The sequence below is a fragment of the Papaver somniferum genome, chromosome 5 (assembly GCF_003573695.1).
Source record: "Papaver somniferum cultivar HN1 chromosome 5, ASM357369v1, whole genome shotgun sequence".
Lineage (NCBI taxonomy): Eukaryota > Viridiplantae > Streptophyta > Magnoliopsida > Ranunculales > Papaveraceae > Papaver > Papaver somniferum.
In genome coordinates this window covers 153,565,695-153,637,783 of record NC_039362.1, presented here as the reverse complement: position 1 = coordinate 153,637,783, position 72,089 = coordinate 153,565,695, and the positions used below count along the sequence as shown (strand labels likewise).

The 72,089-nt window shown below is 37.3% G+C and overlaps 3 protein-coding genes across 3 annotated transcripts; 2 read left to right on the top strand and 1 right to left on the bottom strand.

Moving 5' to 3' along the window:
* The first annotated feature begins 22,043 nt into the window (after nucleotides 1-22,043).
* Nucleotides 22,044-22,874, top strand: LOC113279891 (uncharacterized protein DDB_G0271670-like). Its single transcript, XM_026528537.1, has one exon. The coding sequence runs from the start codon at nucleotides 22,044-22,046 to the stop codon at nucleotides 22,872-22,874; it is 831 nt and encodes a 276-aa protein (XP_026384322.1).
* Nucleotides 22,875-25,620: 2,746 nt separating this feature from the next.
* Nucleotides 25,621-38,095, bottom strand: LOC113283256. Its single transcript, XM_026532456.1, has 19 exons — nucleotides 36,463-38,095; nucleotides 35,601-35,686; nucleotides 35,074-35,478; nucleotides 34,876-34,959; nucleotides 34,376-34,774; nucleotides 32,650-32,716; nucleotides 31,480-31,618; nucleotides 31,292-31,380; nucleotides 30,940-31,188; nucleotides 30,608-30,855; nucleotides 30,301-30,525; nucleotides 29,997-30,218; nucleotides 29,865-29,918; nucleotides 29,696-29,761; nucleotides 29,451-29,597; nucleotides 29,314-29,367; nucleotides 27,975-28,034; nucleotides 26,449-26,859; nucleotides 25,621-26,321 (listed from the first exon to the last, which is right to left on the bottom strand). The coding sequence occupies exons 1-19, from the start codon at nucleotides 37,781-37,783 to the stop codon at nucleotides 26,154-26,156; spliced, it is 4,494 nt and encodes a 1,497-aa protein (XP_026388241.1). The 5' UTR covers nucleotides 37,784-38,095; the 3' UTR covers nucleotides 25,621-26,153.
* A 24,240-nt stretch (nucleotides 38,096-62,335) lies between these two features.
* Nucleotides 62,336-62,902, top strand: LOC113279889 (nucleoplasmin-like protein ANO39). Its single transcript, XM_026528536.1, has one exon. The coding sequence runs from the start codon at nucleotides 62,336-62,338 to the stop codon at nucleotides 62,900-62,902; it is 567 nt and encodes a 188-aa protein (XP_026384321.1).
* The last annotated feature ends 9,187 nt before the right edge of the window (nucleotides 62,903-72,089 follow it).

Below are 72,089 nucleotides of genomic sequence, written 5' to 3'. Positions count from 1 at the left end.
TCGTCAAAGGAGTTCCAATTCCTTGGACATTCCATGAGAGAAGTTTCATAATGTAATCAGTGGAGATAAAATATAAAACAAAGAGAGCAAAGATATAACCAAACGGAGAAATTGAACTGCATAAAACAAAGAAAGATAAAATGAGAATCAAAAAGGGTGGAACACATACTAGAATGAAGATGAAGAAGAAAAACTACCAAAATGTGAAGATATGGCAGCCAAGTACAAGGGGAAGATTGCACTGGGCAAAAATAAAAAAAAAACTAGAAATTTGCAAAAGTCCAGTAGATATCCTAGAGAGCACACCAGAACCAATAAAAAAACAAAGACAAAGTGCAGAGAAAAAAACAGCACATCAGTAAATCAGGGAAAGAAAACACCACACCAAAAATAAGAGAATAAGCCTGGAAGAGAGCTGAAATAGAGAAGAAAGTGAGGTAGTAAAAAAGAACAGAACAAAGCCCAGCAAAAACATATAAGAAAAACAGTGAGAAAGTTCAAGTCTCAGCAAAGAGGAACCTAGTAAGTAAAGGCAGGAAATTAGCAAGCTATAAGCTAATGTGCAGATCAGGATGCACAAGTACAAAAACAAACCTAAAAATCCAGGATTTATACAGCTAATAAAATAGTAGGGGATTAGAGGAATACATGATTAACTACAAGCATAAAAAACTAAGAAATACAAAGATTAAAGCAGATGCAAATAAACAAGCAAGAAAGCAGTAAAAAGAGCTCATGGGCTCTGATGGCATTTTTTTTACATGGATTCAACTTAGAGTTGCTGACTTGATAATTGGTATTTGACTAGGCTTGCCTGCAATCATTTGGATGATTGTCACCATTTCCTTCATGTTGGTTGTTTGAAGATCCACCCTTGAACCATTGGTGGGGATAAACCCTAACATTATTACCCATTTCAGGTTCCTCAATTTCTCTTAATTCCACTTGATCACTGGTTGCATCTGTTTTTGTTGTATGATTACTTCTTGTTGCATGGCCACAGGACCGTTTCATTTTCTGCATTGACAGTGAACCTAAGCCTCTGCCTTATCCTTATACTTGCTCTAACAGTAATTGAAAGACTTCCATTATTGCCTCACTGGATATGAGAAAGAAAGAATCTCTCCCATACAAGCTAGGTATCTTCTGAGATTTCCACTATTCACTTGAGCTGGAGAAAGGTTGCTAACAGTTATGAAAAACATCTCTTTAGTAGGGTACCAAGCCTCCAAGTTATCAGTTGCTTCCCACTTCTTGATGCATAACATGTCACCAAATACTCTTCTAGTTGCAATATTCATCTCATAGTTATGTTGAAATCTGATAATGAAGACTCACTCACTAGATTTTCTAACAGATAATCCCCCATGAATCTTTGATTGAAAAAGAAGAGCATTTTTTACATCTCAACAGTTTCTTTCATATGGTTCAGCAAAAGTACCAATCAGGCAGCTAGTCCAAAGTAGATGAGTGTTTTGAAATCTTGATAGAATGATTTCGTTGAGATTAAACTTCCTACCATTATTCAGATTCATGGATTGTTGAAGTTGGTTGGTTAATTGGGGAACATCTGAAAAAGCGGGGGTCTAACAACACTACCCAATATTTCGCTTAGCAATCTGTATGGACTAACTCCAATATACTTTTCTAGAGAATCAACTAGACAGTCAGGCTCAATCTAGATTAAAGTATATCGAGGAGTTAATATCTCTCTCTTGATTTGATTTACTCGAGCTAATAGAATCATCGAGTCTTTAATCAAATACAAGGAATAACTTGGATGGTACCAAAGACCAATATCCAAGGATCAATCAATGACAATCAACAACCAAAGGTTGAGTTACTCTAATTGATGATCTAACGCACAACCTGTATTATTTCAATTATAAAGATAAAACAATATAATGAGGAAATTGAAATAACATAGACACCAGAAATTTTGTTAACGAGGAAACCGCAAATGCAGAAAAACCCTTGGATCTGGTCCAGATTGAACACACACTGTATTAAGCCGCTATAGACACTAGCCTACTCCAAGCTAACTTCGGAGTGGACTGTAGTTGAACCCCAATCAATCTCCCACTGATCCAAGGTACAGTTATCCTACGCCTCTGATCCCAGCAGGATACTGCGCACTTGATTCCCTTAGATGATCTCACCCACAACTAAGAGTTGCTACGACCCAAAAGTGTAGGCTTTGACAATAAACAAATCTGTCTCACACAAACAAGTCTATCAAAGGATCAATTTGTCTCCCACAGATAAACCCTGAAAGTTTTTGTTCCGTCTTTTGATAATAATCAAGGTGAACAGGAACCAACTGATAATCCGGTCTTATATTTCCGAAGAACATCCTAGAGTTATCAATCACCTCACAACAATCTTAATCGTATGGTAGCGAAACAAGATGTTGCGGAATCACAAACAATGAGACGAAGATGTTTGTGATTACTTTTTATATCTTTCCTATCGGAGATATCAATCTCAAGACAATCAATCTGATTTTGCTCGTACGATAGAAGATGCAAGATCAGATCACACAACTACGATAAAAGTAGTGTCGGTCTGGCTTCGCAATCCCAATGAAGTCTTTAAGTCGTTAACCTAGTTTTAGAAGAAGAAAAGCAAAGGTTAAAGGAGAATCGACTCTATCATGCAAACTAGTATCACACGTAAGGTGTGGGGATTAGTTTTGCACAATACTAGATGTCTCCTTTATAAAGTCTTTCAAATCAAGGTTTGCAATCAATGTTAGCTCAGTAACAAAGCATTCAATATTCACCGTTAGATGAAAATATGATTTAGATTCAAGCTAATATTTCTCAACCGTTAGATCAAAAACTTAGCTTGTTGCACACACTTGACAGTGCACTCTTCTAAGATTGTTAACCGTACCCAAACGTATGCACTTGTTGGTTCAACAATAGTTAACCAAATGGTTAGCCATATGAGCATTTCATATCAACCATGTTCTTATTCACCATAACTAGTTCAAGTGACTTCAAATGAACTAGTTAGAGAGTTGTTCAATTGCAAGTAATATTATGTACTACACAAGACACAATTGAAGTAAAAATGATTTGATTCACTCGAATCGGTTCATGAACTTTTATAGCCACGGTTTGCAAACTGCATTCCTTAGTCTTTTTAAGTTTAAGTTCAGAAATCATCTTCAGATATATAACCTTCTCAAGTTCACAGACTAGGTTCGCGGACTTAAGTTACCGGGTAGAGTTTACAAACTCCAGCAGAAATTCTCGGGTATGAGAACTTCGCCGGTTCGCGGACTTAGATTCACGCAAGTAGTTTGTCAACTCCAGCAGAAATTATCGGGTTTGAGAACTTCGACAGTTCACGGACTGGGTTCGCGGACTTGGCTCACGCCATTCTTCCGGTTGTCTTGATCAACAAAGTTCGCGAACTTTGGTTCAAGGAATAGGACTTATACATAAATGTGTTTCCACAACAATGCTTATGTCCACCATTGGTTATGTAATCTAAACTCTCATTTCAATCATTGAAACATTCTTATAGGACGTTATATAGTTGTTACACCATTTCTCGTCAAAGCAATTTTCAAGATGATTGAAACATATCATGACTTTCGTCACATGGTAAAGATAAACTTGATCGAAGCGAAAAGCTTACTAACACATATTTCGAGATATAGATATGCGAGGTATACTCGGCTCGAAATACCAAATGTGTATAATCCAAGTCTATATATATAGCATACGACTTCTTGTCTCAAAGAGTAGGAGATAGATTAGATAGACTTTTGAGTGATAGATAAGTTCAATTCTTCACATAACATTTTTTCGAGAAGTTTCACCGGTTCCTTGAGTAGTTCTTCTACTTGTATGATGAATCGCCATGAAGTCCTTGAGCTCAACTACACTTTCTATCCTAGTCCGAGACTTATCTATAATTGACTAGAAATCAAGACTTATAGTTTTGATCACTAATATTGAAAAATATGCTTGAGATAGCAACGCATGTGAGTTCGACCGAGCAATGCTCTAACAATCTCCCCTTTTGTCAATTTTAGTGACAAAACTATCCATACATATGTAATACAAAAAAGATAAAGAAACTTTAGTAGCTCCTATTCCACATTTCTAATCTTCAACATTCCTCGAAATCTTCTTCACTTCCAAGTATTCCAATGATCCCAAAGGTTGTAAGTTAAGCATCACCGATGTTGAAGATCTGTATCCATAACAATGAGAAAACATAGTTCTCGATCATTGTTATATAGTGTCATAGTATTATTACACAACGTCAAAGTTCAATTGTATCACAACTTCAACAATAATACTACGGTGATATGTATCACTCCACCTTAGTCAATACTCCATCTCACATGGAAACCAGTCCCCCTTACATAATGATACGAAAACCATATGTATTTGTAGTATGAACTACATATTAATTCTCCCCCTTTTTGTCAATAAAATTGGCAAAGGTACAAGAACGGGATCATAATGGAATTTTCGAAAGAGACATTTCATGACCAAAAGAAAAAAAAATACATACCAACTAACTTAAATGCAATCATTAAGCCGAAGCTAAATGTATTCATCAAGGAGTTTAAAGATACAAGGTAACTCCTCTAATATTCCACAGCCGCACTCTCCTCAAGATATTACCATTAAGCACAAGTTCAAAAGAACTCTCCCCCATTTGATGTCATTCCCGAAAGAACAACAAGAGCGACCTTAATTTCAAAAAACAAAGAAGGATTTTATTGGACACCAAAAACCATGAGAATGATTTTCTATATCCAAAAAACTCAATCAAACTAATCACAAGTAAACTCATGATTAATTTAATCGGAATACGCAATCAAATTAAACACAAGAGGTGATCAATTCAATTGATTATGCTCAACATAACAAAACTTACGGAGACACGAAAATACTCAACTAGATTAATTACAAGAGAACCCATAATTAATCTAATTGGAATACACAACCAAACTAATCACAAAAGTAATCAATTTAATTGTCATTTGTTTTGCTCGACATAAGAAAATTTACGGAGCAATAACTAAATAACCAAACAAGATGATTAATTTAGTTCAATATGCTCGACATAACATATCTCACGGAACACCAACTAAGCTAATAAATCAACTTGGTTGTATAGTGCTCAACATAAGATGCATTACGGAGCCTCACAGTAATACATAAAAATATGGATCAGGGATGATCAATGCTGCGGAATACACAAGGATTCATTCTATTTTCCATCACTATTTGCATAACGACATACAATAGACATTATCCTTGGAAACATAAGATTTTAACCTATCTTCCATCAATAATTGACATAATAGGCTTAACTTTGTATTTGTCAAAAGTCCATTCATTATTTTATCAATACATGCATATCGACTTACGAAAGACTTTACTTTTTACAAGGTATGGTACAATCATAATTCACGGACGCCAACACGCATATCCCATAACAAATTGCAATATATAAAACCATAAAGATTAATACTGCAAAAACCAATATTTGTCCTTAGAAGGTAGAATCAATATTTTTCGCACGGATTTACACCAAGAGTGGTTACCAAAAGCGTATAAAAATATTTTCTTAACAAAGAAGAACATACAAAGTCATTAAAGACCATGCATCATAGTTCACATAAGATGATTGTGAACATTCAAGAATCCCATAGCAATGCGTACTACTACGATTCTTGAATTTCCTTTCTTGTGGTTCACCAACATCATTCTTGTAAAAGCTACAAATGAGGTTAGAAGAGAATTACTCCAAGAATCCAAGTGCCCAAGTCCAGCAGAACAAGTACGACGAAACGGAGCAAAACACTCAAGAACAAGATACGGGACAAAGACCAACCTCAACTCATTCACATTTAGGATTTCTCATAACCATTTTGAAGATAATTCAAATAGGAAGAGAATTCAAAAATAATGAGGTCATTCCGAGTTCGGACGAAGAAGTTACGGTCAAAACGAATTTACCGAATATCGACGTCAAGTATGCATACGGGTTTGCAAACGAGTTTTCGTATCCTGGAGAAATATGCAAACGGTTATGCATACCTGAATCCCTGGATTTTGATTTTAAATGATGTTATGCATACCTGGTATGTATACCATGTAGTCCAAACATCCCGAACTATTATTTTCAAACCTAAACATTTAAGAACCTTAAACACAGATCAAGTTAGGTAGAAAAGAACGATAAGAAAGGTACGTGAATCATTATAAGTTCTCTAAGCAAATAAAAGAACAAATATTTCTCAAGTTTATAGACATACCTTTTTAGATGAATCCAATTGAATTCTACAGCCTTACCAAACAATCTGTGCGCCCCAATTTTCGTGCTTCCCTCACCGTATACATAGCAGGGCTTTCCTTGGTGAGGAGGCCCTTTCAACGCACTCAAGTTTTGTTGAGGTGAACAATTTCTTGCTCACCACAAGTGACTTTTGGATTATCATGAAAGAGATCTCTTTTAGAACCTTCCACATCCAAATCCAATTTTCCAAAGAACTTATTAAGTTCCAACATCATGGATAGGGCTTTCTCCATAGTCATGGAATTTTCTGGGAGATCATTCCTTTTCATACTCAAAACATCATTGACTTTATTTGGTATCCACTTCTGAGTGTGTTTAGGAACAACTGAAACCTTCTTCCCATTACTCTATTCAAGATTTCTCGAAAGAGAATTGGATTGCCTATTCTTTTTCAAGTTAGTCTTTCTCCAATTGGGAGCATCGGATCTTGTCTTCATCTTTACGAAGTTATCCTTTTAATAACCATTACGATTGTGAAAAGGCTTCGTATGATGTTTATAGGCAAATCTAGGTTTATCACAGCACTGATTCCTTTGCCTAAAGATTGGACAGTTACAACCTGTAACGTTAAGGGGATTAGTCTTAACATATGATCTTGGTTTCGCAACTTCTTGTGATTCCCAAACAAGAACATCATGAATTTTCTCATTCCTTATATGGAAACGACATCTCCTTTCTAGGTGACCTTTATTTCCGCAATAGTGGCAAACATAAGGAATGTTCTTACATCGATCCGTGTGTGATGACTTTGGAGGTTGATAAACGTCGCTCTTTTGAACCTTAACTGCCGGTGAAGGTATTTCACTTTTTCCATTAGTGGAAACCTTTTGTTGAGAAGAATCACTAGCCTTGACAAATTTTACCTCTTTGCTAGTACTTGGAGCATTTATTCCCTTATAGCCCAATCCTCGTGTATCACGATGATTTTTACTTGCTCCTAGCATAGTGTTTAACTTGCTTGAACTAGTATTGAACTTTTTCAAGTCATCTTCCAATATCTTGATTTTATCAAGAGCATCAGCTAAATCAGTCTTAAGACGTTTTTCTCGAGCGAGAAAAGCGCTTTCTCTGTCATCAAAACTAACTTGTTGAGAGTTAATCCTTGCTTCGGATTCTGCAAGTTACTCTTCCAACGAAAAGTACTTTTGATAAAGATTATCACATTCAAGTGACTTCATACGTAGGTTTTCCTCAGAATCCTTGAGGATCGATTCGTTAGAACGATTCGAAAAATAAACACCTGCGTAACATCTTCTCAATTTCTTGTTTTCTCGACAGAGAGGAGTCAGAAGAGGTGAGACATGAAAAGTTGTAATCTTCTTCATATTCCACGAATCCAAAAACTTAACATACCCTGAGACTTCCTCATCAACATCTCTATTAATATCTGGATCACCTTCATCAGAAAGTTCATCCAACTGTTCTTCTAGGAAAGTTTCCCAATCAACAGTTTTTACATCAAGAGAATGTTTAGATATTAACTTAGAAGTGACAGTTCTCTCAGGTGAATCCAAGCTTTTAGAATCATCTGGTAATTTTTGAACTGGTACATTATTATAGATAGACTCGTCCATAATCAGATCGCTACAAACACAGACTTGTAAGGTCTTGAACGTGTTTTTCTAGAAGTTAATATCTCTCTCTTGATTTAACTTACTCGAGCTAATAGGATCATCGAGTCTTTAATCAAATACAAGGAATAACTTGGATGGTACCAAAGACCAATATCCAAGGATAAATCAATGACAATCAACAACCAAAGGTTGGATTACTCTATTTGATGATCTAACGCACAACCTGTATTATTTCAATTATAACGATAAAACAATATAATGCGGAAATTGAAATAACACAGACACTAGAAATTTTGTTAACGAGGAAACCGCAAATGCAGAAAAACCCTAGGACCTAGTCTAGATTGAACACACATTGTATTAAGCCGTTATAGACACTAGCCTACTCCAAGCTAACTTCTTAATGGACTGTAGTTGAACCCCAATCAATCTCTCACTGATCCAAGGTACATTTATGCTCGTACGCCTCTGATCCCAGCAGGATACTGCGCACTTGATTCCCTTAGATGATCTCACCCACAAATAAGAGTTGCTACGACCCAAAATCGCAGGCTTTGACAATAAACAAATCTGTCTCACACAGACAAGTCTATTAAAGGATCAATCTATCTCCCATAGATAAACCCTAAAAGGTTTTGTTCCGTCTTTTGATAATAATCAAGGTGAACAAGAACCAACTGATAATACGGTCTTATATTTCTGAAGAACAGCCTAGAGTTATCAATCACCTCACAATAATCTTAATCATATGGTAGCGAAACAAGATGTTGCGGAATCACAAACAATGAGATGAAGATGTTTGTGATTACTTTTTATATCTTGCCTATCTGAGATATCAATCTCAAGCCAATCAATCTAATTGTACTCGTACGATAGAATATGCAAGATCAGATCACACAACAATGATAAAAGTAGTATCGGACATGCTTCACAACCCAATGAAGTCTTTAAGTCGTTAACCTGGTTTTAGAAGAAGAAAAGCAAAGGTTAAAGGAGAATCAACTCTAGCACGCAAACTAGTATCACTCGTAAGGTGTGGGGATTAGTTTTGCACAATACTAGATGTCTCCTTTATATAGTCTTTCAAATCAGGGTTTGCAATCAATGTTAGCTTAGTCACAAAGCGTTCAATATTAAATATTTACCGTTAGATGAAAACCTGATTTAGATTCAAGATAATATTTATTAACCGTTAGATCGAAAACTTAGCTTGTTACACACACTTGACAATGCATGCTTCTAGGTTTGTTAACCGTACCCAAATGTATACACTTTTTGGTTCAACAATAGTTAACCAAATGGTTAGCCATATGAGCATTTCATATCAACCATGTTCTTCTTCACCATAACTAGTTCAAATGACTTCAAATGTACTAGTTAGAGAGTTGTTCAATTGCAAGGAAATCTTATGTACTACACAAGACACAATTGAAGCAAAGATGATTTGATTCACTCGAATCGGTTCATGAACTTTTATAGCCACGGTTTGCAAACTGCATTCCTTAGTCTTTTTAAGTTTAAGTTCAGAAATCATCTTCAGATATATAACCTTCTCAAGTTCGCAGACTAGGTTCGCGGACTTAAGTTACCAGGTAGAGTTTACAAACTCCAGCAGAAATACTCGGGTATGAGAACTTCGCCGGTTCGAGGACTGGGTTTGCGGACTGAGTTCACGGTCTTAGATTCACGCAAGTAGTTTGTAAACTCCAGCAGAAATTCTCGGGTTTGAGAACTTCGGAAGTTCACGGACTGGGTTCGCGGACTTGGCTCACGCCATTCTTCCGGTTCTCTTGATCAACAAAGTTCGCAAACTTTGGTTCAAGGAATAGGACTTATACATAAATGTGTTTCCACAACAATGCTTATTTCCACCATTGGTTATGTAATCTAAACTTTCATTTCAATCATTGAAACATTCTTAGAGGACGTTATACAGTTGTTACACCATTTCTCGTCAAAGGAATTTTCAAGATGATTGAAACATATCATGACTTTAGTCACATGGTAAAGATAAACTTGATCGAAGCGAAAAGCTTACCAACATATATTTCGAGATATAGATAGGCGAGGTATACTCGGCTCAAAATACCAAATGTGTATAATCCAAGTCTATATATATAGCATACGACTTCTTGTCTCAAAGAGTAGGAGATAAAGTAGATAGACTTTTGAGTGATAGATAAGTTCAAGTCTTCACATACCTTTTTGTCGAGAAGTTCCACCGGTTCCTTGAGTAGTTCTTCTACTTGTATGATGAATCACCATGAAGTCCTTGAGCTCAACTACACTTTCTATCCTAGTCCGAGATTTAGCTATAATAGACTAGAAATCAAGACTTATAGTTTTGATCACTAACATTGACAAAAATGCTTGAGATAGCAACGCATGTGAGTTCGGCCGAGCAATGCTCTAACAACATCACCATATCAGACAACAAACATGGTGATACACAGGTGCACATCTAAAGCTACATGAGTTGAAATTAAAGCTAGTGAAAGCGGGTTTTGGGTTTGAAATTGTTTGCTGAGAGGAGAAGCACAACACAGGTATGGAACAGAACTTCATATTCAAGAGTATTTATAGGATCAGAAAGGAAAGCAAGTGGAATTGAGATGCAGGGATTTTGATTTTTGAATGTAATCATGAAAACCAGCGTGTTCAAGTGAAGAAAACAGAATTGAAAATTGGAATTTGATGCAGGGATTAACAGATGTATGAAAATTGAAGGGAAATCTTACAAAAGTCATTAGGGATTAAACTAATCAAACTATTAGCAAGTAAATAAATCAATCGACCCACGAATTGAAATTAAAAATTCCAACTTTTTTCTTCATCAATGCAGAAATGAAGAACTCTGGGAAATCATTACCTGAACATTAAGGAGAAAATCAGATGCAACCGTGTGGATTTTGGTTTGTGCAGATAAAGAATCAATCCAAATCTCTTCTTTTTCGTGGATCTTCCACCAAATCTTTTTTATAACTTCAGACAAATCACCCAAAATAAAACTTCTTAAATTAATCTTCAAAAACGCTACAAGCCTAAACCAATTCTCAATAAACTGAGCAGTCACACTATGAATCCATGAATTGATAAACCATCAGAGCCCATGAAACGGCTGATTAGCCGTTCCTGGAGAGAAAATTTCTTCAGGCGTAGAAAAACTCGAGAAAAAGAAACGGTTTTTATGTGGGAAAGCGCTAGGTTTTTTTTCCATCCAATAAGATTAACTTCGTCATCCTTGTATAGTCTCACATAGATTACTAAAAATTGTTTTTGATTTCTAGAATTGACTTCTGTTTTCTCAAACACCCACCGGAAAAACAGGAGCACTTTAAATGCCTACAGGAACTAAGCATCCATAGTTGATATATGTTCATTGTAAGTAAAGGCAGTAGATAATTGTGCATGGAGAATGTGACTAAGGTGTACAAGTGTGCCCATGTTTGGCACACTTTATACATGCCCACATGATATTTGTTTGGAACATATTCTTGGAAACGAATCGAACATGGCACATGCGGCTTTCACTTAACAAAAAAGATCGAAATTATTGGCAGGGTTTTTTTGGTGTTTCTGAAAGACGTTGTTATTGGAATGAATTTATATCAAATAAATATTTGTGGATTTATTATGTCGGGGATCACATCGCTGTTTATACTGTGTAGGCATTTGTGTGTTTGGCTTGGAACTGAATTGTTTGGTTTTTAGAAGCGCTTGCTAGCTTGTGAAATAACTAGAGCATTGTAATAAATCCTTGCAGGTGCAAGGAAATTCCTAATTTTCACTGCAGAACCTTAAGCTTCTTCGTAAAGGAAAAATGAAACACATAAACTAAGAAAAGTAGATTTGGTAGGGGCGTGAGGACAACAGTGAGACAAAATGGTCTTTAAGTTTTTGTTGGTACGTATTTGAAATTGTTGAGCAAGGTTGGTGGGAAAAAACAAAACAAAATGGCCAGCCTATTTATTTCCTTTTACTCACCGACAGAACTGGGGTATCACACTCGTAGTCTGTGTACTGTAGCTTCTATTTTCAATTTAGGACGACGAAAGCAGCAGCCGATCCTTGTTACGTACGTTTTTTTCATTGTACATTCACTCACATACACCAAAACAAAAACTAAAAAATTCCGTGACATGTAACATTGCAGTATATCGGTTTAAAACAATACAGGGGCTGGGATTTTGGGGCTTAAATTACTAATTGGAACCAAAACATTATACGGGGAGACCTGATATGTAAAAGTTCAAAAAATACCCTCAATCATTTTATGGAATCCTAAAGTTCCTCGAAAACCCAAAGAACCAAACCGTCCCCTTCGTCCCTCTTTCTTTTTTTCTTCTTCTTCTTCTTTTCTTTGTTTTTCAACGATTAATCGTCCACTCAAAAAAAATCATCGTCGATCAATCAACTGCATTGTATAAAACCATGAAACCGAAGGAAAGCCTAGGTCAATCTTCGTCGAATCCACCCTTCCTGAAGCAGAGAAATCAACTTCATCAAATGAAGATGAAACTGAAGATCAAGAAGAAGTGAATGGAGGAGATGAACCAGCCGCCGAGACTCCTGATATGACTGCAATAAGGTATGAATTGAAAAACTCACTCTTTATTTAAGCATTTTATTGATTATTCATTTGGTTTCGAAAATTTTAGGTCTGAAAAAACAGTTTCTGAAACTGCTTACGGCTGGGAGTTCTTGTTTTCCCAGCCGTAAATAGGTCTTACGGTTGGGGTCTCTTGTTTTCCCAGACGTATATATGTTTTACGGTTGGGATCTCTAAGAACTCCCAGCCGTAAAGTAGTCGATGCGTACGAGATTTTAGGAATCTTATCTGCAACAAGTTGTTTACGACCAGGTTATTCCTAGCCGTATATTCTTCTGTGTTCGAATTTTCTTTTCAGCTGTAGTGTTTGTGTTTAGGTTTTTCCTATCCGTAGTTTTGTTTTCAGAACGTAAGTTATATTTCCTAGCCGTTTTTGGAGTAACGGCTAGCTTTTTCCTAGCCGTACCTGTTATTGTGCTTAAAATTAAACCATCTTTATCTTTCACGTATAGGTTTTCCTATCTGTAATTTGGAAACCAAGCCAAAAATTATGTTTCCTAGCCGTTGTTTGTTTTAGGTCTAGGTCGATGACTAAATATCCCATCCGTAATTGCGTTTGCGTCGGAGACTGTTAATTTTTCCTAGCCGTGTTTGTTGTCACGTCTTGGTTATGTCTAGATTTCCCAACCGTTGTTACTTATTTGCTTTTGTTTTTTGGTCTTGTTTGTCTATATACAGAGCAAATGAAAAGAGGAAGAAAAGATCACAAGAAGTAACTCCTTGTAATGACCCGACTCTGCAACCTCGTCAGACAAAACCATTGGGTGCAAACGCAAGGAATACAAGTGGATTTGTGACTGGTGGAGGAAGTGGGGGTGGAGGAAATGGAGTTGGAGCTGGAACTACTGTAGGTAATGAAGTTGTAGCTTCCACGGGTGGAGGAAGTGAAGGTTTAGTTGGTGGAGGAAATGAAGTTGGACCTGTTGTTACTGGAGGAAATGTAGTTGGAGTTGGTGGAGGAAGTGAAGGTGGAGTTGTTGTTACTGGAGAACTGAAGGTGGAGTGGTGGAGGAAGTGGAAGTGGACTTGCTGTTACTGGAGGAATTGAAGGTGGAGTTGGCATTTCTATAAGAAATAAAGGAGACCCAAATGCGGAAGAAGAAGAAAACTTGGCCGAAACAAGTGGTGTTGCTGTTGATAAAGTTGAGTTCGTTGTTGAGGAGGACAAGAAGGAGGGAAAGAAGAAGTATCCACCAAAAGAAAATGCAAGACAAATCATTGATTATATGGTGTTTTTACTTCTCAAGAAGAATGGGAGACCTTGGGGTGAGCCAATAAATAGATCTGTCTTGTTTGGTTACCAGTCATCATGGGTTGTTAGGGTTTGTGCCGCAAAAGTAATAAATCAAACTTAACATATGTTATTTTCATTTTATTATGGATATTTAATTTTATATTCTTTGTAGTTTCCCGATAAAGTGACAGATGCATTTATGTGTCTATTTTGTTCTCAATTATGTGTATTATTAGTGCTCGATTTTGTACTTATTTGATTATTTTATGTTTTTGTAGGTATTTTTGGAGAAATAAACATATGTGGAAAAATTGGCTCGAAAAATGGTATTTGCGCTCGTGGGAGAAAATCACTAAAGGCACCCCTCATTTGGATAAGGGACGCCTCAATTACTAAGGGGAATCCCATTTCCAGGGAGACTACTATTGGCAGACCCATACATTTTAGGGGAGGTCATCTTCTAAAATTTGAGTTTCAAAATTGGCGGGAAAAATTGGATTTAAACTAAAAATTTAGGGTTGATGATTTGGACCAGTTTTAAGAAGACTCAATCGCTGAATTTCATGGGTTAGGCCTGTTTTGTATATACAATGATGATACGGGTGTTTGATTGGATTAGATTGGGCCTGATCTTTGGTTTGATGAAAACTGGGGTGGAGAAGGATTATCGGGTTTGTTGTTGAATTGGGAGTGTTTCTGGCCCGGTTCTGCTCATTTTGTCGATCGATAACCCTGTTTTGCTTAAACAGGGAAGGTAATAAGTTTATTCACGTAAAAAAAGAAGATCAAGGCTAAACAGGGTACACTAAGATATTCTGGGAGATTTAACTATATCATGAAAGTTTAGATATATAAGAGAGTTTTACAACCAACATCCGCGTAGAAGAGAGAAAGAAGATTCGAAGAAAAGGGAAATATCCCGTGACTTGCAGAGAAGAAAAATGAGTTATTACAAAGATGTTCTCGGGATTTATGGGTCATGTTGTGTATATAATGTGCTCGGGTATCACAGTAGAAGAGTATTGGGAGTTTGGGGCAGTTTTGGAGAATTAACGATCGCTGCAGAGCGATTCTGCAGCAGCAGCGGGAAGAAGGAGAAGAAGAGGTTGCAGACGACAAAACAGGAGTGTCGTTCTCAAGAACAGAGAGTCAATTATCTAACCGCACAAATCAAGTGTAGTTATTCATTTGTAATTGTGAAATTCCTTTAGTGACTATGTCTGAACTCTCTGAAAAAGGCTTATGCCACTGTTTCTTGTAACAATCAATTCTTTTTCATATATTTCTTCAATAAAAACCTTTTTAAGCCATGGATTACTATTTTGAGCGAGTGTTTGACATCATGAGCTAAACCCAAACACTAGGAAAATAGAGGAAGTCATTCTTCACACATGTGGTAATTTTATTTAATTCTTTTATGATTTTTGCACTAGTTTTTGAATCGTGATTTTTCTTGATTAGTTGTGATTTAGTTTGATGGGTTATGCTGAGTCTTAAATAGTCCATGCTTTCCATTTACTCTAATGCTTTATAAAATCTACTTTTGGCAACGAAAAGAGTCAATAATTGTTATCTTTGGAGCAATAAATGTCTAGAATTATTAGTTGAACCATGTGAATATGAGAATTGGTGGAATCATGAGTCTCAGTACTTCTCGATATTGTGACATCTTTTGTATATATTTCTTTTATTGTTTCTGAAATTGAATCTCAACAAGTCTGAGCAACGAACTTATTTACCACTATATAAAATTACATTATAAAGCGGTCCCTAAACGAAAGCACTAACAAGGAAAGTTTTGGGCGTTGGACAAAGAGCATCCATATGTGGTAGATTTGGTAAAAGCTTCGGGATTATGGTCTGAAATCGAGAGTTTGTAGAAGACCTATGATGTTGTGACAGTTTGTGGTTTTAGAGAAAGATTCTGGCCCGAAATGATGACTTTTCTACTCTCGTTCGACGAGATGACTATGACTCCGGATGATGCAAAGAAAATCACCGGTCTTGCTTTCGAAGGAAAGGCTATGTTTGAGGGTTTCAACAATTCTATTCCTTTTGATCAGCTTTGTGTCGTGGGGCAAAGATGAAGGGGAAGAAGAGTTTGAGATAGGGTATGGAGCCGCGCCTAGAGCTAAAAGGGAATTTAGTATACCGGGTGAACGTCGTGAAACAGTTAATACGGCAAGGAAGATTAATATGGTTCGTCGGAGAAGTTTGAGGATTCTGACCGCAAGACTGCTAGTGGAGAGGTGGTGATGGATGCAGAAAGAGCTATACATACATCTATAACTTACTTGTTGCACGCTCTTGGGACCGTCTTTTTTCCCGATTTCTTAGGAAATAAGTTAAATGCTTGTTATTTGCAGTGGTTAAAGACTCTCAGTCTCGATCCGGAAACAAATGAGGTACCTGGGTACTCGTGGGGCAACACCCTCCTTGCTGGTGTGATGGAAAATATTTGCAAAGCTTCTAATCGGAACGAAACACAAATTACGGGATGTGTTGCTCTTATCAAGGGATCTTTTTGTTCTAATATAACAAATGTTTATTTATTTTGCTTTTATATATTGGTTTGTGTGTAATATCTTATTTATAATTTATTTTTTCTATAGTCATGGGCTTACGACCATTTTAAATGCTTGAGGCCTTCTCGGGATACAAAATGGGCTCTAGAAAAACCTGCAGGAGGAAGATACCCCTTTGGAGGGACCCAACACAAGGCTAAAGAGACGGAAATGATCGAAATGGGAAAAAAGTTGGACGCTTTGACAATCGATGATGTGGTATTTGATCCATATTTGAAACTTGATGAGGATGGAGAAGATGAAGTTAGTGATAGAGTATTTTCTAATGTGGCGACCTATGTGGGATCTTTGTTTCATTCAACTGGGTTCGTCATTTTAGATCCTCCTAGAACGCTCCGCCAAATTGGTATTGTCCAGAAAATTGTACCTGAAAACTCTCATTTTAAACTAAGCGTAGCCAACTCCCAATTTAAGGACAAAGATGTCAAATTAACCTATGAACCGGCACCGTTGATCGAGCATTGGAATGCTCGTTCTGAAGAAGTAAACCAAATGAGTAGAAGAGCGCTTGAAGCTTCTCATGGGACTTCCGAAGGGGATGCGAATTACATGGAACGGTATCGAGAGTGGGCACATCCTTCTGTGGAAAATTTGGATCCGGAAGCGAGGACCCACTTCAAGAAGGCAGAGAGTTCAAAATAAAGGACATCAATGAATGAAGAAGATGATTGGGAGAAGATGGTGGTACGTATACTTCTAATTATCTTTGTATATGTTGTTTTTTTAATTATCTATGAATAATTACAGTATGTGTATTTGATATGAAAATATAGGTTGAACAAGTTAATTGGGTGGTCAAGGACATGACTCGTATGATTAATTCGGATGACAATTTAACAGTCCCTGAACAAAGATTACTCCGGAATCGAGTTAAACGCATTATTATCCCCGAGAAAGGAGGTCTATATGCTTATGAAGAGGAGCGATCAAGGAGAGGTAAGAAGTCTAGGTCTCCTTCTTCTAGAAACGACTCGGATACTCCCTCCGGTGAGCAAGTTCAATCAAAGCAAGGAAAAGGTGGTCGAGCGGTCGAGTTGGAGGTAAAAAGGGTGAAAAAGGTGGTCGTGGTCGAGGTGAAAAAGGTGGACATGCTGGAACAAGTGCTCGAGGTGGACGTGGTGGAGGTAAAAAGACTCCAATTCAAGGTGGCAGTGGAAGAGGTAAAAAAAGGTAGAGTTGTACAACAAGTTGTGGAACAGGAGAAAGAGGACGATTAGATTCGTTTTTGCGCTCGTCTTCGGAGGAGGAATCAAGTGAATGACTATTTACTCGCTTTTTATTATTTTATTTCATGGATTTTTTTATCATCTAAGACTTTGTATATTTACTATTTTCATTGTTTGGTTATGGATTTAGATGGATGAATTTTTATAGCTTTGCATGTATGAATGAATGTTAATCTTTCCATTTGTCTAATCTAAAAAAAATAAGGAAAAAATCAATATTGTTGAATTTTTTGTGCACTTTTGGATAGGTCGATGCTTCACATAAGCTAGACGAAAATGCATATAGTTGTTGTCAAATAAACTTGCACAGTTTTTCGGTTAGAAACTCCCGGCCGTTAACTAGAAAACGGTTAGGAAAAGCATCCGTAAAATGTTTACGGTTAGGAAATACCTAGCCGTATATTACTCTGATAACCCAAAAAAAAAAAGAAATGATTCCTGGTTACGGATACATATCCAAGCCGTGTATCATGCTTACGGTTAGGACTCCAAACTGTAATTTTTGACATAAGTTTGCAACTCTTATTTACGGCTTGGTCGACCTTTCTAGTTCCTGACCATAATGTCAGAACGGTTAGGAACTCCATCCGTAATCTTATTACGGTTGGAAAGTACCTGGCCGTATATTACTCTGATAACCCAAAAAAAAAATGGCTCATGGTTGCGGCTACATATCCAGGCCGTAATTTTGATAAAAAGTAACAACTCTTATTTACGGCCAGAAATACTAGCCGTAAATCTGACAAACCATAAACCCTGCAGGTTTATACAGAATTACGTTTGGGTCGACCTTTCGATTTCCTAGCCGTAAATACCTATAATTTCCTTTTGTACCACATCATATCGGCTAGTTTTTTTAATTTTGAAAAATAAATCTGTTTTAAGATTGATCTATTGAAGGTTCTAACTGTTCAACCACTTATTTAAACTTGAAATAACTCAACCTCCATATAACCACCCATTCCAAATCAAAATCACACTTTCTACATCAATAATCTCCACCAAAACTCCTACAAACTCAATGCATGTACTCAAAGGATAAACCCAATTTTACTTCGAAATGAGACTTATCTCTTTGCAAAAAAATTGTACTATGCTATCCAAAGAGGGGAGAAGAACGAAGGATAGGTGGTTTACCAAGTCAATCATATTGGAGTAAGATTTTTGAAAAAATTTGTAGTGAAACAGGTAACACTAACAACCGCGATGGGGTTGAATTGTATCTTCGATTTTCAGAAATACGCAAAAAAGTGGAAGAATATATGGCTTTACTTCGTATGTGCGAGAAACTTCGACTTAAAGGTGAGACTGATGGACAAGTCGTAGCTCAAGCTAAGAAGGAATAGAGAAAATGAAAAGATTATAATTTCAACTTCGAAGCTCAATTCGCCATCATCAAAGACTTCTTGATGCATCAAATGGGATGTTATTAAAACCAACTTTGTAACGGGGATCTATTAAGTATGTAATGGGTTTTATTATGGTCTAATTAATGAAAGTAATAGTAATTTTCAATCGTAGTATGTATTCATGTTGAAACTCAAAATTTCTCAACTTACAAATTAATTTACGGACAGGAAAAGTATGTTAACCCAGCAGTAATACACTCAGACGATTCTGGAAAGAATAACGGCCAGAAGTTCTTCACTTCCCATCCGTTTGTTGTGTTAACGGCTGGGAGTTCCTCATATCCCAACCGTAATTTTTTATTTACGACTGGTTCGACACAATTTCTCAGCCGCAACAGTTAAAATTTTCAGATTTTGCTCTAATTTTTAACGGATTTGAATCGATAAAATTGATGTTGGGAGTTGATTATAAGGTTATCCCGAGTTTTGTGACGAATGGTTTCATCATTTTTCTTGAAATGTTTATCAAAATAATTTCATTAAAATCACCATTTTTCCTTCTTCAAAATCAAAATCAAAATCAAGGAAAATCAAGCTTTGATTTCCAAAAGTTTAATCATTTGATTAGTCTATTCCATTCACTAATACCGATTAGTTAGCTTAATCAATTTAATTAGCACTAATCAAATTAACGGTAGATTAGATATTACATAAAAACCAGGATAATGGATTCTATGGATTATTATTTCATGACCCTATAAAGCCCCAAAAATCCCAGCCGTTTAAAACCCCAATAATAACATTCTAAAACTAACTGATAATACATAATAAAATTTATTTTTATTTTGAAAAATAAAAATATAGTGGGTGGTGGCCAGTGGAGCACCGACACACCAATATTGGCGCCGTGTCCGTGTCAGACGCGCGACGGACACACGACGCACGTGGGACACCGACACGATACACGTGTAAAAATCTATACCCCATTTTAGTAGTTTGGTAACCTAATGTGTCAAGGAAATCAATATAATAGTTAATTTTTCTATACGTGAGACTAACCTAACGGCATAAAATTGAGTTTTTTTCATGTATTTGCGTGATTAATGTATTTGATATTCTATATTACTATGATCTTAGTATATAAAAACCATTTTATTAATGTATATATAGACGTGTCTGTGTCCCGATAATTTTGGATTTTGTTGGTCCATATGTCCATGTCGTGTCGTGTCACGTGTCAGTGTCGTGTCACGTGTCAGTGTCTGTGCTTCCCAGGTGGTGGCACACGCTGTTAGAGTCATAGAAAACGACACTTCATGGATAATTTTCGGGCACAGACTGGGCCGTGGGTTCTCAACACAGAGGATCCACGGCCGGCAAGGTACATTATATGTACACTCTGATGCGTCGTGTGCTTGCTGCTGCGTCCACATTTTACACCTCAGATTGTGACTGGGTGTGCATAGCGTATGCTGGTACTGTCTCGTTTGACCATATCATTGATTTGGAGTGGGGTTTGAAACGTCCATAACTTTTATGTAACCTATTCTTAACGCTGACGTTTCAACAGAACTACTGTTTCGTACTTACCCAGCCACCGGGGGTAATAACGATTAATACTCATGAATGAGCAACCTTTGCGTCATATGGCAGTCAAACAATGAAGCCCTTTGATCATTTCATGGTCCATGTACGTCTTTGATTTCAACCAGCTTACACTTTATACTAACTGTGTATGGTTTCTAAGTATCAGAAAGGTCAAACAAATGGTTAAGATTAAGATATTATAACGAGTAAAACTCTAGGTAATGAGCTTAATTAGTCCACATCAATGCGTGTTCATATGATTTACTAGTTTTTAAGTAGGATCTACTATATTCTGCTGCATGAATAAAGTGTGCCATATTTTTGACCTGTCTTCCCTGTTCTTTCCTAATCCTTAATTGACAATCTTTGTTTCTTCTTTTTACTAATGAAATCATCATTAGCTGTGCATTTGGATTTTTATACATTACTGCTCCAACAGATTTTCATCATATTCCTAGCGCCCCAAAATTCAAGCATTATGGGGTGGCGCATGCAGCATAGCTGCCCCAAAGTGTGTCAAAACTTAAAAATATTAGTAGCTAATTTTGATACTGAGATTATAATTAAGACGTAAGCTTAGTTTAATTTATTTGTATATAAGTAGCATTTATTATGGATGATTTTACCGGATGATTCTGTCAAACGACGGTGTGGTGGCCTGCTTAGAGACCTTAATTACCACTGCCGGAAGTAATGATTATTTTTTTTTGTTGAAGCATCGGAAATACTGATATGATCACATGGATGGAACTGCTTGGTCGGTTAAACACCGGCGTAAAATTCTCGATCCATATTTCAACCAATAATAAACTCATCATTTTCACTTTACCGACAAACTGTTTGTCATGATCAGTAGTAGTATTCAATGGAACCGATGGGAAATCATTAAGTACAAACCAAACCAAATAGTAAAGGAGGACTATGTCCACATGGAGATGCTGTTGTCGACATTAAAACCAAAACATAGAGCTTAACTACACATTTTATTTATATATATCTGAATGAATCTCAAGCAGAAATGTTATTTGGCTTCCTATTCTCTACCTCCCTATAATTTAAGTCTCATATTTTTTTCGAGATTCGCATTCAGGTATCATTCTCCTAATATGGGATTTAGATTGTAGTGAGGTGGAGAGTAGGAGTGAGTTGAATAGCACTGCCGAATCTCAAGTCAGTAATAAAATAAATAAATAAAATCCAAGCACCACTGTTTATCTTCACACGGTAGGAGCTGTGACTACTTCGATACTTCCTCCATAGATTATATAAAAACAGAAAAGAAAAAGGCACACGAAGAAGAAACAAATTAGTAGAAAAAGAAAAGTCCAAAATATTGGCTGGACCGTGTTTGGTTGTCTGCAGGTTTTTGTTTGGTATATAAACGCTGTGCAATAGATTAGTAGGACTCGTCTTAGTTTTTGGATCCACAACTCACTCTGCACTAAGCTAATTGATTTTCTCCCTCCTCTGTTTTTCATCAACAATTCCAATTCCAATATCTATATCTCTATTTCTGTTGGTTCAACGTTTAAAAATTAAATCAACCATGGCAACTGTTGAGTGTGTCAAGCAGCAGCATCACCAAGCACAACAACAACAACATAAGTATCATCAAATGAATAATAGCAGCTCATTCAAGATCCCTATGTGGTTATGTATGAGACCATCAATTACCCAAGAAGATCATCATCTCTCAAAATGGGATAATTCATCATTGCAGATTCATCAACAAGATAATAATAAGAAGAACAAGAGCAAGAAGAGTCATAATAGAAGCAGTAGTAGTTGTAGTATTGATAAAGATGCACCAGGATCACCAAAAGTGGGATGTATGGGTCAAGTCAAGCACAATCATCAACAACAACTTACATTTTTATCAACAAATAATCACCAACAACAACATACAACAAGTAACAAGAAATATTTCAAGCTCACCAAAATGTTCTCATCAAACAGCTTCAATTACACTAGAACCACCTCAAGAACCAATCATATGATTACCGCTGCTACTACCACTACAGGTCCAAACAATTCTAAGCTATTACTCCAGAACCACAACCACAATACTAAAGACCAACAAGAACAACATGCTGCATCTTCGTCGGAATCATCGTCTAGTTCTTCGTCAGAGTCATTGTCGTCTACCACGACGACTTCGTCTTCTTTTTCTCTGGCTAGTGTTGGTGATTTAGACCCTCCTCTACCTGTTATTAAGCGGTCGCTGACTAACACTAATGCATGTAATGGTGATGTTAGTAGCATATGGAAAAGGCGGTGTGGTGGCGAGGCGGCTTTGAAAGGGCTTCAGCTATCATCAACGGTTAAGAGACCTATCAATAGTCTTGTTATAATTCCTCAACCTCTAGCTTCTCTTTGAATGATTCATTGATGTAAACCAGATTGTTTTACTCGTTTTAGATTACAATGAAAACAAAGTAGAATGGTGTACATCACACTCTTTCAATTTCCTATCTGTTGATCATTGTTTCTTATTCAACCATAGATTATCCCATGGATGAATCACCAGTAACTTTGAAAATTTGAGACACTTCGCAAAATCACCAGTAACTGCTGCCAGTGACATCGCAGCCTAAATCAAGACACTTCGCAAAACATTTCCAAAAGGAAAACACCCCAGATTTTTCCTCTGTGGGGTGAAAACTACTCTTAATAAGTCACCACTCCGCACATATTTGGAACGAAGAATCCCTAACCAGAGAACGAGGCAGGTAGGGATTTTAAACCCCAAAACAAGCCTCCCCTGTCGATCGATAGAAGGATAAGGTAGTTCGGCCATACCTTTACAGAATTGTACTAGTTAAATTTGGGTGTGCACGCACACCTCCCTATGGAATCTGTTGAGTTTTGATGATAACGTAATTCTGCAACGCATTGTACGTTTCTTGTTCATAGAATTATTTCTTGTGGCGCAGCAATAACACCCATGAAAAAATGGAAGAACCAGCATTTAACCCTGCTCATCTGGAACAAAACCCTGCCCTAGTCACCCTAAGGCAACAGACATCATCCACCTTTGGAACTGTAAGCGTGTCTATAAAATCAAGCCCAGTGACGATATTGAGCTACCTTTTCAGTGGGATAAACATATAAACCTAGCAGTCATCATCATATAAATCGTTCCTAAAATAACCTAAATAAATTCATTTTCTAAAATGTGGCACCAGTCATCTAACACAACTCATCAGAATAACAAGCTCTCCGATCTCTCTTGGCTGCCTTAGGATCCATTTTACAAAAATAACTTTTACTTTACCATCCAGATACTCATTATCTGTCAGAATGGTGTTCTAGTTACATTCCTGGGATCCAAGCAATTTAGGTCCCCACAGGAGTTGCTTTTACCGGGATTTGCCTGGATAGGAAATGTTTTAGCATACATAGTGCTTGCACTTAGCTCCAAACAAGTTTCGGGCTGACCACTGGAGCATAACTGGTTCTTTATATTTGAACATACAATCGTTAACTTTATGGGAACACATTATCTACAGAACACTTTTGTTCAGACTAAAGTGCAAAGCATTCCTCTAGTCCAGTTGGTCGCTTTGTATTCGATGTTTAGGCTACCGAATACTCACATGTAGGCACCACAAGTAAAATATGGTAGGCACGCATATAATGTCCCTAGCACATTTTGTTGTTTCGGAGTCCCCCAGACGGGCCAGACCACATTGCATGTCTGGTGAACAAACAGCAATAGCAAAAAAAGGCTTATAGGTATACTCTTAATTTAACATGTCATTGGACAAATGAATGAATGAGATTCTAAGCACAGAGGTAGGAGCAAAGTGGGTTATTATGATTAATAGGATTGGTTCAAGATTCATGAATCTAGTTGATCCAAATGTGGTAGAGTCCTGACTTATGTGTGCTTCCTATACAACAGAGTGCATGATTGCACCAGTCTTGTCGATGCATGTTCAATCTGTGTATAGTTCAGATCCACATCTGAGACGTCCTTAAACCTGAACCTAGATGTCTAAAACATCGAGTTAAGTGGCAAAGAACCAGGTCGCATGAAAAGTAATCAGAAACAAAATATCCCGCACATACCTAAGCGGCTTTTCCTACACGTGTCACTTAAGCCCTTATTTGATCCTTGAATTAGAATCGGCCATCAACAAAAGCTAGTTCCCTACATGCGTCATTGTTCACGGGACAATTAGGATGCAATTTATCGTAAGTACTCTCTTACCCTATGACTGTAACTCGTCTCCCTTGATCTAAAATATAGAAGTAATTACCAATTAGCCAATAAAGAAGCTCTACACATGAAGTCTAAGAATAAAAGCCAAGGAAAGAAATCAATAAGAGAAGGATCATTTCAAAGTTTAACCAATATGGCAATACGACCTAACTTGCCAAAAGCTACGATGATAAAATCACATTTTCATTTGCTATCCAGATCGTACTTGGAAACCAATTACAGAAAGGAAAAAAATAAATCAAAATCTTAAACTGCTGCTATCATTGCTTCCATATGCTGAAGGAAATAAATGCATCTAATACTAACCTTCTTTGAAATAACTTTCCGAGCCAAGAACCTAGACATCCTGAGCATGGAAATGCATCAAGTAATCAATGTCAGCTGAACATCAGAAATTTCTGCTCCTGCAAGACATTAAACTGAAAATTCATTGCTTTTCACATCAATAGCCATCCCTGAAACACATACCAGAACCACTTGTCATCAAGAAAACAGCATAACATTATATATAAATAATAATGAAGATCATGGAAAATCAGTACTTATAAACCACAATGACTAAATATCCCAGCAGCTCAGTAAGTATCAAGTCTACAACCTTGACAAGGCAACCTACACCATCCGCATCAAATGATTAAAAAAACTCAAAAGGCTTACAGCCCAGTCAGTTATTCCTGCAAGAGACAACACTCAGAGAAGTGATATGACAATCCAACAATTGGGATTCAGAATAGCCTTGTGTATGAGTCATATCACGGTCTCTGTTTCAATAAATGAGTAAACCTCCATCACAGTTGATGGAAACAAACCCAATAAAACTATCCATGCAATCCATTAACAGACTAGCTCCAAAAGAAACCAATTCCAGAATTAAAATAGATCAGCAAGACACAGGCAATAAAGAAAAAGCAATAAAATTGCTATCTGTGATTCTAATTGCTGTACACAGTGGTACAATGACCAACTGCAAAGACTCGTCTCCAAATGCTAACTGCACTCCAAGAACAGCGATGCTAACGATATACACACTAAGTTTTAGAGGATGCAACATAATAATACCTTTCTAATTTCTCATATACAGTTTACAGGAAAGCACAGCCTGCATACAACCCTCCCTATGGGGGAAAGGCAACCTCAAGCTTGTTGCCATACATTAAATGGAAAGAAACCTCATCCTCTGTACAGTTGCTCTCAGAATGTGTATACAACAACGATGACAAAACTTTCATATCTGAACGAACGGTAGGAGGCAGTCCCAGTTGATATGGGACCGAACGGCCAGGTCCCTAACCCAATGATATATCCTTTTACTTGTTAAACGGGACCAACAATCACAATCAACCTCCGAGCAGAGATCAGCAGAGCTCTTGGATAGGCTGTGGCTGGCCATCAAGGAAACAAAGAACCCAAAAGAGATTTGATATTTTAGTCTTATCCATCAGGCTCCACCGAGTCTTGCAAATCTGTTTCACGGGGAGGAGGCTTCTCCTTAGGAAGGCACACCACAGGAACATAAGCAAACCCTTTTGGTAACCGCTGATTCTGAAAAGATGCTTGATCTGATGTCATCACCAGCTCTTTTTGAAAGGTTTCAGGGTGCTGCATCATTGAGCAAGAGTGATGAAAAATCCATCACAAAGAGAATGACAGCAACCACGCAGAGTATATATACATGGGGATCTAAGAAGCCCTAACACCTTGTTCCAAATAATGTAAAAAGTCTCACCTTTCTTGATTTTGACCTCTTGTCAGCATCCTCCTCCAAATTCCGCAGAGCAACAGATGCAGGTCTCTTGGGGAGCTTCTTCCCAGATAATAGCACCCTGTCATTTGTCTTTATGGTGCACAGCTGATCTTGAGAAGTGGAGCTATCATCAGTCTTTTGGTCGATATCCATAGGCACAGGAAGCACAATCCGGCGCTTACCAGAAACAGCAGTGTCCATGGTGATGTCATCTGATCTTTGCGTCATCGCTTCATTGCAAGATTTTTTGTCATCCACATGCCCTCGCAGGGACGTTGTTGCTGATTCTGAACTGACATCAGGAAGGAAGAATGGACTACGAACAAGCACTGACAGAGCTATGGAGTCCCGTTTTGAAGCGAGTATTTCTTGTGAACAGACAACTAACTCTCGCTGCAAACATTGTATCAGTTAGGACACAGCTATTTTGCGGAGAAAATAATCAATGATTGCACGAAAAGTGTGGAATTTTTTTTACTGCGACATGTTAAAGCACTGGCCAAAAAGCAACGAAATAAAAACTCAGATAATGAGGAAAAGATTGGAATAGAGATTTCAAAAACATATAGTTACTACTTTTAAAGGATACACTGAGCAACGAGAAAAAGCCACACTCCTAATAGCAACATAGACTTGAATAAACTACAAGGTGTGGTTAATCTGACAGTGCCTCCAGCACAGCCTACATAGCCAGACTAAATGAGCCAAACGTGATGTAGTAGGCGATAGTCTACACAAGTTGAATAGCTACCAATCCTTATTAATTCAGCATCTCTTTAAACAACTAAGAAGATTCATGGACCAATGTGCTGGAGGATCTTAGTCACACCACTAGCCCACAAGTGTGAAAAAAGAGTAGCATGCCAATTTTACATTTTTCAGGAAAAAAAATGATAATGTTCGTAGACAGAGTATAAGGATTGAATAACTAGAAGATATTGAAGCCCCATTCCATAATATTCTTCAACAATAGTTGGCAAAGTAGAAAAAGGGTTACCACTTTTCATCAACTTAAGCATCAGATAACCAAGATCTACTCAACATGCCAAATAAATATATAAGATGAAATCCTTGCTTTTAACTTGAAAACTCCTAAAAAATTCTGTCCAGTCAGCATAACTCTTGGAACATGTATAAAAATTTCCATATATGAGGGTGCATCAGGAGCCACTAACTACATGTATGACCTTCAGGAGCATGTTTGCAGTTGATAACCATGATCATGTTGGTATCAGTAGTGATCATACAGGTCTCTCTAAGTTATAGTTTAAGGTTTAAGATCTCCAATAAACTAAAAAAGGAAATAAAGAAGAATGCCCGTTTATAATCTGGATTAAAAAAAGTATACTATGTCTTTACAAATTTATTGAAACATGCTATTAAACACTGATATCTCTTCTTACAGAGAGAAGAATAAAGTTTACCATAAGTAATAGTGTAACAGTACAATCACAATAAAACAGCAACTTAACCTCTGCCATTTGCCAAGATAAGTTAACACCAATTACCTTAAGTTTCTCTCTTTTGATGATTCTTTCACAAAGAAGGCGCACCCTCTCAAGCTCTACCTGTACGAACGCAAGATTTGCAAGCAAAATTACAAGCTTATCAGTTGTTTGAGGTCAAGCGAGGTGCAAATATATATTTCAAAGGGGAGAAATAATAAATCAGCACGAAGACAAAACAGGTAGAATCTTGTCAAGAACAAGACATCTACGAAAACCAAGGACATTCAGCAAAGTAAAGCAACCCATTGAGTTCAGAGAGTTTTGATGGAAAAAAAAAGAAAAGATAAAATTCTTAGTTTCTTACAAAATGCGCAGCCAGTGTATGTCATGTCATTATGTAGTAACTGAACATGAAGGGAAGTTAAACATATAATTTATGTAATTTACTCAACAAAATTATCACTTATTCTAAAGGAGAACAGATAATTTATGTAGTATATCACAATACCAAGTTACTTCTTTGAATCAGTGGTTCGGGCTTCCAAAGACTTTGGTCCCCATTACTCTGTTTTGGTGTCACTAGTATCGCAGATACTCAATTTTCAAAGAACAGTAACATTCAAAAAGGGGTTTTAAACTCGGCTGCAACTGCAACACAAGGTGATGCAAGTACGATTACTATATGGTATCACATGAGACTTGTTTTACTAACATGAAAAAATGACACTCTCAAACAATGCAAGTATGCAGTTTGAAAGCTCAACCTACACATGAAATAGTGTTTCACGGAGTCAACCATTTGATTATCTAGAACTTTTAGAAATCTGATAAACTATGTAATGAGACTGCTCTCATTTAAAAGAAGATAGACACCTTTTACCACAAATCCTTTCCCCAAGAAAGCTCACGTACCCAATATACCCTGGCATCAATTACCCAGTTTACCTAATTATACCCAGTGGTGGAGTTAGTCGTTCATAAATAGAGAACGCTGTGCGTGTTAAACAAGATAACTTATAACAGTTCACAAAAAACCACACACACTTGACCCCATAAGTCCATGTGTGCTACTGTCATTGAAAAAGTTATCCACCGAGCAGGAATTGTCAGTTTCCCACTAGCAAAGCAAGACAATAGAGCAAAACATAACCCATAAATTAAAGCAGCTGCAGCATTTACCATGAACATTAATACTTCGTAAAGGTTTGCAAATAATAGTTTTTAACCGCTAAAGTGTGAAGCAATACCACCATAAACATAATCATGTGGAACATTAGTTAGCACTCTAGCAAAAACTCAATAAAGAGACTGATAAAGAACCAGGCATGAGAAAACCAGCCAGGAAGTGGAAAAACTTTAGAGTCAAAAGACAAAAATTATTGGTTATATCAGCACTAACCCTTGTTTGTTTAATGCTTTTAAGCTCCTCGGCACCATGTTGCTGTGTCCCAGCCTGTAGAAACAATATAGAAACATATATGACATGCTGCAGAAACTTGAATTTTAAATATCCATTTTGTAAACCAAATGATTGACCTTTTCTCTCAGCTCCAAGCTATGCTTTTCACAGTAAGCTTTGTGATGTGACTTGTTTCCACCTCCACCAGTCTTCATGAGCATGTAAAATCCAGCATTTCTGGCGCAACAGGGATGAAAATTGCTTTGACAATTTCCATAGTGACACTGCATGGAAATACAGATTAATGATGAAAAATTGTACTTTATCCTCCACCACTTATCTTATATGTAGCATGAACAGAAAAATGTGTAATAATCCTAACCTTTACACAGACTCCAAGTTTAGTACCGCAAATACTGCAAACTTCCCTTTCCTTCAGAAGGGTATCCTGACATTCCATAAAAAAACGTAAGTGCTGTTACTTGAGACCCATCACAAAAAAGAAAAAGGTACAAATTAAATATCAAAAAGTCTAAGATTCCATCTCTTACCAGTCCTTCCACGGGATTCTGCTGTCCCCTCTTGAAAGTTGATTCCAACAGCCACTAGAACAGAAAAGAGATTAATAAAATAAAATCCTCAAAGAGACTCAACAGCAACAGCATGAAAGAATGTTTTATTACCTCAGCACAGAAGGAATGAACCCATTGTCCGTCGGTTGACCTTCTAAAAGCACCACTACTGCCACCACACAAACAACACTGTGCAGGAAAACAAGGCTTCTCACGAGGGTTTACAACTGGAACTCTAAGGCTCCTGGATGCCATCAAATCTTCACACAGTTCACAGTACCATGGTCCAGAAGAACCTTTAACACTACGATAACAACCCGAATGGACTGGCACCTGAAAGCAGACATGTTTTTGTGAACATCGACATAAACCAAAAATGCAGTTGCTAAAAATAATAATTGTAAGGATGGCAAACCTTGCAGTTGTGACAAACTAATATAGGGTTCAACAACATCCCAGGTCTTCTGCAAATTTCACATGAATGAGGGTGTTCCTTTGAAGAGTTTAACTGGACAGTTTCAGAGGGCTTTTCAGTAGAATTGCGTCCAACGGCCAGTCTTGAAAGTGTCTCCTTAGCCCGTGGCATCATTTGGGAGTAAAGCCCAGTCCTCCCACCGACAGCATTTATTTTCGATTGGCTCTGCAGGAGAAAGAATCATCAATTTACTGCAAATAAAATGAACACATCCAATACCTATCAGTTATCACGTAAAGAACAAGACCTCATGATGAGCAGTTTCTTCAGGTACGTCTTTCCTAAGTGATGATATCCTTGAAGAAGCTGCAGCTGCGGCGGTTGCAGCAGCCAGCACAGCCTGAGCTTCTTTGTTCCTTCTCTCTTTTCTTCCTTGTTTCTTTGCTTCCCTAATCCCACAAAGATACTGACTAACTAGTACCAAATCCCATCGTTGCCTACAAGCGGTATCGAGTTCCTTCGGAAGACTTTTTACCACTCGAGAAACAAGTTCATCTGCAAGGATAATACAAACACATTAGATACTTTAGTAACATAACAATATACAACCAACATCAACAAGAGGTCAAGCACAGAGACCACAATGACGCTTGCTTGCAATGGTGTTGTCGAGGAGCTTATTTTGAAGGTAAATAAGTTGCCCTTCCAGTTCGTCTTCAGGTGACAGATCTAAGACGCCCATCTTCTTAGCCATCTCCAATTTTTTCGACGTGATACCATCTAAAGTACAATCAGCGGTAATACAGGTACTGTTACCATCTTGGTCATCGTCGCCATGAGTACCAGGAAAAGGTGACTCTGTAACAGGGACATCTTTTACCATTGTTTCTGCACAGGAAAAGATCGTGTGGTTGAGCTTTGTTACAGTTAACATACTTTTTTTTTTGATCGACTACAGTTCACATCCTTAAAACTAAAGAAAATATATTACCATGAGTCTCGGAAACTGTGTGGGCCTGCTGGGACAACTTATTTTGAATAAACGGGTGAACGTACGAACAAGAAGTTGGCACTCCAGCTCTGCATCAAATATGAGAGAGAAAAATCATTCTCCGTGATTTTCAAAGTCAACCAGAGAACATGGATTGTAAGATATTTTGACTGTAGAAAGAAGCTTACGTGAAATCAGGAATGACCAGAGTCCCTACATCAACAGAAGTTGCATTATGCTCACCGTCAGAATTCACCAAACTACTCTGCAAAGAAGAATCCCTCTCTACTTGTTCATTCACAGGCATGTTACAGTGCACAGGCTTCCCTGCATTCCATTCGATATAACACAATTAATACATGTAAATTGGATAACAATGCAGAGTATTCAGCTAGCAAAATCCCACAAGCAACCAATACATGTAAAAATAGTTAAATTCAACACAGAAATTAGAGTGGGGGAAAAGGAAACAGTGGGATAAGTGAATCAACACATCAGCCTTTAGCTTCATAAGAATTCAGTTTAGTCAAGCCACAAGCACTGAAAATAAAATATTCAAAACAGCTTGGAAAATCAGAATCCGGGAATTTGTTTGTTGAAAAATCTAACAAAATTTAGCTATAAAATGAGGTCTAAAAAGATTTCAGCTTAAGTCACAATCCCCACTGGTTCCTTCAAACATACAGTACTGCAAGACTGCTTTTCTCAATGCAGTCAGTTACTTTACACAGAGTGGGGCAATCTATAACTCCAAGAGCTAATACAAGATCAACGAAATACTGGCCCAGATAACAAGCTTTCCTGCTGAGAAATGATAGGACGTAACCAAGGACCACAAAATACTTTGAAAGACAGTTCACTGGTTCTTTAAGCAGGACTCCTCCAACTGTGTTATCATACACAAGCTCAATATTGGGCGAAAAGTAATTCTGAATTTCTCAAGCTAAACCTGTTGTTTTGTTATAATTCACAACATTGTGCAGCCTTAGACACCACACAAAAGTCAGTACCCTGGCTAGAAAGCTTTATTAGACTGCAAAAACAATTATAACTACAGAACTATGCTCAGCACTTTGTACAAGCAACACCTTCACTTTAAATTCGACCACAGCAAACATACTCACACTTAACTAAGGGAAGAGACTAGTAAATAGGCAATCTCAGAATATGGAATTCGTGCCCACTTCAAAACAGGATCACTAAAAGAAAAGCTCACCAAAGCGTTTGCAATGTTGAAGTTTCATGGTTGCATAATAACTAAGGCATATTAATAACCAAAATTAAATGTCTGCCTGACAAGAAGCTGCAGAAATCGGCAACCACCGAAACACATGTACCAAAAACTCTTTAAGTCATACCTTCAGGTACAGTCGACTCCCCCAAAGAAGAATCCAAGCCATGTCGTCCAGAAGACTCGACCAAAATCTGCCAAAAAGATAAGTGAACTTGTATGCAAAGGGAAGAGTTTCCAACACTGATTAAAAACATAAAAAAGAAAAATAGATCCAGTCACTCTTCCACGACGTTAAGTTCCATTAGCCAATGAGATTTTAAGACAAGTTAAGTAAATCTATGAAAAACACCAGCATAGCTTTATGATCCTTCAAAGGAACCTTTCAGCTACTTAAAGTTGAACATTATGTTTGTTCACGTGCTGAATACAAGACATTACTTTCACATGTGCAACTGCTAGAGACCACACGTTGAACAAGCTCGCATTACGTAAGCAACTCTAGCTATTTTGCCACCTTTACAAAAATGGTACTTTCTACAGTGATCTTTGTACGTCAGTGGTCACATAATAAAAGTTCAGGGGCTTGTTGCTCCAGAAGGCAAAAGATCCCTTTATCACCATATAAATTATCTTTTTCTTACAACTATCTTACCTTAATGTCAACTCTTTCCCCTAAGCTACTACCTACACGACATTTTTTGTAATTGCTTAATACAACTTTCTCGCACTGATCACACATACTACCTAAACAACATTTTTGTAATTGCTTATTGCTACCTCACTCCTTGTCAAACCTACATATACCAAGTAATAAGATACTTCCAGCAATTCCTTATTCTACTCCTGGTGTATTTCATATGCAGATTAATACCAGGTAGGGTTCCTACATCCGCTGTCATTACTTCATCTCTAGGCTTCCTTGTCATATCATATAACTCTATTTGTCACCGACTTGGTGCGGTATAGCAATCTAAAGGAGGGAGTAAAAGATAGAGAAACTGAGCAAACGGGTCTCATGGCAACCTTTCCAGTTTCTTAATGGTGTGAGGGATCTGGATAGAGATCAAAGGAGAGCAAATGCCGCCCACTGGTGAGATGGTGCCAATTAAAATGGGGTACGCAAAGAAAAGATGCTGGAGTACAAGACCAAAGAGGTTACACAACAGAGTGAGAAGTTATAAAAATCATCAACCAGGAAGCAATATGAAGCTAGAAATCTGTGGTAAGAACTTCTATGATTTGCACGGAAGAGGAAAAAAAAAAAAAGCCTTACGGACTCCTCCTGAACCAAAATTGGAACTCAATCCTGAATATCAGTTTAGATGAACTATTATACATTGCATATGAACTAGGTCTGGACTATTAGCGCATATTTTTTACCAGCGAACTTCACAGATAGCATCTTGAGACTATGCCCTACTCTCTGACACCAAACAATATCACTACTGGAATAATAGAATTCAAACCCTAGCAGAGTAAGATTCAGCTACGAACCTAACTAGAAATATCTTAATAGAAGAAAAAGAAAACAAAAACAAAAAATGTAGAGAACGATATAACTACTACGCTGGCACTAAATATGCATTCAATTGTAGCATATGATAATGAGCGCACTCCTTGCATAAGTCTGGTAATCAAATGATAAAGCAATGTTCTTTCTTTATTACTACAAGATGTTACAAAGACAGCACTATGTTAATGGGTGAAAAAAATTCAGAAAATTTGCTCCCCAACAAAAGAACCTACTTACAAGGAACAAAGCAGAACAATTCATCCAATTCTAAATTCTATGGAAACGGATAATAAAGCTATCCCTTTAATCGAGAATTTAAATAAACAATCAAGATTACCTCTTTCAAGACATCATTATCCTCAAAGCAACAATCACCATCGTGAGAGACAACACTATTTCCCCCATCGCCATCTCTAACACCTCCGTTAGGAACATCAAATTTTACTTCTGCCTCATCTATCACTATCCCATTGCCATTTTGCAGGAGCAGTTTTTCCTCAGAAGAGCACACTACTTTATTATCCATCAAAATACGTATGTTGTTCTTTGTTCTCCTTCTTGGTGGAACAGATTTAAAAGGAACATCGGTGGAACTATCTGGACCAGCTTCTGAAACAGTATCAGGACAGTCCGGCCCTCCAACTTTAAGATTTGGTTGTGGACTATCCACGTATGCATGATTTCGAATCCACTTGATGATTTTGCATCTCAAATCAGGAAAGATGGAATTTCCCCCCTGCAATAAAAACCCCCAAGAAAGCAGTTATAGATTTATTAATTACCTTTGAAATAAACAAATGACAATAAGTTTAGCCTAGATTAATCATTTTCAAGTACCACAAGAATTTCTGCCAATGTATCAGATGAGATTCCAATATCTGATGCTACGTCGCTAACAATGACCTTTCCCCGATCGACTAACTGCACCATAGAAAGGAAACAAAAATCATGAGCACTTATACTATTTGCATGAACAAGAACTGCACTGTATTATGTAAAACTTCCACATCATGAGGCCAAAGGATCTACTGTTACCTTTTTCAGGGTTTGGACAATATCCAACAAATCAGAAAGGTTAGTCTCTCCAACATTGCCCCTTTCAGATGTGTCCTTGCTATCAAGCCCTTCATCACACTCCGACCTAGGTTTAGAGCTTGGCCTGGTAGTCGACAAATCTTGTCCCAAAGATATCTCATTGTTCGCCAGATTTTCAGAGTTCGTATCTGTTGCAGTAACACGAACTCCATTTATCTGGTCATTCAGGTCACTCCCCTGACCAAGCTTTACCTTCTGTGACTTGTTAACCACCAGTAACACAGTGGGACGACTGGATATAGAGGAGCCACAATCATCCCCTGCATATGTATTATTTACCGACTGCTGGCTATTGCAAACATCTGGCAATCCGGAATGCTTTGCGCAAAAAGCCCTCAACTCAACCTGAGAAAATTAGCACAAAAACAATTTGATCAGAGAACAGCAAGTTGGGAGCAGCTGGCAAAAAGGAGAGAGAAGAACAAAGGAAAAAAGAAAACTAAGATGAAAAGGCAAGAAGGGAGCACATTATCACATCCAATCTTTCCCCAGATCTCCATCTTGTATTTTGCTTCCCTTGCACATATTGGATGTAAAGCAGTCCTGCAAGTACCTGAATGATCAGCAAAAGCAGAAAACGTTATGATAAAAACATCACTGACATAGTTTAACATACAAGGGTACAACTGACATTATTCACAGGTCGTGAGAGTGTATCATTAGCATTAAAGTGGATTTACATAAGGCATACCGGTTCAGAAGCTCTCAAGTAATACAAACATTGGGTACCAACAGATTCAATCTGAGATCTCTGTTCAGAGTAAACAGTTCATAAATAACATTTTCTGAATTCCCTATTACCTTATAAATCGTAACCCTACCGAGCCAACAAAAATGTTAATATCATCCCCACAAAATTATTACTAGCTAGCTACATATTCCTATTGTATCAAAACCCAATTAAATTCAACAGCAAATCAAATACACTGAAATGCCTTAAAAACAGTTAAATCGCAAACTACTGCTGAAGGATTTAGGAAGTTTCAAGTTAAGAATAAGGTCAACTTTCTGTGCGAGGTATCTACTTGGCAATGAGAGCATAGATGACGTCGAGTAAACCCGAAGGCTGCTGCGCAAGGATCGGTAGACACTTTCCGACAAACTACTCTTTCTTTAGGTCATTATTTCCCTCTTTTTTGAGGGAGGCATTAATGATTTAATGTTCTGGGAAGGCATATTTATATATACTAAGTCCTCATCTTTACTGATGAAAAAGAAAAAGATAAAAGCCAAAACTGCATTATGACTTAACCATAAGGTGTGCTACTCAGATGCCTATGAGTGTGAACGAGAAGTGCACGAACTGAAGAAAGGAGAGAAGAATCATACCATGACTACACCGTACGCATGCACCATATTTCACCTTGCATACATTGCAAACTAATTTCTTTCGCATATCATTTATCTCCCCAATATTCATGATCGGCTCCATCTTCTTTATATCCTCAACATATGCGTCGGGCATCCACAGACTACAGAACAAATGAGCAAACTCCGACGATCCACCTCCCTTAAATTCAACATTCCTGACCACTGGTTTTAACGCTCCACCTGATTTGGGACAAAGAATACAAGGCCTCAACGAAAGTTCTTTACCATCCCCATCAGCCTCGGAACTACCCCTCGACAAACACCAAGAACACAACCATATCCCAACTGGAGCATCTTGAACACCATAACACTTCTGATGAATGTAAACTTTACACGAACCACATACCAGTAAAGAATTCATATGTTCACCGGAATCTTCCAAGCAACACAAATGGCAAACAGGTAAACTCTGTCCTACAGAAGGACAAACAACTTTAAGTCTCTCTAATCCAGCTTCACTTCCCAAAAGCTTCCGCTTCTTGGAAGGTCTCTCAGAAGTGACTACTACCTTGTTTCTGGCACCCAAGAGCCATTCTAACCCATTTGAAGACGAAGAAGATGATTGAGTATTTAAAGTCTCATTTTCCACTAAATTGTCTTCTTTTTCTTCTGTGGGCAAAATTTCAGCTTCCCTAACTTCATTTTCCACTAAATTATCTTCTTCTACTTGTTTTTCTTTATTTTCCACCACCACCTCCTCTTTGGGCACTACTACTTCTTCTTCTTCAACTACCACCTCATTGTAACCACTAACAGTTGCAACAGAAGAATCGACATTCTCATTTACAAATTTAGGCAAAGAAGGAATAGTAAAGTAAGGCTGAGAAGAAGTAACAGAAGAAGACTGACTGACTAAATTCTGAATGTCAGTAAATGTTACTTGCCTAAAATAATCTTCAGTGTCTGACCAAATGTTCTTTTTAACCTTGGATTTCTCAACAGAAGAAGAAGATTTCTTTTGCCCAGCAGACGATTCTGAATGTGATTTTTTGTGCTTTTTACGACTATAAGTAGACCTAGACAAGAAGTCAGCTAACCCAGAAGGAATATTACAAACCCTAGAAACTTCTGCTTCATCTTCAAAAGGAGAACGCTCACACAGAGCTTTCTGTGCTTGATTATAGTAATCAATTTTGACGTCCTCTGGAGGATCTACCACTAACCCCAACAACGATTGATGATGATTTTTACTAAAAGTAGAAATTTTACAAGGTTTTTCTTCGGTGCCACAACCTCTATCGTCACCTCTACCCATCATATCTTCCACAAACGTTTGCATCTGCTCATACTATTATAATAACTTCTTCTTCTAGTCATATTAGATTTCTTCTTCTTCTTCCACTGTCCATAACACACGAAACCCTAACCCTAATTCGTTTTGATTGTTTTCGACGTGCGGGAGGAAAAAAGGGGGAAAAAAGCTAGGCGGTGAGGGGAAGATGATGATGATGATGATGTGTTATTGGCTAGGGTTAGGGTTTCTGTTTTTTCTGGTTTTGTTTTTTCTCGGATCCGTCGAAGACCGATTTTTTCTTTTCTTTCGTTCTTCAGTTTGGTTCGCGTTTGATGAGAGAGAAACAGGAAATTTTTTGAGGAGAGAGAGTGAAAAAAAAGGTCAAAATTAAAAAAGAAATTAATTTCTTTTCTTTTTTTTTGTTTTCGTCAGGGGGCCATGAAACGAAGGGGAATTTGTTGTTGGTGGGAAAATAGAAAAAAATCAGTTTGATTAATATGTTTCGGATCTTCGAGATTTGTGGAACGGTTTACCTGGAGAGACAGTCCAGATTTAGTTTAAAGGGTCGTTGTATAATTAATGACTAGTACTGTCTCTTACTTAGCCCGTCCAGCCCGTGGGCCATTTAACTTTTTTTCACCTCTCATATCTCCTAGTTTCATCTCCCAGCGGTTTGGACAAATTAACTTATAGCGTGTTCGGCAATAATATTTCAAAATGATTTCTACAAATAGAAAAGTCAGTTTTTTGTCGAGCAAAATAGTTTTATTTCTGAGTAGAAGTCAGAACCGGATTTGTATCCAAATGTGCTATTAGCATATCTTTTAAATTATCCTTGATAATAATTTTAAGTAAATCATGTTGTAAACATAAAAAGAAGCAAAAATGGACCAAAATTAACATAGAAGTGAGTAGTGAAAAGAGGCTTAAAGGAATGGAATGTGTCCAACGAGTTGGCTTAGAAGAGGAACATGTGAAAATTGGTGATCCACTTACCAAAACCATGACCTAAAGAGTTTGGTTAAGATTTAATTAGAAATAATATCAGAAACTAAGACGTTGTTTAGCAGCTCGGGGTCAATGCGTGTGTTAACCTAAAGAGTTTGGTTAAGATTTAATTAGGAATATATAGGACTTTGACCCTTAGCATCTATATTAGTATATAGATTAGCACTCAGAATGTTTGTAGCCTTGCTATTTTATCTTATTTTACTATTTATCTTACTTTTCTTTATAGCTGAAAATTAAATATAAATAGTTATAAATTACATATCAGGCAAACGAGCAACAAGCTGCATCGCAAGTCCTTTTTGAATAGCAAAATCTATATCCTCTTAAACACAAACTCTCTAGAATCAGGAGTCATGACATTACTGTGCATGACTCTTTGAACTCTCGCTAAAAGTCCAACCGCCTCTGGTGCCAGATACCCAAAAGTGTCAAAGGTAAAGGGGATAAAAGCATGTCCATTATCAATACACGCTTTTTTATGCTTCGCTACCTTACCTGGGGCAGCTTTCAAAGTTGCCTGTCCAACTGTGAAAGAACCGTGTTCAATGCCTACTGATGGAGAAACCCCAGTAAGGTCAACACACGCATGTTTCCCATTGGCCCGTCCAAAAATAAGAACATATGTTGGCCTGAGTACTGATCTCCCTTCAAGAGGATCCGTCAAAACGTTGACCGGCGCCTCTTTCTTTGCTGAAATACCAGCCCTCCATAATACATCATATAAGGTATCTCTCACATGATCATGTCTATATTTAAAACCAGGATCTACCTTACAATGAACTGCATGTTCCCCGTATGTGTCTAAGAAACTCGTTACACAAGTAGGGAAACGTGAATCAGAAGGGTATATGGGAATCATTAATATGTATTTAAGGATGGACCGGTACTCCAAGGGGGACATCTTCTGCCCAAGGCCCTCAATCGGGATAGCAAGAAGAAAATCCTGCGCATGCGCTGGTTGTAGGCAACCAAAAACTGCTTTCTGTTTGCCCGAAAATCTGTAAACCCTATCCATGTCTTTAACAACTTTACCAAAAAGAGCACTTGCCAGGTTGCTTTGTGCTTTAAGGGAGGTGGTGTCTTTATTGGTGAAACTGCTAAAGTCTTGGTCGGGCAGAGTTTCTTGTAAGGTTTTCAAAGCAATATAAAAATTATCGTCCATACCTTCAACCCCACTATCCCTGGGTACGTGATTGCAACCCCCAAGATTGCACACGTGATGCGAGGAAAGCATATTGTGATGCTTCCTTAGCCGTGTATAACCCAAGGCCTCCATATATAATAGGCAGTGTAGCTAGTCTCCATTGCATCTCCCCAAAATACGGACCTCCACAAACCACAATTCCCTCTATCGCCTCTCTCAAGCCTCTATCAAAGATATCTACTGCCTCCATAGTGTACCCCGAGAAACAAATGAGAAGCCCAAAAAACATCTTAGAGATGCCCATACATGCACACAAAAGTAATAAATCACTTTGAGGATCACGTAGTTTGGACAAGACCTGCATCAACTCCACAACATTCTTTACTCCCATGGTAGCAAGCCATTTCACAAACTCATCATTAAGGCTGACTGCACCACCTAAAAGTTTGACCCCATTGTCTGGCCATGAGATCCCAGCAGGAAACATACCACACCGTATCTTTCGTCCATCACAAGAGGGCCAAAATATTTCGTTTTTTTTATATTCAATATAAGTCCCAACCGAGGCCCCTCTGTCTGAACATTAGTGAGATCTTGCGCCACTTCGACAGTGTCACCAATAATAGTACCATCATCAAGATACCAAGCCTGTAAAGATAATGTGCACTGCTCATTTATCTTTGTTATAAGCTGATGAAGCACCAAATCAAACAACAAAGGACCCAACGGGTCACCTTGTTGCACCCATGTCGAAGAATAGATATGATAATCTCCTACATATAATCTTGCAGGTTGACCATACAAATAATCCACCCATGGAGATATAGATGGACAAAGTCTACGAACCTCAAGAAGCATGGATGTGCGGTCAACTAGGCATAGTGAGGCTAGGGTCTACATGGTTCTTACTAACATACTTGTTCACAGCATATAAAATTGCCTTTGCACCTCCTGAAACCCCCACCCCGAACTGAAAGTCTTGTAAGTAGGCTGACATGTCCTTGCCAACTCCCTTCATAGCAACTTTGGAAACAAGACGACACCAAATCGTCCCAACAGCAATAGGACGAATACTTTTGTCTAGCTTCAGAAGAGGAGTTAATGGTGCTGAAGCAATAAACTCCGCAAGAATTAGTGGACATCTACCACTCAACCACAGATTAACAACCCTTGTTATTGTCGTGACTAGGTCATCCTCCACATAAGAACCTTCATCATAAAATGCATTCAACATGTGTTGTGCCCGGAGGCCATCCCTGCCACATGAAGTCCCCTTAGGAAACGATTTAATGCAGGTTAAGATAGTGCCCTCTTCTGCCAGTAGAGGCGTCTCAGTTAACGGGATAGATGGATTCTGCGGAGGGGGAATGAACATGTATTTATCTTCAAGGGCTTTCTTCGTATCTTCATTGTACTGCGTCACCCCTGAAGAGTTGATGGCTTTAACCGCGGCAGTAAAGTGTCCGTCTGCTACTTTGCGCAAGCAAGCAGAAAACATTCGTATGTTTACTGTCAGGTTCGTCGTCTTCCTTTAGCATAACACTTCTAGTTCGCTGCACCTGTAGAACCTCTTTAACAAGTTGTTGGACTCCCCCTGCTTCACCCCAAGTCGTCAATGCCTTTAGAATTTGTTTCTGCTGCATAGATTTACGACTCCCAGATTTACGCTCCGTCCTATTCTTGGGTATGAAGATGCACAATGTACAACGAGGTAGTATCAACAAGCTAACCCAGTTCCTGACTGATTTAGGCTCTACTGCCACTTTCAAAAGTGCTGCTTTCAAAACTTGGGAAAAGGCCATCCTGCACCATTTAGGAATACTCTTCACGGTACTTACGGGAGCATGAAGAACTGCATCCAATGTCTCAACGTTTATCTCAAAATCATTGTCCTCCAACTGCACGAGAATAGAGCCAGGCCGAGGTACTCCAACAATCTGTTCAGTTACATCCGCAGATACCTCACATGTTGCGGGTCTAACGTCAATCTCTTCATGTTTACATGCCCTTCTCCATGCCTGGATACTCATAAAGTCAAAACATAGCTATTGCTTCAATGTCCTCAAGATTTCTTCTAAGGTACTGAATACATCCAAGTCACTTCCAATGGTCTGTTGAAGAGCATTCTTCCTCTTTGAGTTGCAGAGATGTAGCCTCTTCAAATAGGGCACTAAACATGTGAAACCCTTGCTTCCGATCCCCCCATAGGGAACCCATGAAAGTCTTTAAAAAGGCATATTAGTACCCCCTTATCTGCGATCATCATTCAAGCATAAAATCAAACATGATAGGAGGTACAGCTCAACTGTCGAACACATGACAAACCAAGAATAAAACCACCTAGGAACTCGCACGATGTAACAAAGAAAAGCAACAAAAACACAGAAAATGTGTAAAGTTGTACAAACAATTATCTAGGAATGGTAAATAATTCTCAAGTCGGGAACCAAAGAAAAAAAACAAACAAACAACAAATTTGTGATGTTTTAAAACTCCCACCACCTAACCCATCGAGATGATGGTAATGGTGATGGGAGTAAAGAAAGAAGTGGTTTACAGGCGGGTGGTTTTAGGATTTAAGTCTAAAAACTAGGTTTACAGGCGAGGTATACAGGCGAAACTTTTATACGAAAAATTGAATTGTTTCAACAAAAAATATACAAACATTATAATCAATTTAATGGAAGTTGAAAAGTTCAGTACATCAAGAATACTTTTAACAGGTTACTGCACTTTTCCTAAAAAAAAAATTCAAGGCAAAACTTTTCTTTTATTTTTCTGTTTCTGATATTGGCAATTTCAATATGGGTTCTAATTTCAACCTATCCCAACTCGTTTGGGATAAAAGGATTGGTTCTTGTTGTTGTACAATCAAATTAGTTCTTTTAATATGAAAATTAAACAAAAATGAGACATAAAAAAAACTAAATTATATCAAATAAGTGATTCATTTATATTTTAATATATTAGATGTTGTTATTCAAAAGGGAGTTGGTGCCCAACTTGTTGCTAGGTTACCAAAAAATTATATGTACAAACCATAATTGAATAAATTTGAAAAAGAAAAAAACAACTCTAATATTATGAATAATTTGTCATTATTTCTTTTTTTTTGAAAAAAAAGAGAGAGTATATTAGATTTCATAAAAGAACCGGTTCTGCTACATGAACAACAGTTGTTACCGCGAATGACGACGTGGCAATCCCGTGGCAGAGTTAGAAACTGCTGCTATTATCACGTCATGATAATTGAATGAAGAGAACAGGTCAGCCGTTGGATTTACCTCACTGTTAAGATGAACACCAAAAATACAGTTTAGATTCTTAATACTTCTCTTTCCAATCCTTTGTTCTTCTTCACAACGAAATCAGACTTCCTAAATTTGATTTCTATGACCATAGTTTCAGTAATATCAAAAGGTCGTTTCGTAATTCTTAAGATTTCTTATCACTTGTAATTTTTGGGAATTATTATTAACGATCAAAGCCAAATTACCAATTAGGTTTAGAAATACATAGATCGGATCTTATAATCAATTAGTCATTCTGATTGGGTCTTATTTTAACTATAGGCTTAACTAAAGTAGTTTTTGTGGATCAATTTTTACTTTTATAGATGGTAGTATCTCATATTCTCAATCAAGATGGATAAGGTACTGTTGTTAGCCATTGATGGTCATAAACAATAATAGAAGTGGAAGATTTTTGCAGGAGAAGAAAAACGAGTAAAAAGATGAAAAGAAGGTTGGTTTGTTTATGATGTTCAACTTGATCTCTATCTCCGGTAGGTGAGAGTTTCAATTACTGTTCAAACCTTAATGGTGAAAGAAGAAGAAAAACCTTGAGAATTATTTTCGTTTGCTCAAGTGAAGTGGCAAACATAAAAACAGTTTCTTTCTGCCACATATTTGGCCACGTCAAAAAACGTTGTTATTCATCTGTTAATTAGCTGGTTATATGGCATTTTCGCAAAAGAATTCCCATAAAGTAGTAGAAGAAACCAAGAAAATTAGATAAATACAGGTCCCATTTCTGAACCGTGTTTGGAAAATTTAAGTGCACTCTATTGTAAGAAGTGATAGACGCATTTATGTGTCTAATTTGTCCCAATTGTTTATATTGTTAGTGCTCGATTTTGTACTTATTTGGTTATTTTATGTCTTTGTAGGTGTTTTTGGAGAAATAAGCTTTTGCGGCGAAATTGGCTCAAAATGTGGCATTTGAACCTCCGTAGATAACGTACCAGAAGCACCCCAGAAGTATGTTGGAAGCACCCCAGAAATACCCCGGAGGAACCCTGAAAAAGTGCTGAAAATATCCCAGAAAAATTACTATTTGCACCCAAGGGGAAAGTGTTATTCGGACTCTCACTATGGATAAGGGGTAACCCAATTCGGACATGTGCTAAAGGGACACCAGAACTGGATAAGGGGGAGGTCACCTTCACCGTTTGAAAACAATTTTTGGCGGGAAAATTTTCTTTCACCAGACAGATTTAGGGTTGGATTTTCGGACGAGTTTTAATAGATTAAATCACTGATTCTCATGGGCTGGACGTGATATGGATATACAATTCTAGTATGGATGATTTCATGGGCTTAATTGGGCTAGAATATCCGGGAGAAGCAATCAAAGTTAAAACAGAGAGACGTGTCCTGTTGTGCACTTTCAAAGATTTTGTGGAGATTTTGGGAGAGTTTTACGCTGGATAATCATGTATTTGGTCCTGTTCAAGTCATAGGAAGAGTTTGGTGGCTATTTTATAGCTAACAGACGCGTACAAACACTGACAGAGGTGATTATTGTTTCAACGGCAGAGAAGAAAAAAAAGAGATTATATCGGGATTTCTTTGAGCTGTGAAGTATATAAGAGGTGGAGAGAAGTTATAAAAGGTTTTATCAAGAGTTAGGGGTCGATTGGGAGGCCAGCAGAGAGGCGCAGGAGGAGTTGCAGGAATTGTACTTGCTGCTGCTGCTGCCATTAACAAAGCTCGAAGAACACGAAGAACACACCGGCAGAGACAGTCGTTTATCAACAGTGACAACGACTAGCAGCCGGGGGTCTTAAAACAACAGCGTCAACAGCAGCCGTGAGGTATCGTTATTTACAGCAGTGGTATTCTATCGTTCTTCTCTGGACGCTTAAAGAGGTTCGTAGTTTCACTGTATTATATTTTTCACTCTTTTAATCATATTTTGAGCATCAAGTATGTATTTTGAGAACATGATTATTATGAGTAGCTAAACCCCAATACTGGGATGATGGAGGAAGTTGTTTTTCAGCCATGTGGTTATTTAAATAATTCTTAATTCACTTTTTGCACCGATTTTAATTGATTTATGATTTCAATTAATTACTTGTGATTTTGTTTGATGGAACATGCTTAGTCCTAGGGATTCTTGATGTTCCATGCTTATCATATACAAGTAATATTTTATGGAATCTAATTTGGCAAAGATAGAGTTAATACTTGTTTTATTTTGATCTATAATCGCCTAGAATTATTTTCTGAGCCACTTGAATATGAAACACATTGGAATCCTGAGTCCTGGTTCCTCTTGATCTTGTGACATATTGTGTATATATTTTTGTTTTAAAAATCTTTTCAAGTCCGAGTAACGAACTCTTATTTACCGCAATCGAAGTACCACAACAAGAAGCATCTGCATGTTAGAAGACCAAAGATGTTACATCACTACTAAATCCTTATATGTCTTGAATAGATATTTATCCTCAAAAAGTCCGCAATTTCTTTCCCTCTAAAAAACCAGACAATCGTCGTTGGGATGAAATCCCAAACCACTTGTCGGACCTTGAAAGTTGATTATGCAACCAAGTCGCTGCTAGCAAACTCATTGAGTCTGGAAAGATCCGTGCCCATAATTTCCCAGGGCAAGAGAGGACCATACATGAGTTTGTAAAGCAGCAACAAATGATTTTGTGATTCATTGTTGTAACCACACATAACTCACGAGTTGTGTATGGCAGTACCTTTGCGTCTTAGATATATCTTGAGAATTGAGTTTTCCATGGAGTACACACCACATTAAGAAGTTGATTTTTTGGATGGATACCAACTTTTCAGGATAACTTATATAGAAAATCTGAAATACCATTTTCAGAAGTTAAGTTGGCGTAAAGAGGCTTAAATGAAAAGATATCGGGCGGGTCAAGATACCATCTTCTGTGTCAGGTACCAAGTTTAGATCAGGAGGTGAAGCACCAACGACATTAAAAGAAGCAGCAAGTTGGTTTAGTTTCCATATAAGTCAAGGTTCTTCTTAAATCAAATCTTCAGGAGCTATCTGCAGTACTATGATCAAATACACTTGTATTTTATGACCTATCTAATTATTGTAGCGACTAAAAAGTGTCAACCAGACAAGAGTTATTAGCCCACTTGTCCTGCCAAAAGGATATAAGCCCTGGATGCATACACAAAATGGAGTCAGATGATATCAAAAAGCTTGTTTCAGCAGTAGTCCTCCAACAAGAAACACCAAAAGGTGACAAGACTTATTAGGAATTCAATTAGAGATTTGAAAAACATATTTCCCCATGGTAAGTTTGTTCCACAAGTGAGGTTTTTTGGTACACCAAATCTCCAACACCTTTTAAAAAGTAAATCCTAGTTCATGATCTTGCACTAGATATGAGTATGGTAGCTTATCATGTTTCTTTTTAAATGATTGACTACATGTATATATACTATAAATAACTCGTGCCGTAACGGCACGGCTTGAGGTTAACAGAGAGTTCTAATAAATATCTAGAGATAGCTCGTGCGGTAATGACATTGCTTTAATATAATATCTGACATGTGTAATTTTTCTTTTTTTCTGGACTTTAAATCGTGTTCTTTTGCAAGATAGTTTTATAATTTGTTTTAAGCGAAAATAATGTCTATAAGTACATTGTAAAATTATTCATATACATTATCCATAAACGAACACAAAATCATTCAAGTAATAGTGTGTATGCGTATCTCACTTATGAGTTATGGATAAAAATAAACAAATAAATCTCATTTCCCATTAGATTCATCATGCCACCACTAAATCCAATTAATGCGCGTATGATATATGACGATTTCATTTAATGTTTCTTTGAATATATTGAGTTAAGAGATGATGCAATAATTAAAGATTAATAAATTTAGGTTCATAATGAGTGGGGTTACATAAATGACGACCGTCGGATATCTTTCGCTAGGATGAGACTGTGATGGTCGAATGCAACGTTTGTCTCTCAAAACGTTATCCGACCGTCCAAGCTCAAAAACCCATTCTGTTTTGCATTATAGACTAGGGCTTAACCCGTGTCTTAACGGCACAGGCATGATGATATGCATTTCCCGGCGTTTGGATTTTTTATTTGATACTTATTATCTGTCGTGTTATCCTCCTTATTAAAAGTGAAGAAAAAATTGATTGATATTTGCGGTATTTAGTCTATCATGCACCCATATATAATTATTTTTAGTATGTTTGAAACTTTCACATCTTCCCAAATATGTTAGAGTTGTATACTCAAGCCACGAATTTATCATGATTAATTTTTACACTCTCTTTCCTAAAAAAATAAATAAAAGTTATAACGTTTTATAGTTTACAAAGGTATCATATGAGTCATTTGAAATGATAATCCACTTCTGAATATCTCTTATTCTAGTGACCATGAAAAACCAAAACATTGAACTATGTTAGTTATTAAAAAAATTATGTCATCTGAGTTCATTCGTCTTGGATAGTTGGGTAGGCTTTAAAAATGTCCATATCCTTGTTGACTTTTTCTCCTCTAAGAATAGTCCAAAGAGATTAAAACCCAGTATGGACTCAACAATAAATATCACATTATATGTTCTTACAAATTCAATAACACAATAAGATCTCTAGTACCTCAAAACTTCTACACATTCTACGGACTTTCCAAATGTGTGGTTATTCGCTGTATAAGAATGATGAAACTATGGTTAGTTAGTCAGTCAAATGGTTAACCACTTAACCTAATAACAGTAGAATCAGTTATCCATCATTTAATCAAATTGATGCTAATACATTTATTAAGGAATATTTTTGTGTGAAATGCCTTATGGAATCTCTTGGATGCAATAATTCTTACAATCATATTTTGTTAGCTCTTAACTTTTGTTGACTATAATATTATGACTCATCAATTGCCGTTATTTTATATTTTCTACCTAAAATTTAAAATCATGTAAGTGTGTCAAAAAAAACCTCTTAGTAAGGTAGGTAAACAGTCTCGATGACAAAATTATAGCGGTAAACATGTGTATGTTATCAATATCTTCTTTACACTATCTTATAGTAGTAAACATGTGCGCAAAAGAAATATATGTTTTATTTATAATAGTACTGTTTTTAAACCACGATATCATTGTCACTGATCTACAAAAGACTAAAATTCTAAAAAACTATGACAACAAAGTTGAGATAAAATATTTAGCAGTGTCATCAAAGTTTGAGAATATAACAAATAAAGCGTAACTCATTCAAGGATAACAATTAGTAATAGGATAAAGACTAAGAATAAAAAGGTTAGCTTGTGATTCATGTGGTGAAATGATATTAAATAGAAAGAAAAATTATGGGCAACAGATTTTATCATGGTGGTTGTTTGACCAAACTATGTAGCTTAGCAGGTGAATATAAAACTGAACTATTAAAGCATCTAAATTATACAGAGTCGAATGAAGAAAGGGATGTTTCTAAACACTTTTTTTTTAGAATCTTTTGGATGAAGCGACTTAAATTAACATCATATACATTTGATACCGAGGAGAAAACATACACATCAACACTAAAAAATTAGTTATCCGAAGATGATGAGTCTCTTATTCAATTGGTATTACAAAAAAATAAAGCATTTGAAAATGTTATTGTGCTCGTTGTTGCTTTCCCTACGTCGAACGCCAGAGCACGAATGAAATGGATGATTTGCAAAATATACAACACATTCTAATTCATATAAATAACAAATTACGTAGGTGGTTAACTTTAAGATGAGTTTCTCATTTGGTATAAGATATATGATTTATGATTTTCAATACTCATTTCCACCAGCATTAAGGAACTTTGTTTGTAGTAATCTGAAAATGATGATGGAAAAACAATAAGGAGAAAAAAAACAGAATCACAAATGCAAGAAAGTATTTATAAAAAAATAATAAGAAAAACGATCAGACTCAAAAAAATAAAAAATTAATAGGTTTCAATTTTTCAAAGTTTAGTTAAAAAAAAGTAAAATAAATAAGATAGACAACCTTGGATATAATGTTTGCGGAAGTGAATTTCATGAAAATAACATAATCCATTGAATAATTGAGAAAAAGCTTGTCGCCTACCAAATGTGTTTGTCGAAAGCCCGATGGAACATCTAAAATAAATCATACCATATTCGATGAAATAACCATAATTTTCCTTTTTTAGTCGTTTGTTCTGATTAAGATTCAAAATCATATAAAAATAAGAAAAGTAAATAAAACATGACCTACGAGCAACCTAAAATGTGATAGTGATTTAAGACTATGCAACTAACTTGATTTAGAGAAACAAAAAAAGATTAATCAAATACTTGTTATTATGGTTGAGGGATATGAGCGCATTTTATGTTTCACGGGCCACCGTAGTTCACAAATAGTTACCACCACCACTCTTGCGAAACAGCTTCCACCACCTCTTTCCACAATGCAATAACGTTTTTGCCATCTCCACTGCTCACCAACTCCATTTATACAATTGTTAGCAAATCTAAGCAATAGTTGATAAAAATATATTTATATAATTATTAATGGAGTAATTTATTTATTATAATTTTAATATGACATTTATTATTACATAATAAAATTATTGTAAAAAATAATGAGACATAATTGATAAGATAAGTAATTTTTGTTCATTGGATGCATTTGTAATCTCAATCACAACCATCACTTTCTGAGAAACAACCATTATTAGTTTCTATTGATATAGTTTTTAGTAAAATCATTTAATGATGAAGTTATGTATTTATTAGATTAATTAAGAGGAATGAAAATTTAATAAATCTTTCATCATGAGCAATTAATGAGACACCAATTTAATGGGTGTAAGTTTATTTTTTGTGGGAGCATCCGTAGTCGTTGATTTATCTTTTGGGAGAGTAAATATTAACCACCACCACTTACATAGGCAAAGTTATCCAAACTGTGCCATGTATTCTAGATATGGTAATTGGGGTTTAATATATTTCTTACATAATGGGAGTTTCCTATTTAGCTTTACCGATCCCAGTAATGAAAATTGGTAAAATATTGAGAAGTTTATGAGGTGTTTGACATGCATCGCACACCTAGCAATATATATGATCTAAAATGTTTACCGCAATCCTTCAAGGATATTGTTATGTTTATTGAAAAGGAGATGGTACCACCTACCAAGTACACCACCCAAAAAATTTCGTTTGGAAACCTGTATGAACAAAGCCTAATACAATCACAAGTAAGTCAAAATTGAAGACCCAAGAAGAAGATTTTATATAGAGTTTTTTTCTCTTTCTCTTCCACAATCAATATGTAGAGACCAAAGGTCCGCGTACCTGATTGTGTATAAGAGTTTTTGTACGATATCAAAAACCAATATCCAAGATCAAGCTAGTTGTATCTGAATTGTTCAAGAACTGAATTCTAACAAGTATGACACATGCTTTTAAATCATTGCATGGTTGAACCCACCAAGTGTTGGTCTGTCAAGCTTGGTTGTCATATTTTATTTCTAAAACTCTAGGTTACTTTATTAGATTACTAGAGTCAACTTCTTTAGGTTAGACTATGAACAATAGAAATGTTGAGACCTGCTCTTGTTATTTTGAAGAACCAGAAGATGTATTAGCATCAACGAACACCTTATTCTTCTTTTTGAGGTTAGTAATACATACTTGACTTGTTTGATTTCTAACTATATTTGTCTCAAGTCGTTTAGATTGAAAACATAACATACAAAGTTTTTTATGTATTTACAATATTAATTGTTAGAGGACTGCTCGGTCGAACTCGCATGTGTTGATATCTCAAGCATGTTTTTCAATGTTAGTGATCAAAACTATAAGTCTTGATTTCTAGCCTATTTATAGATGTCTCGGACTAGGACATAGTTTGTGTAGTTGAGCTTAGACTTCACGACGCTTATCACTTGAAGACGAAGAACTACTGAGGAGAGCTTGTGGATCTTCATCGATAAAAAGTATGTAGAGACTTAAACTCATTTATCACTTGGAAAGTCTATTTCTACTCTATCTCCTATATCGAGACATAAGTCGTGTTACGATATAGTTTTCTCTATACACATTTGAGATTTTGAGCTGAGTATATCTCGCTTCATATTTCTCGAAATATGTGGTTGTAAGATTTCGCTTCGACCAAGTTCATCTGATATCATGAGAAAATTTCTGAGTAACATCTTACATGCTTTGTGTGATACAATCATTCGATGTAAGACTTGGAATGTTTCGATAATGATTATTTCAATATCTTGAAAATTGCTTTGATGCTAATAGTGTGTGAAAAACGGCTATTGTCATTATAGAAGAATGTTTCAATGATTGAAATAAAGAGTTTAGAATCTTGTAACCATCTTTGTATATAAGCATAGTGTGTTCGCACATTAGTGTATAAGTCCAAAACCGGGAGCCTAAAGTATGCATACTTTTGTGTATACAAAAAGGTTATAGGAGACTAGGTAAGTATGCTTACCCATACGAATACTGGCGGAAGTTCACGTCCGTGAATTTCTGCTGAGTTTGAAAACCAAAACCAAACTCATCTGGTTACCTAAAGTACGCGTACCCGTACGCATACTGACGGAAAGTTCACGTCCGTGAATTTTTGTTGAGTTTGAAAAACAAAACAAACTCAAATCCGGTTACTTAAGTAAGCATACCTGTACACATACTTAAGTGGTTACTTTTTAAGATCTGTTGTACATGAACCTAAAACATTTATCAATAAGGAATGCAATCTTTGCAAACCGTGGCTATAATGTTCATGTATTGATTCGAGTGAATCAAACCGATTTTGGTTCAATTGTGTTCTTGTATAAATCCATGAGAGTATAGCAACTGAACAATTCTTTAACTAGTTTCATTTGAGTCATTTGAACTAGTTATGGTTAAGATGAATAAGGTTGATATGAGAGTAATCATATGGCTAACCTCGGTTAACTATTTGTGAACCAACATGGTGTACACGTTTAGGTACGGTTACATAAACCTAAATGAGGGTACATTTCATTTGTGTGTTGCAAGCTAAGTTCGATCTAACGGTTGAAAGATATTATCTTGGTGGAATCAGTTTTTTCATCTAACGGTGATTATTGAATGCTTTCTTACCAAGGTAACTTGGATTGCAAACCCTGATTTGAAAACTATATAAAGGAGAACTCTATCAACTGGGAAACCTAATCCCTACACCTCATGTGTATTACTAGTTGCATAACTAGAGTCGATTCTCCTTTAACCTTAGGTTTCTTCTCGAGACCCTGTAGGTTAACGACTTGAAGACTTCATTGGGATTGTGAAGCCAGACCCAACTATTCTTTTTGTAGTTGTGTGATCTGATCTTATTGTTTCTATCGTGATTGAGTGCAATTGTAAAATTGGCTTGAGATTTATATCTCCGATAGGCAAGATAGAAAAGTAATCACAAACACCTTTGTCTCATAGTTTTCGATTCCACAATAACTTGTTTCGCTAGTCGATTAAGTTTATTGTGAGGTGATTGATAATACTGGGTTGTTCTTCGGGAATATAAGTCCGGTATATCAATTGGTTCATGTTCACCTTGATTTATCAAAAGAAGAAACAAAAATTCTTGGGTATTTCTGTGGGAGACAGATTTATTCAATCCTATAGACTTTTCATTGTGAGACATATTTGTTTATCAAGTCTTCGACTTTGGGTCGTAGCAACTCTTAGTTGTGGGTGAGATCAGCTAAGGTAATCAAGTGCATAGTATTCTGCTGGGATCAGAGACATAAGGAGAAAAACTATACCTTGAATCAGTGTGAGATTGATTGGTAGTAGGCTAGTGTCTGTAGCGGCTTAATACAGTGTGGTGTTCAATCTAGACTAGGTCCCGGGGTTTTTCTGCATTTGCGGTTTCCTCGTTAACAAAATTCTGGTGTCTGTGTTATTTCTTTTCCGCATTATATTTTTTTATATAATTGAAATATCACAGGTTGTGCGTTAATATTAATCAATTATAATATCCAACCTTTGGTTGTTGATTTACATTGATTGACTCTTGAACATTGGTCTTTGGTGCCATTCAAGTAATTCCTCTTATATTCAATCGGGCTCGCAGATTTCTATTTGCTGATTGAGGATTCAGTTAAGAGTTAGAGATATTAAACTCTTTGATATAATTTATTCTAGATTGAGTCTGACTGTCTAGTTGATTCTCTGGAAAGTGTATTGGAGTAAGTACTCTGCGATTTCCAAACAAATTATTGGCTGTGGTTGTTAGGACCCCGCATTTTCAATTGGTATCAGAGCAAGCAAACACGTTAAAGACCTTACAAGTCCGTGTTTGTAGCGATCTGATGGACAATATTATCTCTTGGAATGCTTCACCAGAAATGGATAAACTTAACGTCTAGTGTGTTCTAGAAACCATCGAAAAGGTTGAGAATCCTGATTTAAAAAAACTCATCAAGTTCTTGTGTCTCGAAAAATTTCGATGGATAAGGTAAATTGATGAATCTCATTGCAAAGGTTATATCAAAGAACCTAAACCTCGAGATTGTTCTGATGAAGTTGTTGATCTTCAGAAAAAGTTAGACAAACAAATCGAGATCAATTATGATCTTGCCGCAGAAATTGCAAAGCTTAAGGATTTGAAGTCTGTAAAGTCTTTTTCAAAGATTTTAAATGACAACTCTAATTCTCCTTTGAAGAATTGTCGTATATCAGGTGACAAGCAAGGTATAGACTTTGTGAAACCTGACAGTGCTCGGAACTCTTCAAACAAGGTTTATGATGTTGGTACATGTTTGTTTTTTGGTTCTCACAATCAATTTCAACATGTGTGTTTGTCCTTTAAGAGAAGACTAAAGGTCGTTATTGATTTTCATAAGAAAGTTATTCAACTTTTGTCATCTCTTAAAAGACATTGAATACTAACAAGAAATCCTAAAGTGGTTAGTAGTGCTAGTATGGGAGCTTTTGCTCTGAAGTAAACATCATCCTTTCAATGGTTCCTTGATAGTGGATGTAGCAGGCACATGACTGGAGATCTCTCATGGTTTATCAACTCAAGCGATTTTGATTGTGGACCTGTAACTTTTGGAGATGGAAGCTGATATTACATAAGCAAGAAAGGGACAATAAAATTGCATGGCGTTCCTGAAATTCATGATGTCGTATACGTTAAAGGTATGACTGTTAATCTTCTTTCTATTAGTCAAATCTGTGACAAGGGCCATAAGGTTGTCTTCAATGATAAAGGATGTGACATTGTCTACAAGTCTGGAAAGGTGATTTTCAAGGATCACGTGGAAAAAATAACTATTATCTTCTAGATACTCAGTTCAGTAATTGTTGTAATTTGACTAAGGTTGAATCTACACACCTTTGGCATGAGCGTTTTGGTCACATCAATTATCGTCTTCTAATTAAAATCATTAACAAAGAACTTGTTAGAGGCGTTCCCAAAATTAATGCTAAGGTTGAAGGTGTATGTGGTGCCTGTCAAAAGGGTAAACAAACGAAAGTTCCACGCAAATCATCCCGAAATATTCTCACCAAAGCTCCACTTGATTTAATTCATATGAATCTTTTCGGCCCAATTCAACAATCTACAGTGGCTGGGAAGAAGTATGCTTTGGTTATGGTATTATACTAGATTCATATGCGTGGTATTTTTGGCTCACAAGAATGAAACTCTCAGTGAGTTCAAGATTATTGTTAATAGAATCCAGAATGAACAAGGTCGCAAACTAGAGAAAATTAGAAGCAATCGTGGCATAAAATTCAAAGACACCAAGGTATTTGAATACCGTGACTTTCTGGGAATTATTCAACAATACTCACCACTTATCCCTCCACAAGAAAATGGAGTTGCAGAAAGGAAGAATAGAAATATTCAGGAAATGGCTAGGGTAATGCTCCATAACAAAAACTTATCGTTAAGGTTTTGGGGTGAGGCTGTTTTTACGGCTTGCTATTTGATCAATCGTGTTTACTTACCGTCAAAGACCTTAAACACTTCCTATGAGTTGTGGTACGGTAAGAAACCCAACATACACTATCTCAGAGTGTTCGGCAGTAAGTGCTACATTCTAAAGGATCGAGAACATAAAGGGAAGTTTGATTCAAAAAGCAATTAGGGTATTTTTATCGGCTATGCATCTGACAGTCGTGATTTCCGAGTCTTTAATCTCAGAACCCAAGTCATGACGGAATCATCTAATGTTATCATTCATGATATAAGTAATTTTCATCATGATGACTCTCCTGCTGAATTGCCTCCGACTGAGACAATTGAGAAAATCAAAGAAACGTCAGAATCAGAAGAAGTTGTTCCAACGGTTGTTGATCCTGATGTATCTAATGATGAGGAGAAAAGCTCTAGTCAGGATGTTCTTCTTGAACAATAATGTGTCACCACACGACATCTTTGGGTTCAAAGGAATCATGATACTAACAATATTATTGGAGGTAGGGATTCTACTGCTAAGACAAGAGGTCAACTTCAAAATATTTGCAATTTTGGGTGTTATCTATCTCAAGTAGAGCCTAGGAATATTGATGAAGCTCTTAGTGATCCTTTTTAGGTAAATGCAATGCATGAAGATTTAAATCAGTTTCAAAGACAAGATATATGGAAACTCGTACCTTGTCCCCTCAATATAAATATTGTTGGTACCAAGTGGATATTTAAGAACAACTTTGATGAATTTGGCACCATTGTCAGAAACAAAGCTAGACTTGTCGCTCAAGGATATTCACAGATTGAAGGGATCGACTTTGACGAAACCTTTGCTCTTGTGGCACGTCTTGAGTCCATTCGATTATTATTAGCTCATGCCTGTTTTCTTATAAGGTTAAGCTGTTTCAGATGGACATTAAATCCGCCTTCCTAAATGGAAACTTAAAGGAAGAAGTCTATGTCGCTCAACCTAAGGGTTTCGAAAACCCTGATTTTCCCGATCATGTTCTTAAACTTAACAAGGCATTGTACGGGTTAAAACAAGCACCTTGTGCCTGGGTTGAAAAACTAACTACTTCTCTTCTTAAGAAAGGTTTTTCAAGAGGTGGAGCTGATAAAACATTGTTTACTAAATGGAGTGGGAAAGATGTTGTAATTGCTCAAGTTTATGTAGATGATATCATCTATGGATCAACATCGAAGAAACTTGCAAAATATTTTCAAGTTTCTCTTGGTAAGGAGTTTGAAATGAGCAACGCTGGTGAATTAAAATTCTTTTTGGGTTTACAAAATCAATAACATAAGGATAGATTTTACTTATCTCAAGAAAAATATGCAAAAAATCTTGTTTCAAGATTCGGTCTTGATAGGTCAAATCCAAAACTTACTCTTATGCCTACCACGGGTAAACTACATAGAGATGAGAAAGGTGTAAATGTGGATCAAAAACTTTATCGATATATTATTAGAAGTCTTTTGTATCTCACTGCCACGAGACCTGGCATTGCTTTTAGTATTGGTTGTTGTGCTAGGTTTCAAGCAAATCCAAAGGAATCTCATCTTGCCGCCACAAAGAGGATCATACGCTATATCAAACACACTGCCGGGTATAGTCTTTCTTACACTTTCGATACTAACACTGATCTTACTTCCTATTCAGATGTCAATTGGGCAGGGTGTGTGGAAGACATAAAGAGTACATCGGGGGGATTCTACTATGTACGAATGTAACTTGTAGCTTGGTATAGCAAGAAACAAAATTCACAATCTCTTTCAACATGCGAAGCAGAATATATTGATGTTGGTTCATGTTGTACTCAACTCCTATGGACGAAAAAAATGCTTGCTGATTATGGAATTAATTCTGGAATAATGAAGATCTTTTGTGATAACTCAAATGCGGTTCGCATCCCTGAGAATCCTGTTACGCACTCAAGAACTAAGCAAATATATATCAGGTACAATTTTATTCGAGATCTTTATGAAGATGGTATTATCACTATGGAATTTATGCCTTACGCACAACAGTTGGCTGATATTCTCACCAAACCATTAGAGACCGCCACGTTTCAGCACCTACGGCAGTCTATTGGTGTTGTTCTGGTTCATTAGTTCCTCATAACTCTTGCCCCTGCGTTTATCTCGATCTTTTGGGAAATTGAGTTTGGAAAGTGTTGAGTCTTGCTTGCATTTTTTTCTAGTAGATGTGTTTCTGTCAAGTATCCTAGTGTTTGTTAGAAATCCTTCTTTTCTTGTGAAAGTAAGGTCTCCTTTGTTGTTCTTTCGGGAATAACATTCTATGGGGGAGAGTTCTTTTTAAACTTGTGCTTAATTGCCAAATCTTTGTGGGGGAGTGCGGCTGTGGAATATTATAGGCGTTATCTTGTATCTTTATAAACTCCTTGATGAATGCATTTAACTTCGCCTTTATGATGGCATCTAAATAAGTTGATATGGTATTCTCTTTTGGTCATAAAGTATCTCTATGAAAATTTTGTGAGGATCCCACTAGTTTTCGTACCTTTGCTAATTTATATTGACAAAAATGGGGAGAATTAATGTGTAGTGTGATACTACAAATACTTATGGTTTACGGATCATAAGGGGGAGTGGTTTTCATGTCGAGATGAAGTATTGACTAAAGGGGAGTGATATATATCACCATAATATTGTTGTCAAAGTTGTGATACAATTGAACTTTGATGCTGTGTAATAATACTATGACACTGTATAACAATGTTTGAGAGCATTTGTTTTCTCATTGTTATCGCTACGGATCTTCAACAACTATGATGCTGAACTTACAACCTTTAGGATCATGGAGTACTTGGAAGTGACGAAGATTTCAAGTCGCGTTGAAGATTCCAAGGAGATCAAGCATTTGGATGAGAAGCTAAATTTTATTTATTTTGTAATCCATATGTATTGATAGTTTTGACACTAAAATTGACAAAGGGTTGTAGATAGGGAAAAACGATTTGCTGGTTTTTACGGAGTTGAGGAGATGACCGTGCGGAGGAGACTCCTTGAACCGAACAAATGCTCAACCTCACACAGATGCACTGCAAGAAGGGAGTGCTTTAAGTTCGAGAGATCAATCTGTAGGACTCCGACCTAAAACAAGACAATGGCCGTTCCAGAGTCAATTCGGTCACAAGATGAGATGGGTTGATCTGTAGGAGGGAAGCTAAGAAATGTGTGAGATAAATGGTGATCGAGATTGTAGGTGCGTTGTGTATTATGCGTAAGAAAGTTCTGAATGATTGAATTTTACTTAGCTGGGAATGATTGCTCAGACGATGAGTTCGTATAAACGAAAGATTGTCTGTATGAACTTGTCGAGAAATTCTTGTCTTCTTCAATCATTATTCAGAGGCCTTTTATATTGCTGGAATTGTAAACACCTTGATCCCATGAAGTGTGACAGTTGCTGAAGTCAAAGAGTGGGGAAGTGGGAAATCGCATCAAAACCAGTTGCTCATCGTGCGGAGACTTGGTTAATTTTCCATCCACTACTTTGCTAACTCCTTCAACTGATTGCACGACTTGCTCACATTCTCATCGTGTGTATGAACAAACGTGCCATAGACCGCCAGACCAAAACCCTAGTTAATATCCCCCCATGTGACGTGATTGACATCTCGAGATTGTGGAGTCAGTTGTTGACTTTATGGGACGATGAGTCCTTTTATTGCTGAGTCGAACGTGATTTGCAAATGTTCTGAGGCTCATGAATTGAACATGTCTGCTGAGTCAAAGGTCTATTGTCGAATAAATGTTGATAGCTAAAGTGAACAAATATTTTTCTGATTTGTTGAATATTGATAGTTGAACCAATATTCCTTGATCTGAGCATATGTTGCTCATTTGATGAATTGTTGAATATTAACGGTTGAACCAATATTCTTTGGTGTAAGCAGATGTTGCTCATTTGAACAAATGTTGCTCGTTTGAGGAATCATTGGCAACATGACCAAGATAAATTTAAAATACTGGCAGCCGAACCGAGTATAATTAATTAGGGTGTTGATCATGGGATCCAACATAAAATTATTAGCGTTTGAATATGGAATTATGTACCTTGGATTCGAAACCCTAATTTTGATCAATTGTTGAATTGATGATAAATTGATGATTATTGAAAATCATTCATGAAATGAAGGAGGGACCGGCTACATGGTATGATGAATCGACCATGTAGCGCCTAGATGCTCAAGTGAGCAAAATACCAAAGTCTCCTAAAGACTAGTTGGTGAAAAGATGATTAAATGCTGGTTTAATCCTTTATTAAAATAGTGCTCGTGTGAGCATCATATAGTAAAACCTGATTATGGAGAGATGAAGGACCGACCAAAGGGGCATGAGACCGACCCTTGGTGATCATGGGACCAACTGATGGTCGTTATAGCAAACTCCAAGTTGTTTGAGAAGAGTTTGGACCCAATATGAGAAATTGAGCAAATTAGGTCAAAATTGTTAAAACACGTGGGACCGACTCTTTGCAAGCCTCAGGGCCAGCCTTGGCCGGTCAAGGAGACATGCCCGTATCACCATAATGTCCGTGTCTCAGTCCTAAGAGTTTCGATATTTTTGATGCGCGTTTGAGCAACATTTTGAGAAAACATGAAGGATTCAGGGTTTTGCTGAAACTGGGGAATCTTCATGAGATGATGAAAAATAAATAATAAAATAGGGATTCATAAAGTGGGACCGGCTATGGCTAAGGCATGACCGGTCGACTAATGAGCACGGTCCCATGGCACTTTCTCTAATTTTATAATATTTTCATGACTTTAGGGAAATATCATGAAATCAAGGAGTTTGTTGAAACTAAGGATTTTCCTTGAAGTGAAGGAGTTTCCATGGGATGAGGAAAATAAATAATATTAAAATAATGAGACAAGAGCATGTGGGACCGACCACGGCTAGGGTATGGCTGGCCGTCCAATGAGCCCGGTCCCGTGCATTTTCTCCATAATTTTCATGAGTTTGGAGAAATATTATGAAATCAGGGAATTTTCATGAGATGAGGGAAATAATAAAATAATAAGGAACCATGAGGTGTGGGACCGGCCACAGCTAGGGCATGGCCGGTCGGCTAGCAAACTCGGTCCTGCGACACCTTTCCTTATTTTTATTATTTATTTGACATGAGGAAACACCATGAGATTATGGAGTTTCCTTGAGACGAAGGAGATTTTCTCAAATGAAAAGACTTTCATGAGATCAGGGAAAAATAATAAAACATGATAAAATATGAAATTAGGCGTGGGACTGGCCGGCCGGTGAGCCTAGTCCCCAAGCGCCTTTGCCAATATTTTTTTTTATTATTATTATTTTTCATCCCATTTTGCATAGGTTCATCGTTCCTTCGTGTTTTGGAATGCTCGTTTGTGCATTCATGTGCTCGTTTGTGCATTATTGCTGAGTACACTTGCATCGTTTTAGTCAGGGCTTACTCGATAGCTGCTCAGATGCCCGCACGTTATATATTTATCACTAACCCGTGGAATTCTGTTGGGAAGAACCTCAAATTGAAGTGACGAAATATTACGAAGAATCGTAGAATATTGCTGAATATTCAGTTAACGATTAGAGATAATTAATTGATGACTCTATACTAGCAGGCATGCTGTCTAGGAGCATTAATTATCTGAGAATTGAGAAATATGAGCTTGTTGAAACGTCATTTCTCCTTTATATAGTCAGGGAGAACCTTGTTGCATCCTGAAGACGTTATTGCTCTATACTAGCAGGCAAGCTATCTAGAAGCCGTCCAATCTTTCGATTCAATATAGAAATAATTACTGAAATTGATCAGTATTCATGAGATGTGCCGTTGCCTCAGCTGAGAGACTACACATCTACATATACTCTGAGAGACAGTATTCTCAGTCAAAGATTTCATTGCACGAGCTTTCATGCTTCAATGAGAGACATGAGCCTCAATACTCATCTGATTGCTGGATCAGGAGCATGTATAATTATGGTTTTACGATGTTAACCCTTGTTGAAAATACACCATCTACATTAAGTCCCATGCTTAGTGAGGGATAGTCATGTTCCTCAGTTAGCACCGAATGGTGATTTTCCAGTTATGAACGAACTAAGTAATTGAATTTAGTCGTAAGATAAGATGTTACCATATTTTTGATCGCGCGAGCGAACCACGGCTTGAACGGAGATCCCAGTGGCATGATATATCATCGTCTAATGAGCATTATTTGGTGTATAACCGTTTATTTGATGGTGGAACCTTGGTCGGTTTAGGATTCACGAGCCGGGCCCAATAAGGAAATCCTTGTGAAATTAGGTTTTGGAAATAAAGTTTGATATAAAAGGAATTAATCTCTCTTTTTTTTTATTTCACCTAGACCGAACACCCACCCTTGCTTCTTCATCTCCCTCGCGTCAGCAGCGGGAAGAATCAAAGGAAGTTCGCCGGAGTCGTCGCCGTCCGATCACTGTCCGGCCAGTTTTCGGCCGGCGCCGTCAGGTGCGTCAATTTTTTTTCCTAGAAGTTTGATGATCCCTCCATGAGTTTTTCATGCTAAAATTATATATATGTGCATATATGAGTGTGAGTTTTGTAGAAAACCCTTATTTTATTAAACGTATGTTCGTTCGACCATTAGTTCAAGAGACTAGCAATAATCCCTAGCTTGAGAGAGATTTTATTTTGAAATAGACCTGTGTCCAGTAATAAAATTTTGTTTATGAGCTTTCATGGAAACCAAAACTTTATCTTAAAAGGTGTGAACTTTTCATAAAATCGAAATAAACCTTCGTTTCAAAGAAAAATGCTCATACAAAGGAAAAGAGATTTTTTATGAAACCGTGGAATATCCACGGATTTTTATTTACGTAAACCTTGATCACGTCATTTTTTTTTAAATTTACGTGAGTTAATCACGTTTTTAAATAATATATATCAAAACTCAAAACTTGAGTTTTGTGTAATCATCAGAAGTAAACAATTATTTAAGATAAAATAATGTTTTAGTTTTCATAATTCCGTGGTGAATGCTCGCATGATGGAAGTGTTCGTGATTTTATGAAAACTTGAGTTTTGTTCGTCTTTTGTAGATTCAAAGAAACGAGCAAGGTTTTGAAGTGCTAGCTCTCGTATCACAATCACTACTGTTAGTGGAATTGTAAAGAGGTAAGAGTTAAGGATTACCATTTTGCAGTGGATTTATTATCAGCATATCCGTGATTCTGTGCTCCTGGTTCCAGAAAATGGTTACTTCCAGCAGCAGCGATTATGATTATGGATATTCTTCCAACTCTTCTGAAGAGGATTTCGGGATCCATGTGGCCAAAACACGTGCTAAGACAAAGCGCGCCGAGGAATCAAAGCCTAGTGAGCCTCTTAATAATCACAGAGTCACTTATGCCGAACTCATGAAGAGAAAAGCCGAGGATGACATGATGGATGATCATCGACGAAGAGGAGACCGAGTCCCCCACAGAGTGTTAGCAGCTGAGGAGAAACTCCGATCTCGAGCCGAGTCTGGCTCTGATGCTTCAGAAGATGAACCCGTGTGGGTACCACGAGATCTCAAGATTAAGCCAGACCGTCATACCAAAGAGATCGAGAAATTGGTCAAAGCCGACCTTGAAGTCGAGCGTGAAAAAGAAGAGTATTGGGAAATGATGGATGACGATCATGATATTCATCCAGACTTCGTCAATGGCCCTGATAGTGATTCCGGTGAAGAATTTGAAGAGGACTCCGAGAAATATGATGATGATGAATCTGATAATTCTGACAAATCTGACGACTCTGATGAATCTGACGAGTAGTCTTGTTCATGAATTTCTCTGAGATTATTTGTTATTATCGAAGTAGACATTTTTCTGGTTATTTGAGCAGTCTTGTTGTAGAGATATTTCTTTAGAGATTATTTTTGAACCATAATCCCTTGTCGCATCTTTTGCAAAATATTCTTCACATCCGAATAGGATGGACCAATGTCCATGTAGACAATAATTATCCATGAAGTACAATTATACGAACTGACTAAGAGACATGCGGCCTGCTAGATCAGTAATTCACGGTTGCAACGCTGGTCATATCCGAAGTATCAGTCCTCAGTATTTCCATGTTGAACACGCCTGAACTGTCAGTCCCCAGTATTGTCGCACTTTTTCTATGATACCGGATACACTTACTCGAGAATTAGGGTTTCAATGAAAACCGCAACATATTTGACTATATCCACTATAGGATAAGTATCCAGACCTTCAATGTTTAGATTTTTCTATTTAAACATCACCTGGTTTCCTGTCTTGTGCATTATCAGAAGTAATTTTGATCACAATCACACCTCTCGTTACCATGTTTAGCAGTAGCATTTCTTCTCGAAACGAACCTCAATCAAAGCATGAAGTAGAAGCGTATACTTCAGTAAGTCGTTGTATATATTTCCTTCATCTTCATTTGATCAGTATTACTGATCATAGAAAATAATTTATTGCAGGATGATCAGAAAAATCCCTCTTCTTCGCATAATTTGAGGCCTAAGCGGACTGTTAAAGCCCCTTCCCAGTATAGGTCAGATCATGCTGAAGCTGGAGCATCCGTAAGTAATTCCATAACTTCTCAGCCGAGGTCCTCCATGCTCAATGTTTAGTAAAATCAAATACTCCTTCACTTCATTGCAGGTTGATGTTCGCGTTGTCGTTGCTAGAAAGAGGAAAAACGGGAAGTCCGTGGTTGTGGTTGACGATAGCAGCAACCGTGTTGACGAAGATTCTACTGATTCCGTGGAGGCTAGGGTTAGAACTTACATTCACGAGTATCCAACGGCTGGACTCCCCTTTGAAGCTCCCATGACTAATACTTCCCCAAATAATGAGGTGGTCAGTGGATTCTTCATTCCCAAATGTTACGTATCTCTGTATACCAAAATTTGGAGACGGTACGGGCATATTTCTACAACGGAAATACGGAGAGGCTTTCTCCAAACCCTTCTGACTACGGTTGTTGGATTGTTACCGATCATTGAAGAGATGAACGAGATGAATCTACGAGATGTCAAGAATCATGAACTGCACATGTGGGATGAAATGATTTCAAACTGTGAAATCTTGCGGCTCAACATAGGTTGGCTTCGTCGGCGGCTCGAGATGATCAAAATTCATAGGGCGGCTGCTGCTGCTGATGCGATTTTTACCACAACTGCTTTCTTGGAAGAGGAGAAGGCACTTGCCTTGGAGTCGGCAAGAGTCGAGAAGGCTGTCCAGGACTTGAAAGTGAAGACCAGAAACTTTCAAAAGAAGCTTGACATGGATGTTTTTAAGAATTACTCTCTGCTGGATGGCTTATTCTGAGTGAGCATTTATGATTTGTTATTTTCGAATAGGTTTAGGCTTTTTCTTAGGCAGAATGATTGATCATGGAAAGAATTTTTGTTCATTTATGAAATGTTTTAATGAATAAAGTAGTACTTTGCATACTCTTTGGAGGAATATGAATTACATTTTAAGAAATGATTGAAATAATGAAAAGGTAACGGTTTTCTACAGATCAGGCATAATATGCTTTGAGCCATTTACCGTTGATGATATTTCCTTACACTCCTCAATCAATGGCTAAGATCTTGTAATATCCACTGGATACTGCTTGATGATTACTGATAGACACATTTTTGTGTCTGAATTGTCCTCGGTCTCTCTATTGCTAGTGCTTGATTTTGTACTTATTATGGTGTTTTTATGTTTGTGTAGGTGTTTTTGGAGAAATACACTTGTGTGGAAAAAGTTGCTCGAAAAGTGCTATTTGGACCCCCGGAGGACACATGTTATTCGAACTCTCAGTTTTGGACAAGGGGCACCTAACTGATAAGGGGCACCCCAGGGAACCGACTGCTAATCGCACCCCATTACTGGTTAAGGGGGTTCCATCTTCTTCCTTGATTTGAAAAGAAAAAATTGGCGGGAAATTTGATTTCAACGGTAAAGGATTTATTATCTTTAAGATAAGAATATCTTCTTGCCTTACAAACATGAAGTTTTGAAGAAAAAGGAAGTTATCTTGTATTAAACAAGAAAGATATCCTTAGAAGATTTTATCTTGGATTTTATTCTGCGAATTAAAGAAGATATGGGTTTAGTAAAGAAATATATAGAATAAAGAGAAGGAAAAATTCTGAAGATATTTTTAATTAAAAAGAAGAAGATTTTGGAGTTATGGAAGAATATATTCGAGTGATGTGCATTTGTGTGTATAAATAGAGAGATAGAGAGCACATTTGGGGAGAGTTTTTGGGAGAGAAAAGAAATCATTTTTTTATCATTGTTTCTCCCATTTCATCTTTGTAAACACCCTTTGAGCAATAAAAATGAATTTTGAGCGTGTTTCCATGATGATGAGCTAATTCTCGCGCAACCAAGGAAATGGATGAAGCTATCTATGCATGAATGATTGGTAACAATTTTATTTTCTCTAATTTATAATTTATAACTCATTCAATCACCGCTTTTGCGGAGTTCTAAATGTTCGCATAATTTTCTTAATTACTTGTGATTCAATTTGATAGATTATACTTTGTTTAATTGATTGATAGTCTATTCTTAGGGAATACAATTAATATTTGGGAATATGTTTGATTATGTGTGAATTAAGAAATAAAGGACTTAAAGGATAGTTAGAGTTTTGAAACATATTTGGTATCGTTCATTCATGTGTAATAGTGGAATCTAGTGTCTTGGTTACTTTTAATATCTTGAAATCAATTTTGCAATAAGTTTTCTATTTTTAAGTTTTATAAGTCTAAAATATTTTGCTTTCACAAGTCTCAACGAACTTATTACTACAACATCATTGAAAAATATCATCAATTACATATGGTCCTTCCCATTTTGGAGAGAACTTTGGAGAAGACATATCTTGTTGAATGTGTTTTTCCGTCTTTAGTACCAAATCTCCTACTTGGAAAGTTCGAGGTCTTACCATTTTGTTGTAAGCCCTGGAGATCCTTTGTTTGTATGCTTCCACATATTTTTCTACCTTAGACCTTCTTGACTCAAGCATGTCCAGTTCAGCGATCCTTGAGTTGGACACTTCTGCTTCATCCCATTGTATTCCGCTGGATGTGACGATCCTTGCTGAAGGAATCTTGATTTCTGCTGGGAGTATGGCGTCAGCTCCATAGACAAAAAAGTACGGTGAAGTTCCAATTGAACTCCTTGGTGCGGTTTGGCAGGCCCATAAAGCCATAGGAAATTGTTCATGCCACGTTCGAGGATTATCATGAACGGCTGAGAATTCTGATCAAAGTTTTGTTGGTACTCTCTGGTTGTCTGTTTCCTTGGGGATAGTATGGTGTGGAGAAAATTTTCCAAAGCTTTTGGTGAATACTTACAGATTTGGAGTAAAAGCAGAGCGAAAGGAGCGAAAGAAAATGAGAATAAAAATTAATTAAAGAGAGAGAGAGACAAATTTTTTTCTTAGAATTTCTTTTAGATTATTTTTTTTCTTTTGGACTTTGGACTTCGGACTTTGGGACTTTTTTTTAAACCTTACGGAAGGGTAGTTTAAATATAAACTGTTTGCAGAGAAGGACAACGATTACGATATCGCCTCGTCCCCTCGAGTTCGTACACGACATAGGAGTCGTGGCCCGAGTCCACTTCAGCGGTTCATCCCCCGTCTGATACGGGAGGTAAGTTTGTCGAAACACTCACGAATCTCCTGTCAGCGAGTTACTGTATTCCTTTGTTTGCATATATTCCGAGGATTTGAAAACGGCTGCTTTAATTTCCTAGTAAAGGGCAAAGACTGGCCATACAAGATAAGGGTTCGGATTTCATCACCGTTCCCTTCTTGCCCGCCTTAGGAAAACGAAACCAAACGCGAACCTAGGCTAAATTTGACTAGAACGAGACCTATAGGGTAACGAGCTTAATAGGAAAGTCATTTGAAAAATATTGGTTACTCTTTTAAGCATGTTTCAAAGTTCATGATGGTTTCTGTGAGTTGAATACGCCGCCTTGTAACGCCGGTGAGGCCTTGGGTATCAAAGCTCCATTGAGCTTCCCTCGCCTCGATTCAACTTACTTAAACTCGGATTGATTCTAGAGGGGTTTGCTTAAATTGTAACGAATTCCCTTTCGAAGGATTAGAGCTGGTCTAGAAACAATATAAGTGGAGCCATCATGCTTTTTGTTTGCTAGAAATCTTTAGGTTTGCTTTGGTGGAGTCAACCTTGTTTGTGTTTGCATGGAACTTCCCTTCCTTTTAGGATTTCTTTCCTTTTCTTTTGTTTTTCTAGTGTATGCCCAAGGTTATTAAAGAGCGAGCTTGGAAAAGAAACACTCTAGGTCGTTTGATTAGTGATAAACCTAGTAGTTCTTCTTGTGAAGGCGAGGAGCTCGAAGACTCTTCTTTTGAGAGCCCTGTTTTTGGAAACTTCAGTTTTGAGAATCTGTCTCTTCGTGAGGAAAATACCCCTAGTACTTCAGTTGTGCCAGCGATGGCAACTTTGAAAGATTACATGTTCCCAACTAGGTCCACTCGAGCTTCGTGCATTAAAATTGCCAGCCACTACGACTAATTTCGAGATAAAACCTAGTATTCTTCAAATGATCCCTATATTCTTTGGGAAAGAAGATGAGAACCCTTATTTTCATATTAGGGACTTTGAGGAAATTTGTGGGACAATTAGAATAAAAGACCTTACTGATGAAGTCTTGAAACTTAAGATGTTTCCCTTTTCCTTGAGAGATAAAGCCAAGACCTGGCTGAACAACCTACCATCTGAATCCATTGAAACATGGCATGAACTTATTGCTGCTTTATATATGAAATTCTACCATAAGCATAAAACTGCGTCTGTTAGGTAGAAAATTAGTGCTAGTGTGCAACAAGAGGGAGAGTCTCTGTATAGGTTCTTAGAGAGATTCAATGATCTTCTATCCTAGTATCCTCACCATGGATTTGATAAGATAAAACTCGTAGAGATTATTTATGATGGATTAGACTATTCAACCAAAGCCATGGTTGAGTCTATGTGCGCTGGTGAGTTCACTAGTAAAAGTGTTGATGATGCTTTTACCTTCTTAGGAGCTGTCGCTGAAAAATCCCAACAGTGGGAGTCTTGTGTTGAACCCCCCAAAAGACTCTTGGTCAATAGAAGTAGCACCAATGTGGTAGATACAAGCTTCGGGTCTGATGCTAAGTTTGTTGCTTTGTCTAGAAGGTTAGAAGCTTTGGAATTGAATCGTCCTAACATAGGTCTCTTGTTGAACCCGATGATAGGTTTAGAGCCTCTCAAGTGTCTAGTTGTGGAGTAGAACCCAATAACTCGTTTTTGGAAGGTCAGGTTAATGAAGAGCAAGCCCATGCTATCTATAACACTGCTAGGTTTGAGAACCGTCAGAAGTTTGACCCATACTCAGAGACTGACAACCCTGGTTGGAGAAACCATCCTAATTTTTCTTGGTATAAGGGTCAGAATCAAGGACAGTCTAGTAACTCTCAGCCTCCCCCAGGTTTTGGTTATGCTAAGAACTCTTCAGGTCAACCCTAGTTTCAAAATGAGAAAAAGATCTCCACCTTAGAAGAAACCCTTACTATGTTAGCAAAGAACCATGATATGTTGTCAAAGAACCACTGTGGTTTTCAAGAAGAAACCAGGCAGAATTTTAAGAATAATTCCCAGTCTCTTGCTAACTTAGAACTTCAAGTCGGCCAAATAGCTAAGTTTCTTAGTGAAAGAGAATATGGAAGATTCCTAGTCAAACTGATCCTAACCCTAAAGGAGAGAAATCGTACAATCATGTGAATTCTATAACAACCCTTAGGAGTGGAAAGAAAGTTGACAATAAGGTTGCCATGCCTGATAGTGAACATGCTGTAGTTCACCCTTCTGAGCCAGAAAATGAGGAGACTGATAGAGTCTCCAAAGAGACCAATGAGGGTCATGTTGATCCCGGCTTTGTTCCCAGAGCCCCGTTCCCCCAGCTTCTAGTTACAACTAAGAGGGAGTCCAACTTTAATGATATATTGGAGGTTTTTAAGCAGGTCACTATCAACCTCCCATTATTAGATGCGATTAAGCAGATTCCCGCTTATGCCAAGTTTCTTAAGGATATGTGTACGCAAAAGCGAAAATTAGTGTCCAGAAGAAAGCCTTCCTAGCTAGTCATGTGAGTTCTATTATTCAGAATACCACTACTCTTAAGTATAAAGACCCAGGGTCCCCTACTATTTCTTGCACAATAGGTAAACACCGTGTCGAGAAATATTTGCTTGAATTAGGAGTCAGTGTGACTTACTGCCATACCATGTGTACCTTAAGCTAGGACTTGGTGAGATGAAACCTACCCAGATGACACTTCAGTTAGCTGATAGGTCCGTTAAAATTCCTCGTGGTGTGATTGAGGACGTTCTTATCGAGGTCGACAAGTTTATTTATCCAGTGGATTTTGTTATCCTAGATACCCAACCTGTCCCTGGCCCAGAGAACCAAATACCAGTGATTTTAGGTCGCCCGTTTTTAGCTACATCCAATGCGATCATTAACTGTCGAAATGGTATTATGAATTTGTCTTTTGGTAATATGACTATTGAGCCGAACATTTTTAATATTAGTAAGCTACCCTCTGAACTTGATGACTCGAACATAGAGGAGGTGAACATGATAGGAACATTAGTCGAGGAGTCATTACCAAACACTTTGTTAGAAGATCCATTAGAGAAATGCCTAGCTCACTTTGGGATTGATTTTGATGATGATAATGTGATTAATGAGGTGAATGCTTTGTTAGACTCAACCCCTTTGTTAGACACTAATAATGGATGGAAACCTAAGTTCGAACCACTACCAGTTTCTAAGTCTACCCTAGTTCCTTCGTTAGAAAAGCCTCCTAAGTTGGACCTAAAACCATTACCATATACCCTGAAATATGTGTTTTTAGGCCCGTCTGAGACTTTACCTGTGATTATAGCATCCGACTTGGATAGTGATCAGGAAAGTAGGCTAGTGACCGTCCTTCAGAATAACAAGAAAGCTTTAGGGTGGACCATAGCAGACATTAAGGGTATAAGTCCTACTGATTGTATGCATCATATCTATTTAGATAGTGACACCAAACCTTCTAGGGAGATGCAACTTCAACTGAACCCTAATACGAAAGAAGTAGTCCGAACCGAGGTTCTTAAGCTGTTAGATGCAGGCATTATCTACCCCCATTTCAGACAGTAAGTGGGTCAGCCCCGTTCAGGTTGTTCCCAAGAAATCTTGTATTACTGTAGTCCAGAATGATAACAATGAGTTAATCCCAAACCGAGTGACCACGGGTTGGCGTGTCTGTATTGACTATAGGAAATTGAACAAGGTCACTAGGAAGGACCACTTTCCCCTTCCCTTCATCGACCAAATGCTAGAGAGATTAGCTGGACGTAGCCATTATTTATTTTTAGACGGATACCGCGGTTATAATCAGGTTGTTATTGCTCCAGAAGACCAAGAGAAAACCACTTTTACCTGTCCCTTTCGTACCTTTGCATATAGATGCATGCCTTTCGGGCTATGTAATGCCCCTGCGACCTTTCAGCGTTGTATGTTGAGCATATTTTCTGACATGGTAGAACGGTTCTTGGAGGTATTTATGGATGATTTTTCAGTGTTTGGTTCGTCTTCCGATGAGTGCTTGCATCATTTGTCATTAGTTTTGACTAGGTGTAAGGAAAAGAATTTAATGCTTAATTGGGAGAAATGTCACTTGATGGTTCGTTCAGGAATTGTTCTAGGGCATATCATATCTTCGAAGGGTATATAGGTAGATAGAGCCAAAGTTGACCTCATTAAAACTTTACAGGTCCCAAAAACCGTAAGAGATATTAGGTCATTCTTAGGGCATGCAGGTTTTTATCACCAACTCATTAAGGATTTTAGCTTGATTTATAGAACTCTTTGCAATTTGCTTGCAAAAGATGTTAAGTTTGTCTTTGATGATGCTTGTTTAGAGGCTTTTGAGAAGCTTAAGACTTTACTCACTACCGCCCCCATAGTCCAGGCACCCAACTGGAACCTACCCTTTGAGATCATGTGTGATGCTTCAGATTATGCTATTGGTGTTGTGCTAGGTCAGCGAGAAAATAAGTTACTTCATGTGATTTACTATGCTAGCAAAACTCTGAATGATGCCCAGTTGAACTGTACCACTACGGAGAAGGAACTATTAGCTATTGTGTTTGCCTTAGACAAGTTTAGATCCTACCTCTTAGGTTCTAAGGTCATAATCTTTATTGATCATGCTACTTTGAAGTACCTTCTTTCCAAGAAGGATACTAAACCTAGATTGATTAGATGGATCCTATTGTTGCAGGAATTTTACTTAGACATTAGAGATAAAAAAGGTGCAGAAAATGTAGTAGCAGACCACTTGTCTAGGCTTGTTGTGGATACCCTTAATGATTCTCTTCCTGTTAGGGATAGTTTTCCCGATGAACAACTGTTCTTTGTTACCCCAACACCTTGGTATGCGAATATAGTGAATTATCTTGTTACTGGTCGAATGCCCCAACATTGGGGTAAACAAGATCGTTCTAGGTCTTTAGCCGAGGTGAAGCACTTCTTTTGGGATGATCCTTATTTGTTTAAGTATTGTCTAGACCAGATTATTAGGAGATGTATACCTGAGAATGACCAGTCCAGTATTATTTCCTTTTGTCATGATCATGCTTATGGGGGTCACTTTAGTGCTAAGAAGACTGTTGCTAAGATATTGCAGTGTGGATTCTATTGGCATTAGTTGTTTAAAGACTCTCATAGTCACTGTGTTACTTGTGAGCGTTGCCAGAAATTATGAAGCATTTCCCGTAGGAACATGATTCCCTTGAACCCTATTTTAGTTGTTGAGGTCTTTGATGTGTGGGGTATTGACTTTATGGGTACGTTTCCTAATTCTTTTGGTAACCTTTACATCCTTGTCGCTGTAGACTATGTCTCTAAGTGGATTGAGGCGGTTGCGTGTAAAACCA

What these genes read in the sequence shown, in the direction of transcription:
- LOC113279891 (XM_026528537.1), top strand. Translation starts at nt 22,044, where the DNA reads ATGGCAACTGTTGAGTGTGTCAAGCAGCAGCATCACCAAGCACAACAA.
- LOC113283256 (XM_026532456.1), bottom strand. Translation starts at nt 37,783, where the DNA reads ATGCAAACGTTTGTGGAAGATATGATGGGTAGAGGTGACGATAGAGGT. An exon ending in GAAAGATTGGATGTGATAAT is followed by an intron (nt 35,479 to 35,600) that starts GTGCTCCCTTCT and finishes TAATTTTCTCAG; the next exon opens with GTTGAGTTGAGGGCTTTTTG. An exon ending in AACTTGGAGTCTGTGTAAAG is followed by an intron (nt 29,598 to 29,695) that starts GTTAGGATTATT and finishes ATTTCCATGCAG; the next exon opens with TGTCACTATGGAAATTGTCA.
- LOC113279889 (XM_026528536.1), top strand. Translation starts at nt 62,336, where the DNA reads ATGGTTACTTCCAGCAGCAGCGATTATGATTATGGATATTCTTCCAAC.